Genomic DNA, 59,845 nt, shown 5'->3' with positions numbered 1-59,845 from the left:
TTATCTTCTTCCATTTCCTGGATTTTAGGGATGTATTTTGATGGTATTTTTATATATTTTGAATCTTTATTTATAAAACCTTTTTTAAAGGCATAACTATCAAAACCTGTTTCTCATTTAAATTGAGATTGATTATCCTTAGATGTTCGAGCTTCATTTTTTACTTGTATTGGAATTGCTGGTTCTTCGTCACTTGAGTAATCTAGGATGTGTTCTTCATTTTCTATATTTTCAGAATTTACTAATTCTTCTTCTATTTGAAATCTTTGTTCCTTAACATTATTTTCTTGAGCCATTTTTAATTGTTTAAAAAGCATTGTAACTTCTTCTAATTTTTCTTCACTATTCATAATTTTAGTGGTGGTTTTACTTTTAAATCTGTTATGTTTATTATATTTTGAAATTTTTCTTCTTTGGGATTTTCTTTTTTCTTATTTCTCTGAAATTTTATGGATACTAATATTTCTTCAAGCATGTCTACTATAGAATTTAATTGTGAGTTAAAGGTATGATAAAGATGTGGTGAATCATTTCCATGGTAACATTTTTTAGAAATTCCGTGTGAGAAATAAGTTTTTTCAAGTTTTTGAAGTCCTTCAATAAAACTTATAGTAAAATAAAGATTTTGAGAAAAATCATTTTGTATTGATTTTAAGAATTCAGTGTCATTACAGTTAACATTAGTTAAAATCATTAATTTTTGATCTATTAATTTTGATAACTTAATTATTTCTTCTCTTAAATCTTCTAATTTACTTTTTTCCATTAGGTAACACTTTTCTTTGTGAAGAGTTACGATTTTAAACGAAAAGTGTGGCTTTAGAATGTGTAGTATGAATTTTGACACGTAAACACATCTATAAATTTAGATCTGTACCCTAAAACTTCCTTTCCATCAATTGTCACTGACAATTTTGCAGACAGATTAATAAATTTATTTTTATCGTGGCAGATTCATAAGTTTATTAAGAAAATAGTGTTTTATAATAATTTATTGTGTCTTGGACTTATTACATTGGATCAATATATTTGTTTCACCTGATTGTGTGCTTGTAAATATAATAATGGAATTGGATACTGTATGCTACATTTAGATAGATTTTTGCTTCTAATGAGATGAACTTATTATTAAAAAGTTATATAATTTATTTCATCTATTTTTTTATTATAAAGTTTCAGTAATAGTAATTTATTTATATAATTATTAATATATAAAAAAGGGAAAAATAATAATTTACAAGAGGTGTAAATATAATTTAATCTCACTTTAAAATTTGTAATTTCAAATCATTTATTTATAATTAAACATATTTTTGCTCTTAATAACATATTTTTTTGCAAATTCTTTTAAAATGTGTATGAATATTATTGAATTGGTAAAAGCTGTGATATGAGAAATTCAAGAAAACGGTCTTTATTAATGTATATTTTATATTTTTTTATATCACCACAAATAAATAATTTTTAGAATTATTTTTATTTTTTTAATATGATTAAATTATACAGTTAGTCCCTATATTTTTGGTGAAATTGCAAATTAGTCCTTACACTTTAAAAGTTTATAATTGGGTCCTTAAAGATAATTAAAATTTGTAATTTAGTCCCCGCCGTTCAAAAAGTGTTTGATTTAACAGAATATTCTCAGAATATTTTCTATTTTGAACATGTGACCTGCACATGTTTGCAATAGGGACCAATTTGTAACTTTAGTGAAAATATGGGGACCAACCGTGTAATTTAACCATTTGAAAATGACCAAAAACTCCCTAAACTATCTGAATCCACCCTATACCCCCCCCCAGCTTTCTCATTCTCACTTTCTCACTTTTCAAAATGGCACCCCAACCCCAACACTCTCTCACCTCGACTCACCATCGTCGTGCCTCTCGCCTCCGTCACCACGCCAAATTCACTAATAAATTGAGTTGCTATTTTTGTGTTGATTTGTTGCTATTTTTTTCTTAGACATTAAATTGTTTGCTTTGAGCATGCTTGGGATTGGAATTGTTCTCTTTTATTTATCGTCAGTGTTCAGTATTGGGATTAGAAGAGAAGAAAAAGTTATCGGATGAGAGAGGCGAGATGGAGAAAGGAGGCGAAACCCGATTTGTGAGCACAAATACAATGAATTCGGCGTAGCAACAGTGAACCGAGGCGAGAGATAGAGAGCGATGGGGTTCGGATGTCGTTTTAGAAAGTGAGAAAGCGAGAGTGAGAGAGTTGGGGAGGGACGGGGTAGTTTTAGATAGCCTAGGGAATTTTTTGTCACTTCAAATGATTAAATTATACAGTTGGTCACCATACTTTTACTAAAGTTGCAAATTGGTCTCTGTTGTCAAACATGTGCAGGTCAAATGTTCAAAATAGAAAATATTCTGAGAATATTCTGTTAAATCAAACACTTTTTGAACGGTGGGACTAAATTGCAAATTTTAATTCTCTTTAGAGACCCAATTATAAACTTTTAAAGTGTAGAGACTAATTTACAATTTCACTAAAAATCTAGAGACCAACTGTGTAATTTAACCTTTTAATATTATTCTATTTCAAACACCAATTATTTGGAACATGGTTCGATTGATCATAATAAAAAGTAAAGGAAAGCCAATAAAATTGGTGTTCAACAACATATGAATAATTTTATGATTTTAGAGATGTGATTGTTATTTTATTTTTTTTCGAAAAAAAAATAAGAAAAAATGGATTAATATTGATTCGATCTTATCCAATTTATCGTTATGGTTAAATTTATAAATTGTGCTAGATAAATTAAAATACTTAGCCAAGTTAATTAGTTTTCTTACTCTTATATATTTATGTGACAAAGACTGATAATTTTATTATTGTGCGTCTATTTCAAAATTTAGTATCAAAATATCACTTTTTTTAATTAATTATTGAGATGTCATTTCCTATATTATGATAATTAATTATAACTCAAAAAAAATAATAAATCTGTTGTCATCTTAATAAAAAAGTAATATTTAAATAATTAATTTAAAAAATAATATTTTAATAATATTTTTTTAAAAAATAGTACATTATTAGTAAAAAAGCTACAAAAGCCGAAAAAGGTGAATTAGAATTGATGATGATTTTCTTTTGGACAATGATAATAAATTAATTTATATTTCACAAATATTATTTTTTTTAAATATGATAAATTAATTTTATATTTAGGGTTAAGTAAGATTTTGGTTCTTAATGTAGAGGTCAAAAATTTATTTTGTCCTCAACTTTTTTTCGCTATAAAATGGTCCCAAAATTTGTTTTAAAATCGTCATTTGGACAAAAATACCCTCCACTTCTTCTCCAAAATCACTAAGAAACAAAAGTAGAAGAACAGCAGAAACAGAAAAAATAAAACAACAACAACCAGACGAAGAAGAAGAAGAACAACAATGGATCATGTATACAGTTAACCATTAACAGAAATTCAATAACTTAAACTAATTCTATCAAACATAAGCTAATTCAACAACAACAACTATAATTCAATAGCAACTTTAAGCAATTCAATAACCTAAGCTAATTCTATTATACCCACCTAAAATCAACTAACAGAAAATCAAAATCCAGCTAAACTAATCCAGAATCAAATCAAGGAACTAACACTAATCAAAAACAGAAATTTAAAGCAAAATGGTAACTTGGATTATGAAAATAGAAAATAGAAAAGAGGGGACAGGGGAGGCAATGGTGGAGTGTCGGCGGTTTGGGCATGACGGGAAGGGACTGGAGGGAGGGAAACGGGCAGTGGTGGCTTTGGTTCCTTCTGCGACAGGGATTGAGGGAGGCAAGGGCGAGATGGCACGTAGGGACAGTAGGGAAGAATGGCTCCACGTTGCTGCGCGGTGGTGAAGCATGGGAGGATCGCCGGCGGTGAGCTCTGGTTCGAGGAGATCCGAGACAGGAAAAGAGAGAAGGAGGGGAGAGGGTCGCGGTTGCTTTGGGGTAAGCGCGAAGGAGAGAGGAGCAGCGGTGACAGCGGCAAAGATCAACGGTGGTGGCCCTTTCCCTTCCCCTTACCTTCTCCACCTTTTCTTCCCCCTCTTCTAAACCAACTCCACCCGCGCGCACGATTTCCTTCGCCCTTTCCTTATTCAACGTTTTGTGTTTTTTTTTTTTAATTAGGAGTATTTCGGAATAAAAATTAAAAATTTGGTAAAAATAACGATTTTAAAACAAACTAAAATCTTTGGGATTATTTTGTAACGAAAAAAAGATCGAAGATGAAATAAATTTTCGTCCTCTACGTTAGAGACAAAAATCATACTTTAACTCTTATATTTATTATTTTTTATAAGCCCACAACTACATGAAGCAACATACCGACCCAATGCAGTAAGCCCAACACATAATAAATTATTATAAAATACTATCATACTTATTTTTTAATGGAGCTATTAATTTACCTGTAAAAAATGAAAGTACTTATGAATTATACGTGTCTACATCAATTCTGAAATTTCAGAATTGTTCAGCCGTCCTAAAAATATGACACGAATATTTTATAGGTGTAGAAATTTTTTTATTTGAAAAGCATAGCATTCACCTAAAATGAAATGTGAAATGATAGAATGTCATTTGTATATTTCATATTTCATATTAGTATGTTCCGATAGTGAATGAGGTTTTTTTTTAACGGTTGATATTTCTGTAGCGTTTTTATATATTTAGGGGGGCATTTTTGTGGTTAACAAAAGTGAGGGTCATTTTTGTCAACGTCTTAATAATTTGTAAGCAAAATTGATAATTTACTCTTTCATGACTTTACAAATCGCTTAATTTTGTAAGAGTAATGCTATTTGACTAATAAAATTTAATATTTTTTTCATCAAAATTAAATTTTAAATTGTGAGTTTTAAATAATAAATTTTAATAATACAAAAATAAAATATTGATCTAAAGTGTTAGTAAATATTGACAAAAATAATATGTAGAATAAAATTTTATTTTCTTATATTATAATCATTTGCATATTTAATCGAAAATATTTGTACTGATGAAAAAACTTGCATGCATTTATATTTCATGCTACCTATTGATGAGTATTGAACCAGGAGAGATTGGTATTTATGAGAAATTGGAAAACAGCAGGGGTGATGATGAGTGGATGGAGAGAACAATTTGATTCTAAAGTTTGAATTGGCCCATCAGCTAGCACCTAGGATCTCCAGCGTAGAAGCAGCATGCTCTTTAAGGAATTTGTGACGAAAAGCACTTCACAACTGAATCAACAAATTTCAGGAATAAATGTAAGTCTTTGCTCAAATTTAATCACGACTCACAGCTTTTGTCTTTGTACCAAGCAACACATAATTTTCATTACTGTTGCTTGTTGACGTTGACAAGAGAATGGCAGCTATCTCTTCTCATTCCGTTACTAGTTTCTAAATCAAGTACGTTGTTCTTGGAACCTTGTTTTAAATAGCTATCTCTTCTCATTCCGTTACTAGTTTCTAAATCAAGTACGTTGTTCTTGGAACCTTGTTTTAAATATACAAGATCATCAACTACAAATGTGGCTGTTATCCCTTTAATGAATGTGGTAAAGGCAATGTTTAATATTGTTGCTGGTGTAGTGGTGTGCGCCTAGTATAGCTTCTGTACCAATTAAGTGTCTTGCTAACGATGAAAAATAACTTACTCGCTTTTGTAAAAGAGAGTTTCCGAAAAAAAAAAAAACAAGGTGACATATATAGTATGAAAAAAAATGCAATATACGAAGGCTTCGTTTTCTCCCTTTTCTTTTATTTGTGTTGGCTATGGCTGGAGACTCCCATTGAGTAAAGAAATGATGAGAAACAGTACTCGGGAAGTTAAAGAATAATATAATTGCAAAAGGTATGAGGACTCAGGAGGGGCAAAAGGGTCTGCCCAAACGAGCCTTATGACTAGGGATGGTGAAGTGTCTGATCCGTCCTTGCTGCTCCCTGAGATAGCCTTGGCAGAGGAAGGCTTTGGAGAAGGTGTCCTCGACCTTCCTGTCAACGTCGTGGACAAAGACGTCGGTCTCGCCCTGCTCCTTGTTCCTGGCAATCAAGCCAGCCGTGTAGATGGCGCTCATCCTGCCAGGCGCCCCTTCGAAGTAGCCCGTGGGTGCATCCACCATGATCACATCCCACTCAATGTCGTAAACCTCGCTCGGAAAGCCTTTGTGTGCCAGCTGGCACTTGGAGAACCTGGGGTCGCTCACCTTCTTGCACTCATCCTCCTCCATTCCAATCTTGATGAGATCGTCCGCCTGGTGGACCTTGGTGTCATAGGCCACGTGGTACGACTCCAAGCCGGGAATCCTCTGCTGGACTTGGTCGATCCAGGCCTTGTCCTCCTCCAGGAACACGGTGCGCCCGCCGTAGTTGAGGGACGTCCACATGAGGCTGTCGTGACCCAGGCCGAACACGAGGAAGTTGCAGGGTGATTTCTTCTGCAGGACTCTGGCTGACACTGAGATCTCCTGGAGGGTCTGCTGAGGGGTGATATTCGTCGTCGCGTAGTGGATCACGGCATTCGCCAGAGATGGAGGAGCTTTGCTGCATGTCGGAGTCAATGGCGCCACTGACGGGCACGCCACTACTGTTGCGCTCTCTGCTTCTCTGCCTTGCGCTTCTTCTGTAGCAGAGCTAGCTCTTCTTGTGTTTGACTTTGATGAATTGAAGGAGGATATGGTTGACCGGAATATCAACACGAAGAGGACCAAAAATCCAAGGCACAGAAGTGATACCTTCAAAGTGCCTGTGAATTGCGTTTTGGATCTCATGCTTCAATTTATGGATACAACTATAACTTAACGAGCCAACGTGTCCGGCGGCGGCCCGGCGGGGGTTGGGTTTACGATGGCCAGAGCAGGAACGTCTTTTAAGTTAAGGGTTGGTAGATGTCAGTTTAATTTAAAGATGGAATTCGGGCATTTGTATGCAGATTAACACGCGTTGGAACTCTGAATTTGCTTCAGAGTAAAGGGCAGCAAAGGTGGTGACAAAGAGACCGGAGGGTGGAAAATGATATTTATACTATGAGAAATACTACAGAATTAGTAGAATTAATTGATTTTAGACAATAATAATAATATTTAAAGAGCAATGTTAGGACCAGCAATTTTTGTGATTGTTAGCCATCAACTAGCCATCAATGATGATTTGATGGTGTGAGATTTGTGTGAGATTTCATCCAATGGCTCACCTTCCTCTGCTGGTTACATGCTGGTCAAAATTCAACAAAACTGCTCTCCTAAACTTTTTCATATTTAAAAATATAGAAGAAATATATATTATTAATTTGTTAAATTAAAAAATATTAGATTAATAGTTAAAATTATTTGATAAAACTTAATAATTTTCGATTGTAAGATTAAAAAAAAAACATTTCACCAAAATTAGTACAAATATTATTATTGTTTGGATAAAAAAATTATATAGTAGGATAATGCACCAGATTTATAGTCAATTAGTCATGATGACTCATATGTATTACCTACCGTGTCTTTTACTAAAGAGATCAATTATCATTAGGTGGAGGGAGCCACACCTACCGTTTGTTGTGCTGGTGTTGGTGCTAATTGAATAATATTAACTAATGGAATCTTAAGGGATTTTTTTGTTTGCCAAGTTAATATTAGTTATAATTATTATTAGGTGGAAACTCACCTGCAGTCGACTGCAGGTGAAGTTGCTTTTGGATCGTTGACACGTGTTACTGTATGGTTTAAAAAAAATTAATTTATTTTATACAAATGGTTTATTTAAAAAAACCAGTTTAAATAAATCAAATAACTACTTTTAAAATAATTTAAATTCTTTCTGCATATTATTCCTAAATTCCTAACAGATGAATTTAATATGTTTTTTTTCTTCATTCATATTGACCAATTTTTCTTTAAATTTATCTGAAACTTTTTTTTATTTAATTTTTGTCAAATATATGTATACAAATTGTTTGAAAAAGTAAAATTTAGTATTCTAAAAAAGAAACAAAATTCACGGTTTTTTTTATAGGAATGGCATAAATGATATCATTTGTCCTTTTTTTGTGTCTCCGTTTCTATTTTCTTGATGAGTTTTGTTTTGTTTCCCATAACTTACATTTTCAGATGCTTTTAAATTAAGTTGTAAACAGATTTTAAATTAAGCTGTAAAAATATGTTTAATTGCAAATTTATCGTTAAATTAAATTTTATGGTAATCAATCAATTAACTTTTATTTTACTAATAAACTATTTTCATGCAAATTATTGTTACTTTTTCAATATTATTCTATAAATAAATTATTTTTTTAAGATAATAAGACTATAATTTACTTGTCTAGAAATTATGATTTCACTGTCATGCAGGTTTTTGTGTTTTTACTTATCAACTAGAATTTATTTTTTAATGAAATTAGAATTTATTTTCAATAAAACAAAAGTATCTAATCAAAATAATTAATTTGGTCTCCTTAAATAATTGAACATAATATTATTAATTTTGTCTACAACAAAAATTTTTAATAAATCTTTTCAAAATAAAATTGATTCAAAAATAGAGAAAAAAAAGAACAACTAATGAAAATATTTATTTTGATATTGCCATCAAGAATAGGATAGCCATAAAAAAAATTCAACCAAATAAAAAGGACCTAACTCATACAATTAAACTACCATCGTATCATCACAATAAACTATAACATCACCAACTAAAGAAACATATAACAAATATGAAAGAGATCATGCCAAAATTTCAACAATGCTCATGCTATCAACTAGTCTACGTTATACCATAATTACATTTTTGTCTTCCATCACATGAAATTGCCATGAATTATCTTGGCATTTATGATCCTGAACATCAAAATGGTGTAATGACATAAATATGTACGTATTTATTAAATAATTTTCATCATTCACAAAGAAATGAATAAAAACATAAATTAAGAAATACATTTGAAATAATAAATTTGATTAAGAAATATAAATAAAAGGAACATACCTAATTGAAAGTTTCATATTAGTTCTGAAAAAGGGATTGAAAGAGAACGAATTTTACGTGCGAAACGAAGAAGAAGGGAATAAAAGTAACTGCTTGGTCCAATTCAAACCAGTTTTTTTAAATAAACCATTTATATAAAATAAACCGATTTTTTTTAAACCATATAGTAACACGTGTCAGCCATTCAGAAACAACTTCACCTGCAGTCGACTGCAGGTGAGTTTCTGCCTTATTATTATTATATAAAAGAAGATAGAAGCTCAGGTACAGTCAACTTCACGTGAAGTTGATAAGTGAGAGTTGTTAGATGATTTGACTGATTTGACTAAATTTTCATCTAACGATTCTCAACTATCAACTTCACGTAAAGTCGACTGCACCTGAGTTTTCACCGTAAAACAAACGGGCCAGATAAAATGACAGAGATGGTTGAGATCTTGAGAAACATGATCACATTCATATCCTTATTTCAATCATACATGACAGTTAAAAAAGGTTAAACAAATTTGTTCCCATGATGATTTGACGAAAAAAAAAAAGAACCAAAAAAAAAAAGAAAAAAACAGCTACTAACGTGCATTATGTGCTCCTAAAATATTGGCTATAGTTGGTAGAACAGCAGAGAGGTTGAATAATTGACATTTATAAACCACTTTCCCTTTTTATACATACCATAATATTATATAAAATGAAACAAGAATGAAAATGACACCGTGGAGGTTTGGACATTTAATTTTATTCAAAAAAAATATTTATATGAATAAAAAAATTAACTATCATATATTTATATATAAATATATATATTTTAATTTATTTTTAACGTGTATTTTATATTTTAATGTAATTGATTTAGGATACACCTAATATAATTAGTAGTAATTATTTTCATTTTCATTCCTTTTTCCTTTCCCAATGCTAAAAGAAGGCTTTAAATGAAAGAAATTATTAAGGAGAATGCTCCTATAAAGACGTGTAAAACGTCTTTTTATAAAGACATTTATCTATGTATTATTATTATTTGATGTATTAATAAATCGATTATTTTTTAATTTCTTAATAAACTAGAATAAAATCAATTTTTTTTATAACAATTACAATAAACCCAATTGTTATCCGATCCATTCGAACCGACCAATTTATATAATCCACTAGATTATGATTTTTTTTATTTTTATTTTTTAAACAAAAATCAGGGATATATTTGTTTTTTTATAAAAAAATTTAAACATGATTCGATTTAGATTGTGTAAATCGATCGGATCAAATCGGATCTAATAATTATAGTGCGGACAATTAAGTTTATTATTGTTGCTATCATAAACTAATTTTGTTCGGGTTTATTAAAAAATAAATTCTTAATCAGTCTAATAAAAATGTCCAATAATATCATCATACATATAAACATCTTAAATAAAAGACATTTTTAGTGTCTCTATGGAAGTGCTCTCCAATTATTAATTCTCTTATATTAGAAGAGTGAGAAGATCAAATAGGGCTATTTTTCATGAATGGTGAAGATTAAAACAAAAGGCATATGACATTTTGATACTAACCAATAGGGTAGCACAAATCCGAAATCAAACCTATTATGTTCAACTAACTCTAAAAATGACCAGGATACATCCTCTACTCCTTAATGGAAAAAGCTACTCCATATCACTTTTTATTCTAAATAAAATCAAGACTCAAGAGATTCAGTCGACTTATCCATTTTGTACACATATTTACTTAATTAGTCCTATTCTACTTTATACAATCCTCTCTAGCCTATACCCTGGACCTCTGTACAGGCTTGTTGGTGAATAGTGATTCCAATCCAAAGCACGAAAATTCTTCGGCTACAGAGAGTGGAAATCATACAATAGCTGTGGAATAGGTTTCAAACAAATAAGATAGGATCATCTTATAGTCCCCAGATTGAAATCCAGTATTGTGATCAATCATGTAAGGAACCTGTAAAAGACAATTTTCATATTTGAGTAGAGAGAAATTAAAAATCTTTGCAATCTTCCTTCTTACCATTTTGTGTTCTGATGTCAATATTTTTTTTTTTCATTATTGGACATAACCACCTACTTGCTTAAGGTTGTCCACTGTAAAACTTCAATTTCCAATTTTGAACAAACAACCAACGAATCTGGAAGCATACAGATCTCATTTCAGTTAAACTCGTAAGCAATTTTGTTGATCTAAATCTGACCTCTTTAGATCCGGAAGCATCCAAAAGTAACTTAATCCGGCGAGATCCTTCTCCAACATTTTGTAGAGTGTAAGGAAGTTCCAATTCACACAATGCCTCACGAACAATTCGTGCATACTGTAGGGTGCAATTTTACATCTGTTTAGTTTGTGAGAAGAAAAAAAAGAATAAAAAATAATAACAGGCCATAACTTCAACACAATATGTGGATGTGTTCTGTCCATTATAGTTGAATTTAAACAAAGGAAACTACGGTCAAACAACACTAGCTCTCTTTCCATACCAGTCTAGACCAAGTGGAAACTAAAAAGCAAGTTTGAGTGTCTGCATTTGCATTTCCTCCACAAACTAGAGATAGAAAATTATTATCTTACTGGATTATTTTCGTATGAGAAGAGCTCCAACTTCCCTGGAGGAATGTCAAGCCTGGAACGTTCCCAAAGGGTCATTCCCCTACCTGCTCGAAGTATTGTTGGCATCCATCCAGTAAAAATAGTGCTGCACAAGAGTAACTTAGTGTTTATTCGGTGCCGTTAAATTGATAATTTTTTTTTCCAATGAAAAAATATATATATTTTTTAATTTTTTAATGTGTGGTAAATTTTTAGTAGTAAAAGTAAAAATAAAAATACTAAAAAAATAAAAAATATTTTTTTAAGAAGTTAATAAATAAACAAAAAATACTTTTATATTGTTATATAAATAAAAAAATCTTTTTATATGAACATAAAATTACTCTTACTTTTCTATAAGATTTTTTTAAAAAAATTAACTCGAAAAAAATATTTTCTTAGAAATTAATCCAAACAACCCCTATAAATAGAAAAAATAAAAAGCCAACTTTAATTTTATCCTCGTCAAAACCATGGAGCAACCATTGGTACAATTAGTCTCGTAAATGTTGGCATCTCTTAAACTCTTTGTATTAAGACTTACAATCATTACACGGTTACTTTGTGATTTGCCCAAGATGGGAAGACACTGTTATGTACGAGTTAAACCTCAAAGTATTCCTGAGCTGGGAAAACACTGCTCAGGGACTACCTTAACTCGTTCATGTACATATTAAATTAAGATATTCTAGTCTACTGTAAATCGATAACTACGACGGTTTGAAATTGATAGATCTAATTAATGACACCCAAAACAATTCTTGTATCAGATACCTCTCCAGTAAACCCAATGATGGACTTCTACCTTCTCCATATCGCTCAAACAAGTATTTCACGATATCACCTACAACAAGACACGAAGAATTAAATAAAAGGGAAGAAGCCATGCAGAATCAGGTCGAGCTAAAGGCTACGTTGCATACTTGCATTTAGTAACCTAGCAAATCTATTAACACAAATCTGTATACAACACTCAATGGATTGAATTAGTAAATATGATTTACTAATACAACTAAGAAAAAAAAGTGAAACTTCATGCAAGAAATCTGGAGATGAAAAATAAGTTGTTAACATGGTCTCCTCAAACCAGTTAAAGGCACCGCAAATGTTGGTGATTTATGACACTGCGGCTATACAAGATAAGCAGCAACTACTTGGAGAAAGAAGAGAGATAGAGCTTCCTCACGTACCACTTTCATACATAGAAACACCACAATTTTGATCAATGAGGAAAGGAAACCTACAAAAGATTTATAAAAAGAAATCAAAATGAACATCTGGAACAAGTTTTTTCTTTTTCTTTTTTAAAAAGGGAAAAAGAAAAAAGAAAGGGCATATGCTTAAAAAATAATAGACATATGGTACTCTGAAAGTTGCTTTTAGATTATCGATATTCAGCTATACTGCAATAAAATCATCAACCAATAAGAAATGATATGACACGGGGAATCACATACTGCTCTTTGCCACCAGTTCTTCTTACCACCTCTCTGTGTCTTACAGAACCCTTAGGACAAGGATAAACCTATTTGAATTGATATCACCAAAAGGGTTAATATTAGCCGAACTGATTGATAAAAGTGAACTTTAATCAATTTCGTCATGTCACAACTCTCGAGTCTCAACTAAAAATATTTTAATTCATTGACAGTAATTAAGTTCTCATACAAAAAGGAAGTATCAAATCGTTCTGTTTTGCTCTAATCAGTTACTCTGTTTGACAAAAAAAAAAAATAAAATAAAATCAATAATCAAATAAATGAGTGCCGGTCATGTTTATATTCATGCAATTCCTCGTTCAGGTTAATGAAAACAAAGTCAAGAGTTTGTTTTCATATTTCAATGTTTTCTAATTCTAGGATTTTGTGTTTTCACCGATTTTGCTTTTTCTTCATAAACTAATGAAAACGAATACACAAGGCCGGTTAATAAACAGGATCGTAACTGGTAAGTGTATGTGACTATGTGCATAGAAAAAAAAGAAAGGAAGTTGTATGTGACCATATGATGTATCTGAAGCTAACCTCCACAGAAAGATCTAGTTCAGTCAAGGCCTCCCGTACCCTTCTACAAAAGGGGCATGCCTCTGTTGACAAACAATGTTTCAGCTTTCAAGATATAATATTGGACAAGTACAAACTTTAATGATAAATTCACAACAATCACGAGGGTTTGGATGAGAACTGGTACAGTAAATATTAACATTGAGTGAGAGTGTGAGACCAAGAGCGGGGCTTAACAATAATATAATGTTCTCAAAAGAAATAAATCAATATCTTGTAGAACGTTGTGCAGTATAAGTAAATGAAATTATTAGCAATAGCATGTGAGGATTGCTGGAAAACATGTAGCTAAAGTGGAAGAAGCATACCAAATTCAAAAAGCTGCAGATTAACAGGAAGATTTGAGGTGACGGGAGTGTTGAGTGAAGTGTGACGTTTGGATTTTGTTCCCCATGGAAATCTTGAGAGGGTAGCCAAGGAAGATGTTGCCACCTGCCATTCGACATATGAATTAAATTTTGGACGTGAAAATGAAATAGGGAGGAAGAAGTGGGATTGTTGACCTCGAAAGTGAAATTGCGTTGTTTAGAAGGATCTCCTCCCTGCGAATGTGTAAGAGACAGCAACAACATTACAACATGTCATTGAAGGAACAAAGCATAAGGATAAGGGTATTATCAGGGTGAGTGGAGTGAAGTTACAGAGAAAAGCTTGAGCAGAGGACATAGAAAAGCGAGAAAGCTTGTGTTTGTGGGGGGAGACGGCTCCGTTCCCGAGTTCGATTTAGCTGCAACTCTGAATCTCTGGGAAGGGGAGGGAACTTGGAGAGGTTTGAAGTCTGAGGAGAAGAGAATTGGAGTTGCTAAGCCAATGCAATTGGGAGAAGATGAAGAACGGGGAAGAAAGTTGTAAGGGGAGCACCACAACGACATGTTTTGGCCACACCCTTACCTATCTGTGAATCTGTGTTGTCGTCTCGTGTGCACTTGATGGATCAAGTTCTCATTCTTATTTCAATTATTATCCAGTTGGTTTGGAATTGAGTTATCCCTAGGGGTGTCAACATCCACACTATTCACAATCCGACTATTCGGTGGGTACGGGTGTCAACCCGATTCGCAACAGAGAAAATAAGGTGCGAATAGGATTCTCGTACAGGGTGGATAGGATAGAATTACTAATTCGCACTCTATATATTTATATGTTGTATGGTGGAAATTCAGGTGAAGTCGATTTCACGTGAAGTTGATACGTGAGAGCCGTTGGATAAAAATTTAGTCAAATCAGTAAAATCATCTAACGGCTCTTAAGTATCAACTTCACATTAAGTCGACTTCACCTGAGTTTTCACCATGTTGTATACTTATATAAAAATATGTTTCAAGTAGTTGTTAAATTAAAGATTTTTTACTAAATACAAAAGATTTTTAACCATTAAAAAAATATTATTATTTGATAATTTAATATTTTTTTTACAAAAAAGTCAATTTTATTTTAAATTATCAGCAAGTTATATAATAATGTTGCATCTCTTTTATAATTTGTGGGTAGGATTAAATACTCATAAGTTAATAACAGATAGGATTAAAGTTGAGATATTCTCAACTCGCAGATAAAATATAATTAAATTTATATAAAAATTTTAATTCGCAGATAAAATTAGAATTAACTCCAAACCCTACCTTACCTTACTTATTACCATTCTTAGTTATCTCTTTTAAACACTTATGTTGACATAACTAGATAAGCATTGAAAACATTTGAATTTATAAGCCCCTTGCCCCCGGTGACTATATTTTCCTAAAAATGTTGGCCACATTATGAGGAACGCCAATGGGTAAGGTTATGTGATATGCCAGTTACGTCCAAGTGCTACAAATCAACAAACTGTAATTATAATTAAAAACAGTAATGATAGGAATACAAGATATTTAATATTTATAATTATATATATATAATATTATTCCGGTCTGGAGTTGGATTCTGAGGTATAGGTCGGTGACAGTTAGAATAGCACTGTTTTTTTCTTATGTGCTGCATCTTGAACTTCTTTCTCATCCGAGTAATGTGAAAAATCTGCAAAAGAATTTCGATACTTAAGTCAGTTTGTGATAAAAAAAAATAATAGCAATGGACTTTGAGCTCTGTTTTGTGCGTGATCGTCATCTATCTTAGGTCACTCGCAACATCTTATTTGTGAATGGCCAATTGGTTGATGATGAGCCTGAGGGGGAGGTCCAAGATGAGACTACAGATGCAGTTGATAAATGAATTTCGACTTTAGTTTGTATTTTGTCTGGATTTGATGATTAGACTTTTGTTCTGTTTATCTGAACTCCTTTTGTAAAAAATGACTATGACCTTATATGTCATTGCATCGTGTTTTGTTGCTATTTTAGTTGCATTTCTACTGTATGGTAGATAGAATATTTGTTTAGATAAAATGTATAAATTGATAAACTGAATAATGCTTGGTAGATTTGAAGTGGTCGGCCTCGTTAAAACCTCTCCGAGTAAAACCTTTTTTTTGAAAAAACTTTGGTGGTAGGAAAAAGAGTACCTCCCGACCTTAAAAATGCATACAAATGTTTAAGTGTGGTACAGGTAGGGGTAGCAAACAGACCTAAACCCGCCGGCTCGACCCGCGTAACCCGCCAAAAAGGCAGGTCGGGCTGAAAAATTGGGACCGCCAAATAGCAAAAGCCCGCCTAACCCGCACCGCTTAAACTGTGGGTTTTGGCAAGGCGGGTCGGGTTTTCCCGCTAGGCTTAATGTTTTTTTTTTTTGCAATGGGGTAATTTTGCAATTTTTTTGCCAAAACTCAACTTCCCCCAACCCGACTTACAAGAGAATGAAGATGAAAATTGAATATTTTGGATTATGTTTATTTTGCTTTGTTGACAATATTTATAATTATATTTTGGATTATGTTTATTTTACTTTGGAGATAATATTTATAATTATATTTTGGATGAAAACTTTGTGTATAATTATGTTTATTAGATATTTATAAATACATAGACTTTAATATTTGTGAATATAAAAATTATAATTTTTTTATGATTTTAGAAATTATAAATTTATTAAAATGATTGTAAAATTATATATATTATTTAATTATTAATAGTAAAAAAAAAAGAGATTTGACGGGTTTAGCCCGACAGTCCGCAGTTAGGCGGGGTGGGGGTGGGATTTTAGAACTGCCTCACTAAGTGGGGCGGGGCGGGCTTCCCCGCTTGCCACCCTTAAGTACAAGCGTAATGACGAAATATTCCATGTACTTGGTAAGTCTAACCCTTATAGAGTTTGTAGGGAGTACGCTCCTCGACCATGAACCTGTGAAATTCAGAAAGGACATTCCCAATTTGTAGCGAGCTTGCCTTGTCCTGGGGGTTTTCGGAAGTCTTCAAGTCGTCTGAGGACGAGGTCTCCTTGGTGTAGTGGCTGTAGTTTGACCTTTTTGTTGTACTTGCGCTGAACCATGAGCTGCATCACTTCTTGCCGTATCCTTGCATCTTATCGTACTTCTTCTATTGTATCCACCTCGGCTTTCCTCATTTGGTCATTCGCCTCTCTGTCAAAATGATTGGTTCTGATTGATCCTTGGGCTATTTCTACTAGGATCATGGCATCGGATCCAAACACCAATTTGAAAGGCGTTTTCTTAGTCGAGCTTTGTGGGGATGGTGTTCTATCCCCAAAGTATCTCTGATATTAACTCGGCCCACTATCCTTTGGCTAGAGTTAACTTTTTCCTTAATGCCTGCAAAATGGTCTTATAAGTTGCCTCGGCAAGCCCGTTAGTCTGTGGGTGCTCGACCGATGAAAAATGATGATTTATGTTCAAGGTTTGTAAAAAAGATGCTATTTTCTTATCAGTAAACTGCCTACCGTTGTCAGTAACAATGTCCATAGGTAATCCATATCGGCATATAATAAATTTCCAAATGAAATTTTGTACCTTGTTCGATGTTATTTTGATGAGTGGTTGAGCCTGTATCCACTTTGTAAAATAGTCAATTGCTACAAGTAGGAATTTTACCCGGCCTTGTGATACCGAAAAAGGATCGAGGATGTCCAGCCTCCATTTGTGGAATGGCCATCCGATCTCCGATGTGTGCAAGGTCTCGGCTGGGTTGTGAATTATTGGTGCACACTTTTAGCAGTTATTACATCATTGAACTTTGTTCATGCAATCTTTCTTTAGTGAAGGCCAATAATATCCCGCTCTTAGTAACTTTGCTACAAGGCTTCGGCCACCTATGTGTGTTCCACAAATGCTTTCGTGTGCTTCTGACATTGCAGTGTCTTCGTCCCCCAAGCATTTAAGCAGAGGCCAGGAAAACCCCCGTTTATAGAGGTCGTTTCCAATGATGGTGAAGTAGCTTACTTTTTTCTTGAAGACCTTTGGATTATTCTCCGTTGTTGGTATCGTTCCATTTTTTAGAAAATTAACATATTAAGCTCTCTAGTCTTCTACCTGTGATAAACTTAGAACAAGGTTGTTGCCTATACTAGGTCGTTCTAGGGTTATTTGTAACAATTTCGATGATGTATTTATTTTTCTTGAAGCAGCTAACTTGAATAATATATCAGTCCTATTGTTTTCATTTCTATGAACATGTGTGATTTGAAAATTTTGAAATCCCTGGACTAAATGTTGCACTTGTGTTAAATATTGTTCTAATAAAGGCTCACGTACCTCGAAAATGCCATTTACCTGTTGAACGACGTGGAGGGAGTCACAATAGACTTTAATGTGTTGAATTCCACTCTCTTTGGCTAATCATAGGCCGGCCAGAAGTACTTCATACTCGGATTGGTTATTGCTTACTGGGAACATGAACTTTATTGATTGCTTGGCAGAGACTCCCTCTTTGTCTTTGAGAACAATTCCTGCTCCCCCACCGTCTTTGTTAGAAGCACCATCCACATATAGCTCCCATTATGGATAAACTTCCCATGTTGAGGTGAATTCTGCAATGAAATCGGCTAGTACCTGGGATTTTAGTGATCCCCGAGCTTGGTAGTTGATATCGTGTTCGGATAACTCGATGGACTGTTTTGTTAATCTTCCTGGAAGATCAGGTCGTGTTAACACTTGCCGCAGTGGTTGATTGGTTCGTACTATGACCTTGTAGCTTTGAAAGTAGTGCCATAGGCGTCGTGTTGTAACTACCAGAGCATAGGCAAGTTTTTCAATGGTTTGGCATCGAGTTTCTACGTTCTGTAAAATTTTACTGATAAAGTAGACTGGGTGCTGCTCCCGACTTGCTTCTGTTACAAGAACAGATGAAATTGAGTTAGCAGAAATTGAAAGGTATACATATAGTGGGTTACCATGTGTTGGTTTTCTCAATATCGGAGGTGATGATATGATTTTCCTGAACTTGGTGAAGGCTACCTCGCACTTATCCGACCATTCAAATTTGTTTGACTTCCGTAATGTGTTGAAGAAATGGGTTGATCTTGCTGCCATCGTTGGTAGGAATCTTGACAAGCCCACCAGTCTTCCTGTCAATTGTTGTACCTCTTTGATCATTGTTGGCGACTTCATCTATATGACCGCATTGCACTTGTCAGGGTTTGCTTCAATTCCTTTGTAGGTTAACATGAATCCTAAGAACTTCCCCCTTGTACCCCAAAAGCACATTTTTCAGGATTTAGGCGCATGTTGTACTTTCTTAGTTGATCGAATACCTCCTTGAGATCGGACAGGTGACTTTTTTCGGTCTCAGATTTGACGACCATATCGTCTATGTACACTTCTATATTATTTCCGATCTGGTTCTAAAAAACCTTGTCTATCAAATGTTGGTAGGTAGCGTATGTGTTTTTGAGGCCAAAAGGCATGACTTTGTAACGGAAATTCCCATGCTCGGTTATAATGGCCGTTTTGTCGACATTTGAAGGGTGCATGAGTATCTGGTTATAGCCCAAATATGCATTCATAAAGCTAAATATTTTGTAACCAGAAATATTTTCGACAAGCTTGTCAATGCACGACGATGGATAAGAGTCTTTTGGGAAGGCCTTGTTTAGGTCGGTGAAGTCCACACACATTCGCCATTTTCCCGAATTCTTTTTTACCATCACCACATTTGCTAACTAGGATGTGAAGCAGATTTCCTGAATGAAACCCGCACTTAATAGCTTTTGTGTTTCTTTGACGGCTACATCTATTTGTTCCTTTCCTAAATGTCTCTTCTTCTGCTTTACTGGACGAGCTTTAGGGTCCAAAGCGAGTTTGTGGCATATGACTTTTGGGTCTATCCCCGACATGTCAGTAGGGGTTCAAGCGAACAGGTCGGCATTTGCCTGGAGTAAGTTGGTGATTTGTTTCACGTACCCTGCAGATAAAGCAAAACCAATGTTAGTGTCCTGATTTTTGCTGTTAGAAATGCTCACCTCACTCAGGTCATCTATTGGAACAGGTCGTTGCTCGTGATTGAGCTGAGGATCTAGTTCGGCTAGATCTGGTATATCGTTGGTATTGTAGACCGAATTTATCCTTGGTATCGGCATTTGTTACATTTTAAGGCCTGCATTGTAACATTGTCTTGCTTCCTTTTTATGTGAATATATTGTTGCTATGGTTCTGTCTTGCAAGAAAAACTTGACGCACAAATGAATTGTGGAGATTATAGCTCTGAAAGCATTTAGAGATGGTCTACCTAGGATAATATTATAAGGACTAAAGCAATCGACAATTAAATACCAGATATCTAAAGTTTTTGAGTGAGGATACTCCCCTAAGGTCGTCCTCACCTAAACATAACCTGTTACGGGGAATCTTTCCCCAGAAAACCCGACCAATTCGCCGGAGGATGGTTGCAGCGCCTTGTCGTTTAGTTGCATCTTTTTTAATGTGGATAAGAACATGACATTGGCATTGAGATTATTACAGGGTCATCGAGGTTAGGGGTTTCGCATTAAAAATCTTTATTTGCAAATGTGATCTACAAAACGGGGAAAGTAGATGTTTTTGACAGTGTGTCGTCTTGTAATGTAAACATGGTCCGGTAGCTTCTTTTCCTAGCCGATCTTGTGTTTCCACCACATGCAAATCCTCCTGATATGTAATTGATAATCAATTAAGTGGGTGGGATTGATTATGCTGCCATTGGTCCTTTTTGGTGTTTGTTGTCTAATGTTCTGTCGTTGCCGAGATTGATGAATCTCGTTGCATCCTACTGCTGATGTATTTATCCAATAGTTCTTGTCGTGTAAGTCTCTCTAGCAAATCTTTGGCCACCACGCATTCATCAGTGGTATGACCGAACTTCTGGTGGAACGTGCAGTGCTTGATTTTGTCCACATACTTTTGGTCTTGATAGGTACCTGCTTTGCTCGGTGGCTTTATGAGTTTGTTATAAAGGATTTCCTTGATTATATCCTCCCTTTTTGTATTGAATTTGGTGTAGAAGTCAAACTTTGGGGTTAGCTTGAAAGGCTTTTTAAGCTCCTTGCTGGTCTATGACCTTGGTTATCTTTCTTCATCTCGGCAAGGTTGTTGCTTCTCTATCTGCCGTGCTTCACGGAATTTCTCGATCTCCATTTGACCCGCAACTTTCTCTCTGAATTATGCTAATATTTTCGGCTTGGTGACAGCAATGGTCTCTTGGATCTTATCGGGGCGGAGGCCGCTCTTTAGTGCGTGCAGGTGCACCTCAAGACTGAGGTCAGATATCTCCATTGTTGCTTTGGCAAACCTCATCATATAGTCTTTTAGGCTTTCATGTGGACCTTGCTTGATAGTGCTAAGGTAGTCAGACCCATGATGTATATTCTTGAAGCCGTGAAGTATTCGATAAAAGACCCTGCCAGTTCTTCGAAACAAGAGATTGAACCTGCAGGTATCTTAGAAAACCAGATTAAAGCAGTACTGTCTAAAAAAGTTGGAAAAGATCAACAAAATATAGGATCAGAGGCACCATTAAAGAACATCATGGATTGAATTTTCTTAATATGGATACGGGGATCTCCGAGTCCTTCATACGACTTGAGTGTGGTAGGCAACACAAAGTTCTTCGACATCTGAAATTTGACAATATTTTTCGAAAAAATTGTCTATAGTGAGTTTTTCTTTTGACGGGGTGATCTCCTAAAAACTTAATTCCTGAGATTGTGTGACATTTGAAGTCGTGTTCTTAGGGTCCTTGGCGTTGGACTTTCCATTGTGGGTTGACTCTAGGAGCTCGGACATCCTTTTAACCTCAGCGAGGAGGGTAGCATTTATGGCTACCAATTTATCATGAGTGGGAGGAAGAGTCCGAGGTACGGCGTCATCGGCAATGGTCCTGCAAAAAATATTAAGATGAAGAGCAGGTGGGGCGTCATCAGCAATGGTCCTACCAATTTATCCTTCTCCTATGTGCTACACCTCAAGTTCCTTTCTCGTCCGAACAATGTGGAGAACCCGCAAAAAGGACTCCAATACTTAAGACAGTTCGTGATAAAAAAAAATAACAATAATAATAGCTTTTTTAGTTCTGTTTTGTGTGTGTTCGTTATCTATCTTATGTCACTTGCAGCATCTTATTTATGATTGAACGAGTGTGTTTGTTGAGATCTTGAGATTTCCTAGAATATGAGTTGAGGTATAGCGCGAATATTTCTTATTTGGTGCAACTGACTTTGGCTTAGCTGATTTAAGGTATAACGTTGGTTCGAGTTATTAGACACGGATCAAATATAATATTATTTAATTACATTTCAACAATAATTAAAAATATAAAATAAAATAATTTTAAATTATTTTAGATCAATTTTGTATTGTCTCTTACACATTATTACTTTAAAAGATAGTAAACTCCTTAACATGAATTGGAACAGCTAAATATTATTACTATCGGGACAACATTCATAGTTAACATATATAGAATATTTAAATAATAATTTACAAATTGACCATGAATCCGTAGGTACAAAAAATTCTACGAATTCATTAACAAAGAAAAATCATCGCACCTACCTAATATGTTTACGAAACATTCTAGCTAGGAAAAAAATTAAAAGATATCTATTTTTTTTTTGGTGACTTAAGATATCTATTTTTTGATAATATCATATAGATATCCATCAAAATAATTAATATTCTAAAAAAGAAATATTGTATAGCATAAAAAAAAGAAATAAAGAATAAAATTAGCTAAGATTACGGATCCTTGGTTTAGGAGAAAAATTTATACGTCTTTATGGAAAGAATGATTGTTCGCACTCCTCCGATGGGTGCAGTAATTGCTATGAAAAGACCAATAGTAATGCAAACCTGTGACAAGAAGAAATGGTAAGATTGGAATATACGGTATAAATTATTTCCATGAAGAATGAGCATTGAATGAATTGAGTGTGAAAAGTAGTACCACTGATACATAAGAATGGACCTTGCTATAGTGCTTTGGTTTTGGGGCAGCAAGCCACAATACACCCGGAATCTGTATGGATCCAATATTTTTGGGTTAGGATATAGTGATAAGAGAAATTTAGTTTGATAGTTATACATTATTAAGTTAAAGCTCACAATATATGATGTTGATGTAAATGCGAGTCCTCCAAAGAAGCCTAACAATCCTCCAAAAAATGGAACACATAAGGCAATAAACCCCACAAGAGCTGCAAAGATAACAAAAGGGAGGTTAATATTTAAATATAATGCAATAAAAAGAGTTGATGAAAGTAGTGGGTTGTTACCGACGAAAAGGCTTCGAGAAACGAGGCGAAGAGTCCTGGAGGGAGCGAAGTTGTACTTTCGTACGAGGAGCGACTCAATGGTATCAAAAACGGGCATAGCAAAAACCTTGATAATGAATTAGCTGCTAAGTAGGTAGGTAGAGGGGTATATATATGGGAATTGAAGGAAGGAAGGAAGTTGAAGGTGTATGTACCTGGAAGCTGCCTATGACATGAACGAAGACCATTAAATTAGCAACGGCAATGACCCAGGCGGGGTGCTCAAGTGAGATGAGGACATCGTCTTCAACGGCACTTCCGAAGGCCCAATACCCAGACACTGCTACTGCCATATAGCACAAAATAACTATCAAGTATGCAGACACCACGCCTCGCCACATTGGTTTCTTCGACGGTACTTCCTCCGTTGACGGCAGCGTCGCCTGGATCTCTAACACCACGCTGTGCCCCGCAAACGCAAATGCTATGGTCCCAAGCGCTGTGAACACATCAAATGTCATTCCCGCAACGGTGTCAGATCGAACTCCATAATGACTAGGATGATGACGCACCCCTATTACTATTGACGTCACCACTGCTACCGTCGAGTAACTGCATGCACGCACGCAACGTCGGTATAATCGAGACCTACTGAACCAATACATATATATAATATATATTTATTATGCCCATTACCTACCAGACAGACATGAGGGCAGCGAGCATGGAAACTAGTTTAAGCTTATTGAAGTTAGGAGTCTGTGAGAGCAGAAACTGGAGGAGGATAAAGAAGAGGATGTAGAATGTCTGACGGACGCCACTCCAGCCGGGAACCAAGAGATCGAAAAACTTCTTCAGTGACTTGCCGCCGGTCACGCAATACACGATGGTGGACGCAATCTGTACGGTCAGCTGTTGCACCATCACCAACCAGAATCCCAGCTTAGGCCCAAGCATGTGCTCTCCCAATTCATAGTATCGATCAAATCTCCTCCCCGCAACCATTTCATGCATCTCCACCAGTTGCCACAGTGTATAGAATGTCACAAGCCATGACAACATGATTGCTGTTACACCTGGAATCCTATAATAACAAGAGAAAAATATATATATATATATATATATATATATAGAGAAAAAAATCACACACACACATACATATCCCTAGCTAATATTAATTACCATCCAAGCTGGGATATAGCAAATGGCAAGCCAAGGACTCCAGCGCCAACCATGGCAGTCACATTGTGGAAAGTCGAACACCACCATTTTGCGTCCCTAGAACCCCTTTCATCATTATTAGCATTAGCATTGTTTCCTTCGTTCTCACCCGCATTCTCCTGAACCGTTTGTTCCATGGGTATATACGTTGAGAATTAGTATAATATAATTAATAATGAATCTTAAGAGCGAAGAATTACTACAATAATTGGATGAGAATAGTATACCATTAGTAAAGCTGCCTCCAAGTGATATCTCCTTCGATATTCTCCGGGTTTGTCCAAGAATGGTAAAGGAAATGGAATTAAATATTCCTGGATGGTAGTCAACATTCAGCCCATTTAAATAATGGTGCATCAGTTCGTTGCTGAATTAGTCATGGTTCCGAGGGTGTGGGAGAGAATAATGTTTAGGTAAGAAATTATGACGATAATGTAAACGTGTAATGCCAGATGGCCACAATTCAAGTGTATATAGTATACTAGTAGTGCTGTACTTCAGTGAATTGAGCTAGGAACTCACTAATTGTTTCAGCGACAAAATGGGAGCAACTTCAGAAGATCGGATCTAGAAGATCCGACAATAATGCGGTTCCTTATGTGTCACTTAGCTTGCAAAACGTATGGACTGCCTATCACTTTTCTTTCTTTAATTTAATACTCTTCTCCATCATATCATATTCTTACGGTAAATAAGCCTTCGCTTGTTGAATTGTTCAAACATTTTACTCCCCGGATCCCTCTACTACAACTAGTACCTACATTAGTTATTCTTTCAAACACAGTATAGTATTAGAGTAACTTGAAACACATTGGCATAAGCAGTAGTGATCTTGATGCCATGCATTGGAGATTGTATACTCCTGCTTTAGCATTTTGCTCTTTAATTAAACGCTATATAAGCTACCAGGCACAGGACAGGAAACTTGGAAATGAAACCCAACATTTTATTTTCTTCTACAATTCCATTAAGAAAACAATAAAAATATAAAAGAATGATCATGGTCCATTTATATATACTTTAAATAAAAACGGCATGTACCATATAATAAGACAAGTGTGACATTATATTATAAAAAATATATAGTGAATCCCGATTTCCTACTCTTTCAAAAATAATGAGATAAATGAGTTCATGTGTGCACAAGGACGAAATTAGATTGAATTTTAAGAAAAAGACCGACACTTAATTTTGTAATGAAAATCGTTGATCAATGAATTATTGTAAATACAAAATTTAAACGACAAATAAATTGACCAGTTGATCAACTAAAATGATGTTAAACTAAAATTTTATATAATTAAAAATTAAAGTTTGGACTTGGGCCATTGTCCCTTCCGATCAACAAGGCTCCACCCCTGGCCGTTGACTTGAGGATTGATTATATATGTTCGTCCTTTCTATTTTTGCACCATTTTAGCAATGTATTTGGGTAAGATGCGACATATGAGACAGAGGCCAACATAAACAACAACGAAACATATCATAATGACAGTCATGTACAAAAACAAAGAGTCCACAATGGCTAAAAAAAAAGCCCATATTTTTTTTGTTTTGCACCATATCCTCCAACCTGATAGGTTAAGGACTAATCCGTCGCGGTATTCTATTTAAGGGTTTGTCGCTGCCCGATGAATTGCTGCATGCACAAGGCGGGATTCGAACTCCCGACACTTACTTAAGCGGACTAATGAGCTAACCACTAGACCAACCCAACTTGGTTAATATGGGCTTATTACTATTAGTTAGTTAGTAGATTACAATTTAGAAAATCCTAAGATGAGCATACTTTGAAGGGAAAAAAAAAATCCGTAGTGTTCACAAGGAAGGATGGGAGGAAAATGAGCTAAGCCTAATGGCCAACAGGCCAAGTATAAAAGAAAGAAATATTATAAAGAAAACTGTTAGAAAGGATCGGAATTAGGTGAAAGGGGAGAGGCGGTTGAAGTTGTAGCGTAGGAAAAGAAAGGGAAGGCGAAGAGAAGAGAGAATGGAGGGTCCTGGTCCTCCTGCGAACGATATGTGCTCGGTGTGCCATGGGAACTTCAACACTCCGTGTCAATCCAACTGCTGTCACTGGTTCTGCGCCAACTGCATCATGCTCGTCTGGCACCACGGATCCGCCGTGCAGCCCTGCAAGTGCCCCCTCTGCCGCCGTCCTATCACTCTCCTCGTCCCCACCGACGACTCCCTCAGCCACCGCCATGACCCCGAGGTTGCTAACGCTCTTGACAAGATCCAGAGATACAATCGCTTGTTCGGTGAGCGTGAGGGCGGGCTTCTTCAGCGATTGCAAGATCTTCCATTCCTACTGCGTCGGCTTCTCCGGGACTTCTCCGATCCTCGCAGATCCCTTCCACTTGTCATTCGAGCTCGCGTCTACATTGCTGTTAAGTATCATATCGTATCTTCTTTACCAAATTCGATGCGATTTTCTGGTCTTGATCTCAAGCCAAGTCTTGTTTGTTTATGCAGATGATACTAAGTGTTGTGTACATCATCAGCCCTATAGACATCATTCCAGAAGGTATTAAAAGAAATTATTTCTTTCTGTTTTGTAGATAGTAACTGTCATTTATATTATGTCACATTTCTGGCAGGGATATTAGGAATAGTTGGACTCTTGGATGATCTGCTCATTGTGCTCATCTGTTTCCTGCACGTCGCTGCCCTTTATAGATCAGTACTCTATCTCCGCCACGGTGGTTCCTGATCGCTGCCTGCCTCCATCATCTTTTTGTACATATTTCAAATAGTGATACTGCAAGCTTATTTCGTGTACCAAAACAAAACAAACACATATTTCAGTCATTGTTGCGTTTGTTAAACCGTCATCTTCCTTTACACTTATTTTCTCTTGGAAATGCATTTCTCCTAGTGTAGAATATAGAGCCTCCGTACCCTGTTGGGAGTATCGTTTCATTCGAACCCACACAACATTTAGAAGTTGTGAGGCGATCCACCCAAATTCTCCCTTCATTCCATCTGACCAAATATGTTCCCTTACAATTTCACGACCCGCTAAAGCTGAACTGCAAATTACTTTCAGGTTACAACCTATTATGTCGTTGATCCACGATACTTGATAGAAGTAAGTTACTGATCGGGATTTGGGAATAATCTAAAAATTTGAGTATATTAATGAGACACATTCAGCAAAGCCAATCGATTTTTGTACATTACACGGTGTGTGATGGGATATTATATTTACATTTTACATTCTAAGAAAGTTCCTTACTTCAAACAAAGGAATCCTTGGTCAATCCTTATATATATCAACAAAATTCAATGGTAAACGTTGGCTGCATAACAAAACCGAAAGTATTTATCCAACATTAGGATTGGCTGCTCGAAGAATGACCACAAAGCAGGATATCAGAATCGTTCGTGGCTGGCTGGCTGGCTGGCTGCAATGACACGAAAGTAATACACAAGAACACATCCAATTCAATTGTTCTCAAAATGTCTTTTACATTCGAAAGTACTTTACAAGAAACATGATTCAGAATCACCAGACCAAGGAAATCTTTGGGACGAGCTCCCTGAATACTATAGTTACATATTCACAAGAGCACAATATTAAAGAGGATATCGCAGAGAACAACAATCCATATGGTTGCCTAGCATCTTTCAAAAATCTTGTACAGTTTCTCCAATGAAGCTACCTGCATAAAGTTTAAAGACACAAAATATCAATAAACGAAATAGATAATGGCAGTAGTGAAATTCCTTTTCTAAGATTGAATTGTACGTTTCTTCACATCACAAAGATCATCTATCAATAATTAGTTCTTGGCTCATTCAACCAATAGGAAAATTAGGCCACACAACAACAATTATGACGTTATATTTTCAATTCTAAAACATGAATTTATCATTAAAAATACAAAATAAAATTATTAACACTAAACAAATCTGTTGTTCAGTTAATAAAAAGTATCATTGTGTGGCTCTTTAAAATGAAAAAAAAAAAGGAAATACTTCTTGCGGTAGTGACCTATGGAGGATGAAATTTGCATGGCGTAAATGCTAACGATGATCAATAGATATCATTTATTGAATTATTAAATAAAAAAAAGTATGTATATTACCCGAACAAAGGTTCCATCTGTAGCCATAGAGACAGGTGGTTTTAGAAAGAGTCTCATGGAAGGAAAAAGTACATGTTGTATTGACCATTCACGCTGTGTCCATGCAGTCTCAGCTTCAGAAAGCAGTTCTTGCTCAACTTTATCATTGATCACGTCACTCCCTGACCACAACGTAGATTGGAGCTTAAAAAAAAATAAGCAGAAACTTGCACAAATAATGGAAGAATAAAATTCATAGCCATGTCAACATCACAATTCACAAGACACCTCCCTAAGAAGATTATTTTGTAATGATAGCTTTCATTTTTTCTTCCCAAATCCCAATTAGGAACCAGCAATTTTAAACCAGATTGAATTTGAAAGAAAATTTGAACTAGGCTGAATTTTAAATGGGGTGAAGGCCGGTGTAATCAAATTTTCAATTTGAACAGAGGGTGACAAATATCAAACTCTAAGATCATTTGGACATAAATCTCTAATAACATTTATCAAAACAATATTTCACTCCTCGCTGTTTTGTTTGTTCACCTATGACCCAGATATAGGAGGCCGGTAAGGAAGTTGGGTTATTTGAAAGTAAACAAACTAGACATTGCTCTTATACTGACTGTCAAGTGTTGTGTCATCTACCAACTAGCACTAACTGATAAGCAGGGAAGCTCATCATAACCACCAACTAAAGAAGCCTCCTAAAACAGTAGTATGGTATAAGACTCGCAATATAGACTGATCAAGGTATTTATTAATGGTCAGCATCTCCTATAGACCTAAACTCTACAAGGAGGATATTGGGTCTTCGTTAGAGGAGACCTTGTTCTATGATAATGCATGAGACATGGAAGAAAATGCAAGGTATAAAATGCGGGATAGTATTGTCATGTGGCACATATTTGCATGCTGATATGATTTAACAACTGCTATGTGAAACCACTTAAACCTCAAACACTTCCAAAAGGAATCAGTTGTCCAAAAGACACTGTTCAGCAGATTTTATTTTTCTTTACATTACAAAGCATCAGTGGACGTGGGTCATCCAGAAAGAACAAGTGTGAAGTCATACCAACATCACAGGTATTCCCCTCCGCACAACTATCGAGCATTTTCCTCTTCTTATAAAAAAGCAAACCCTTGCCAGATGGATTGGGTAACATTGGTGGATGCATTGCATAGAAATTTCCCAGAGCAGCCGCAACTGCCTGAATGCAATTCCTTTCATCTTCCCAATTAACCTATTGCGAAAACATATATGACAATGTTTCAGCATGCTCTGGTGAGGAAAAAAAATAGATATGATCGACAAACACTATCGACTACATTCAACTGGCAATGAATTCAATGGAATAACAAAAGGATGAAGAGGAATGCACTTTATTACAAAGAATGTTATCAAAATAAACAACAAATTCATAGATGCTACAATCTTTTGATTGTATAAACTGAAGTAACAGCTGATAATAATATTGATGGTTCAGAAAATACTGAGAAAAGGAAATAAGATAATTTTCCATAAACAGGTGAAAATAGAGGAGATACTTGGAGGAAGGGGGAAGGGCTATAACCTACATCATTGCCTAAGCAAAGAGCAAACTCAGGGATGTGATCCATGTCAGGTGTATACTGGTCAAGTATCACAGGAAGTCTAGAAATGTTTCCATGTTTGTCAATATGAATTCCAAAATACTCGTCCAGCATTTCAGCCTTTTGTTTCAGCAGTTCTGTGTTCATCTGAAGCAAAGGGAAAGAAATACCCATATTTATATCAACAACAAGGATTCAATAGGGAACTATGATAGGCAAATATGGTTGCACAATATATTGTAGCATTCATAAAACTGGCACAGATCTAAAACCAACACTCTTTCAAGGGGGCTGGATCACTTAGTTGTATAGCATTGAATTGGCCAAAACGGCTAAGAACTTGCTGATACATAAGCTCTTTGCTGCAAATAATTAAACAGAGCATCAAATACCACTCCCTTTGACCCTTTGAGCTTAAAGTATTAGGTAAAGGCCCATAAACAATTTTATATATCTGACTTAATTGATCATAAACTAGTAAATCTCTAGTAGCATGGTCAAAAACTATGTATCACAATCTGGAAACATATCAAATCATACTTTATAAGGGTTTCACAAGAAAACCTTAAATCAAATTTGTTTCAACATTCATATGCTATAAAAGTTACTTAACATATACTTTAAAAAAACACATGCCTACCTCAAGTTTACGACATTAGCAAGATAAAGATGAGTATTATGCTGCAGCAAAGCGAAAACATCATCTGCCATTCCAACATATGTACAGTGCCTTACAATGTCCATCATGCCTATAAAGTTGATACCCAGTGAAACATTTTTTACATCAACATACATCACAAAATGGAGTCATTATTATGAGTAAGGTAGATACAAACTTGGGTGACAGTTGCTATTGATATCATCAAGAAGCTGTTGGACGCTAGTTAGATCTGTAGAATCTTTTGGGTTCCTTCTTTGTCGAATTGAGTTCCTAAGAAGGGACAACACAACTTCTTTGTCACATAGAAGGATTGGGACCTAATTCAAACTAAAAAGCTTTATATATGAGACAGAAAGAGAAGGGGGAAATTCGAGAGCCCATAGCTTATATATTCCTCTCAATTCAATTATCTAAGGAGGTTTTGATTATTCTTGCAAGTCCAAGCATTCGATAGAACTTAGAAGAATGTTAAGAAAAAGAGAAGAAAACATATTCAACAATTATATAGAAACTCAACTACAAGTCGTTAATATGAAAATAAGCCTAAATCAAATAACAAACTTTAAACACAAATACGCGGAAGCAGGGAAGGAATTAAGTTTGACAATTTAACTATTATTATTTATAGAACCCCCCACCCACACTTTCCATCCTTGTCTAAATGGTTGTATCAAGTTTATAAGGTTTATACTTTAGATACTTTGAGATTCTACACTTGGGTAGCAAATAGGCCCTGCTCAAATAAAATGATGAAATGCTGCAAAGCCTAAAAGAATGTAATAAAATTTACCAAAAACAAATGCAGATTAAGGGGTTCAAAGAAAGTTAAACATCAAGAAAGGACTATGAAATCACTGCATCTAGAAATCAATTTAAAGGCAAAGTATTAGCTTGAAGCTTGCTACATATTGGAAAAGGTACAAGAAGAAAATGCGGATCACCTTACTGCATTCAAAGTAGCTCTCTTTTCAAGATGTCCATCAAGCTTGGTTTGGATGTAGGCATGTAATCTTCCTGCAGGATCTAATGAATCTGTTCTAACCAACTTATGCACTGGAACCTTCTGTGATCTTGAACCTACCATGAATAACAATAATAATAATAATAATAATAATAATAATAATAGTGATGATGATAATCAATCAATTATAAAAAAAGTGACAGTTGCAGAGGATAACCTAAAAAGAAAGAAGAAGAATTTCTTATACCCATTGGCAAAGGGATGAGCTTAGCCTCCTTGCTAGTAATATGAGACAGAGAACATTGATCAGCTGTCTACATAGACATGAGGCAAAATATGCAAAGAAAATGAAGGTTTTGAGTGATTGTAATTTATAAAACATAAATAAAAGACAGACTCTGCATACATGACATATCATAATTCTTCATCTAAAGAATGACTTCAATTTTTTTAAAGGGGGGATTAAAATCCAAATTGACAAGTTGCAAATGCATAAACCAAGCAATCTGTAGGCATAATATAACTACAAATCATAGTGCTTGAGGATTAAACAGAAGACTTTCACCTGCTTTCACTAATTTCAGTTGAAAGAATGAAATTCAATATGCTAAAAAATACCTGTTCTTGGTATGTCCTTGTCTCATTGGAACTCCTCAATCTTGATTCAATCACTGACTGTATCTTCTCAATGATAACTTCCTGGTTTAAAAGGCTCACCTATCCAGAAATATGATTAAGAAAATGATGAAGTTTCATTTGCATGTTTTCAGTAGGTCTACAGTATAACCGTTTACCGGAAATACACTAAAGTAAAAGATTATCAAAAATTGAAACCAAGAGAGGAAAACAAAGGATGGGTGTGGAGAAACATGTGCAGTTCAGAAGGCTTATATTATCATCATCAAAAGTTAATTAAATGGAACACTTTAATTAATTAGGACAAACAAAGTATTAATGATAGTTTTACCTCTCTCTTTGTCGGATGCACATTGACATCAACATTTTCAGGTGGTAAAACAATTGAAATATATATAAAAGGTTTAGATGCTTTTGGCAATGTTGCTGCATAAACAATTTCAATAGCTCTCTTCAATGCTGAGCATTCAACCAATCTATCTGAAAACATGAATACGAACAATTTCATGAGAATCTACAAACAAGTAGCTCATGGAAGATACAAATACATTTTCCAAAGAAGAAATTTAAATGCACAGCAATAAAACTTAGTAATATATAACATAAAATTAACTCCCTGATTCAATTTTGATATTCTCCAGAATAGTGCAAGTTTCTAGAACACACTGAGATGAGAGGACAAGTGAGATATAGCAAAAGAGAAAAGACAGAGCAACCAGTTATATTTTACTCATATTAAATTGAATATAAGATTATGTTATTAGCAAATATAAACTTCATAAATATTAAAGAAAATACTATTAACGGCCCAAATATCCCACAGACTGTAGCTACTTTCGTAAATACCTCTGTCAGTTATGCATACTTGCATTTTTTCAGATATTCAAAGTAGACCAGTTAACCTAACAATTAACTTTACCATTTAATAGTTTCCCTTCATCTAGTATACTAATCCAGTCTAGGGTTGAAAACATGAGCTGGTAAAGGACACTTTATTTTTCCCTTTCATTTTGACCCAAAAGAAAAGGGTATTTTCATTAGGGAAAAAAAACATGAGACTCAAATGAATCATGTCATGATAACTAATGAAACAAATTCTCTGGCACCATATACTGCTAATGACAAGAGGGTTTATTGAAAACAATAAACACCTCAAAATTTTGAAAATCGCCAGTTAATGTTGTATGGATAACATATACCATTGATAAAAAGCACCATAGTGATTTTCTTGGAAGCATAATTTGCATTGGACATGTAACCCTGCATTTCAAAAATTGAAGTAGCTGGATTGTTGTCTGAAGCTTCAATTTTCATCAGATTGCGTGCAACAGAGATGCCATAAACGGATCTGATGGCATCAAGTCTAGAAGATGTGGCAACTGTGTGGACATCTGCTCTAGTAGCTCCATGCTGATTGCAAAAGAATTACATACATTGACAAACAGTATATGGAACTTACAATGTGGCTTAGATGATTGCAGTATATAAGTTCTAGTTCTAGGGCGGTAAAGACCAACCTTTCTGCAAGAAAAACTGACATTAATGTGCTGAATAGCAAACCGACTTATTAAGTCGACAATCTTAGAATAATCATCAGAAGCGTTTTGTAATGTCTTCCTCCTTGCAGCCATGTTGTAGAAAAGATTCTCCACCTAATAACACAAGCGCAAACATCAATTAAAATTACAAATAGTTTAGTGAAATCTGCACGTTGACTGTTACATTGAGGAATGAACTATTAATATCAAATATTGTAGAAAATACCGTGTTTACATGCAACAACATTCAAAAGTTGAAGGAAAACTGATATAAAAGGCTCAGTGAAGTTGAGGGGGAAAAGAAAGAAGGATGGGAATTGGGAGTACCATAATCTGTGTTCCTTTAACGGCGGCACAAGGCCTGGGTTCATTCTCCATGAGACCATCTCTATAGGAGACCCTGTAACCATGCAGCTGGCCTTTGGTGATGGTGGTGACGGTGACATGGGCGACGTAGGTCATGCTAGCGAGGGCCTCTCCGCGGAAGCCCATGGACTTTATGGACTGCAAGTCCTCGAACGCAGATAACTTGGAGGTCGTGTGCCTCTCGCACAATATTGGCAGGTCCTCCAACTAACAAGTTAAGCAATTCATTTTTGTTGTGACTGATACATTAGTTAGTAAATTGGATTAGAGAGAGGGAAGGAGATACTCTGATTCCGTGGCCGTCGTCGGAGACTTGGATGAGCTTGAGGCCGCCGTCCTTCACGAGGAGGTTGATGGAGGTGGAGTGGGCGTCGAGGCTGTTCTCGACCAGCTCCTTCACTGCAGAAACAGGACGCTGGATAACCTCCCCCGCCGCTATTCGGTTCACCACTGACTCGCTCAGCCGCTGGATTCTCGGTGGCTCCTTCGCTTCTTCTTCTTCTGGTAGTGGTACCGGTGATTCTTCGTGTTCAATCTCCATGTCTATCGACACTCGCAACTGACGTGACAAGGGTTACTGGTTGTTCCTCAATACTAGCGCCCTCGCTGCTTTTATTTTGGAGGGAATAATTGTACTGTTCTTGTATATATATAGTTCTTGGCTTCAGAAGTTGTAACTTAGGTTAGGGCCTGGCCCGGCCCGTTAGTTGTAAACCCATATGGCTCTGTAAGACAATATATTTAACTTAATTAGTACAAATATAATTTTTGTGTGCAGTGCGCCGCCGGAGGACACATAACAGATTAACAGCAGCATTATTCAATTCAAATATTATATTAGTCAAGTTCCTTACTGGAAATAAAGGAGCCCTAAGCTAAGATTCATGTTGAAGAATTTGATATTAATATCAAGATAGTTTGGGATCGATATCGATATTGATGCAGAGTAGCACGTGGAGGGTGAGGTCGTGTATCCGCTGCGAATTGGTCTCACTGCTCACGCGACCGCGCTTTCGCCATCGTCATCACACTCCTCCCATGGACACCAACGCTTCTGCTGCTGGGGAACAACGCATCACTCGTGTTCTCTTTTGCGGACCCCATTTCCCTGCTTCCCATGAATATACGACACAATATTTGCAGAGCCATTCATTTATCAAGGTCGCTCCTACGATACCTTCCTTTATTCATCTCATATACTACTACTACTGTATATCTTAATAGTAATATCTATGTAGGTTGATGTTCTCCCTCTCGAACATGTGCCCCAAGCAATTCCCAACTATCACGTCTGCATAGTTAAAAGCATGAAGCTTGATTCACATATTATTTCTCGTGCAGCTCGGATGCAGCTTATAATGCAGTATGGTGTTGGTATCGAAGGTACTACTTTCTCTACTTCCCCAATTTACTCTCTCCGTGCTTCAACCCCCTTTACTCACCTATTTCAACAAGCTAGGCGTTGATGTTGAAGCTGCCACCAAGCACGGAATCAAAGTTGCTAGGATCCAAAGTCATGCTACAGGAAATTCTGCTTCATGCGCAGAAATGGCCATATATTTAATGTTGGGTCTCCTCCGAAAGCAAGTATGCCACCTTCCATTTTGAAAACTAAAAGTTCCCTCCTGTTTTGATCAAAAGGCTGTTAAATCTTTTGGAGCCAAAAAATATTCTTCTTGCAGAATGAACTGCAAATTTCCATACAACAGAGGAAGCTTGGAGAGCCAATTACTGAAACCTTACTTGGGAAAACAGTTAGTATATTGATTCTTCTCTTTAAGACAAATAAATCTTTGTATGCCTTGGACTTGCTATCTTCTTTTCTCGTTACCTGCATTATATGGAATATTGTTTTTCTTTCTGGTGACATCATTAGTGCATATTGTTAAAATTAAGTGTCTACTGTCTACTGTTTCTCTCTAAATAAATTATATAATTTGATAGGTTGCTTGGGAAAATATATAATTGATACTATTGTCATATTGTCAAATGACAGAAGTGTGTATCATGTGTAGATAAATCATGAAGATAATATATTTTCACTTTCCATATCTGTATATCTTGCTTGGTGTGACTGTAGTTTTAGCAATCATCGAATATACTGTTTGTGGAAATCTAAACTTCATGATAATGTAGATATTCATTTTGGGATTTGGAAACATTGGAATGGATTTGGCACATCGATTGCGACCATTTGGTGTAAAAGTAATTGCCACAAAGCGGAGTTGGACTTCATGCACCCAGCACCCTAGCAAATTAATCAGAAGTACGATTGCTGTGGATTATTACTAGTACATAATAAACAATCCTAGTTTGTTCTTCTATTTCATGATGTGTTCCATATTATTTTGTTGAAGGTAATGTGGATGATCTTGTTGATGAGAGGGTTAATCATGAAGATATGTACGAGTTTGTGAGGAAAGCTGACATCATCGTTTGCTGCTTACATTTAAACAGCGAAACGGTTTGTGGCTTTATCCAGTCCTTCATTGTTCATTATTTCTGTTACTTTTTGCTTGTTTTCTTCCACTTTTTATTTCACTATAGGTATAAGAAGTCTGTGAAAATGTTTTTAGAACATTAGATGGTTGGTTCAAATGTCTGAAAGTTTTTCTTGGTGGTACATGATATTTTAAGTTGGTAAACAGGCACTCTTATTCGTGTTCTGTCCTATCTTCCTTGATCCTTGGTTATTTTAACAGAGATTGTTATTATACCTTTCTTTAGTAGTAAATATACCGTCTTGGACCCTGGATTCAGTTAATAAATGTTTAGATACTTATTGACATGGATGTGATTTTGTTTTACAGGCTGGTATTATAAACAATGATTTCATATCTTCCATGAAAAAGGTTTGTCACCATTGGAGATGAACTTGTGTAGTTTGTTTACTTCTCTTCATATGCTAGATCAGCTCATTATGCACTTAAGTAGAAAGAATAGTTTGTCTGTAATTGATTGTTAATTCTTGTTGACGATCTTATTCTTGAAAGAGAGATGGGAGACAAATACTAACTTGAGAGATTAGAGGATGTACTATGGGAAGATATGGTTGCAGAATTGGATATTTATTTCATATAGGTTAGATAATATATTATATGTACTGCTGAACTTGCTCAGCTAGAAGAGTCCTAACATCTGAAACAAGAGCTTTTGCTTCTTGTTTCATTGTGAATCCATTATTGCGTTCACCTGCTGTAGCATCATCAATTTGTACCATAAATGAGAAAAGGCAAGAAAAATAGCATCTGATTTAAGTATATCTAGCATTTGATGCATTAATGTCTGGCTATTATGATACAATTTAATAATTGTAGGGTGCCCTTTTGGTGAATATTGCTAGAGGCGGTCTTATGGACTATGAGGCTGTGATCAAACATCTTGAATCAGGCCATTTGGGAGGGCTAGGAACTGATGTTGCCTGGAATGAGCCATTCAACCCTGATGATCAGATATTGAAATTTAAGAATGTTATCATGACTCCTCATGTTGCTGGCGTTACTGAACATTCTTATAGAACCATGGCTAAGGTACGTCTCCACAATTATCTGGACTTGGATCAGTAACAAGTCATTTTAGCTGCGTTGTGAATTGTTTTGTGTTTTACATTACTGTTCTAGATCACACTAACCATTACATTCCATTATAATTTATTATCATTAGAGGAAGAAAGAGAGAGTAAGCAGGAAAACTTGTACTGTGAAAATCATAACTTTTCATGCCAATTGATCTGGCGCAGGCTGTCGGTGACGTCGTTCTTCAACTTCATGCTGGGCAGCCTCTGACAGGGATAGAGATAGTCAACTGAATTACGGCAAACTGGTCTTCAATTTACTTATTTCACAAATAGGTTAATTTGAGGTGTCGAGGCACTTTCAAAATTGTATTGTATAATGAAATAAGAAAACTGAGACTAGTTAGTGATTTGGTGTTGGACATTAGTTGATCTTTTATTGTTATAGCGAACCAACCGTTCTTCAACATTTGGTTGTGGGGAAATACATTGTCAAAGTATTTTTTCAAATTTTACTCGTTAATTAAATTGATTCTTCAAATTTTCATTCAATCAAATTATCAATCATATTCTTCCTTAATTTTCTGTCTAAACTTTGTTTTTCTGTGGGGAGGGTTTTATTTGACAATTATATTATATATACACTAAAAATTAGTTACTATATCAATCACTTGTATAAAATATGTATTGAAATATAAAATACATATTAAAAATAAATTAAATAATTCATGTATGTATGTGTGTACGCGTGTTTAGTGATTTTTTTTTTGTGTGCACATATTATTTTTATTAAAAATATTATTTGTATATTAAAAGTAACCACTAAAATTAGTCACTATGTATTTATATATAAATACATGAGTTGTTTAATTCATTTCAATGTGTATTTTGTATTCTAATATATATTTTATACTTAGTGGTTAATTTTATTATTTTAGTATATACCTAACATAGTTAATTTTTATTTATCTAAATTCTAAACTTGTTTGGGGCGGGGAGTTGGAACTCTCACAAAGTTATGGCTATATTTTAAACCTAATGTAGAATTTTAAATCCTACAAATTTTGATATACAATTTTAGAATATATTAAAAACTCACACAAATAAGTTTAGTTTCTAAAAATTATAGCTTTTTTTAAAATCCCTACACTTGAATGAAACAGAAATTTAAAGGAAAGACGAAAAATACAAAAACCAATTCAATGTAAGAAGAGGAGAAACAGGTGGTTTAATTAAATGAAAATTTAGAAAATCAACTATCGGATAAAATTTAAAGAATTTGAATCCTTTAAAATGAAAATTAGCAGAGTGATAAAGTGAAAAAGTAATCACTGTTATTTTTATAATTTCCATAAAATATGTATATCATTATCTTAATTTAAGAGTGATTAATTTTTCATTTTATTACTTTACCATCTTCACTTTAGAGAATCTTGATCCAAATTTAAAATACTGTTTTGACCATTTATACTTTGCCTGGATATATAATAAGTGCCATTTAAGATTTGTTTTGACTTTTGATTATATTCTACATTATATCTTAAGTGGCCTTTGGTCTCCCCGAACATTAGCAAGTAGTAAGGTTTTGGTCCATCTATTTTATGGTGTATGCTGTCTGAAGATGCTTTCTGGATCTCTGCCAATTGCCATATATGTGTCCCATAAGGACCTAATTGATGTGATTTACAAATGTATTCGCCTGTGGAATAGTAACGAAGGGAATCAATTAACTATATGTACTCTCTATTACCCGAATTGGGGTAGTGAGAGCGCGTAATGTGACACAAGTTCTAATAGCCTATATCACTATTCACTGTACATCAAAACTAGAATAAACAAATTTATCTTAACTTGTACTCCAAAAAAGAGTTTCCTCTCCAACAATTATCCTCTTTTGATGGATTTAATTTGGTTAAGACTTATTTATTCTACAAGACTTCATTTTATTGTTCTTAATCTTGGAGGAATGCAAGTATAGGCCCTAGCATATCAATGAAACACTGACGGCTTTAAACTCATTCGCCTTTGTCTTGCTCAATCTCCTGTATATATTAATATAGAGGAACCATTAGATTAAAACCTTCCATAAGATGTCATGTTGAGAACAACACAGATAATAGAGAACATTGTCACTCTGAGAAGTGAGAACACTGCCATGGACGATTTTGATCGTAGCGAAAGCGAATACATCTGCTTCTATACTTCTAATTATTAAAAGGAACTAACTGTTTTGCATTAAAAAAAATATTCAAGTTTCCAATAACATACAAGATATTTAATATCTTTTTAAAAAGAAAGTAAAAATAATTAGAGAATATTTTAAGATACAACAACAACAACAACAACAACAAAGCCTTGTCCCACTAAGTGGAGAGAATATTTTAAGATGATATGGAGAAATCCAAGTAAGAATACTGAATCTTACCCTAAGAAAGGGTAAAAGGACAATCTTCCTGCTTTTATGGTTGGTATTTTATGGGCACTAATAATGCTATCCACAACCTACAAAACCCTTCTACCTGAAGAATTTGAAAGCCCTGTTACTTTCGACCTATAAATTTTTCTCTCTCTACCAACCTTTCCCATATTTTTCTCCAGTGCAAGTGCAAGTTAACCACATGCTTTAAAATAGCATCAACCTTAGCATTATAATATAAACAGTTCTAATTATTTGTGCATTATTATGTACAATTCAATTCATCAAGAAAGAACATATGAATGGCTTATAACTGTAATTGAGTGGAAAAAGTTACTATGACCTTGTTACTATTTTGTCAGACATCCCTTACCTTCAGCCTAACTTCTGAGTGTGGACGGAGGAGCGGCTTCTTTGGACTTGAAGGAACAGATGAGAACTTCTGGACCAGAACTTTGAAGCATGGTACAAGTGCTATGTATAGGGCTCCCAAAATAACAGGTGATGCAGCTAACCACCCTAATAGCTGGGAAAGGTTTTCGACAAACAAATAACTATTAATATGTCATCAATATTTTAATTTTGAAAATGAAATGAAGGTTGGATCACGCAGAAATCATAGTGCAACTCAAGCAGAGAGGAATTCATTGTGAATAGAAAAACATGAATTCATTTGACAAGCTAGTAAAACAGAATATCGTACTATATCATAAGTGATTATGATAACATTAGCAATGATTGTTTTAATATTTCAACGGAGACAATACAAGCAGCCCAACTCTCCGCATGATTAATAATTATAATATGAATTTCAAGCATCCATCCCACTATTAGCTCCATTCATTTTCGTAATATAGCTCAGTTCAACTAATTTAAAATGGATATCACAATCATATTCTGAAAAACAGGACCGAAATTGATATATTAAGCAAATAAACCACTATTAGTCTTCTTGAGACAGATACCAAAGAAGAAGGATATGGTGGTACCTACCGCATGAGCAATACTTAATAGGACTTCATGTGAAGCTCTGCCAGTAAGAACTTTCTTCAAAGCATCAGATGTTAAAGTGAAATGAGGTCCACCACAGATGAATTCACCAAAGCGTAAAAATGGTACAATGAGACTGAAATGCCAAATGAATATCCATAATTCTCACTATAATAGAATCAAGATAAAACTGCATGTATAAGAAACTACAAAAATAAACATCCATCACATGACATAATGGGGGAAGGCATACAAGCAACATTAGAAGTATCCCAGCCATTTTTCATTGGTTTTAAGGCTAACAACATATATGTTTCTTATAATATAAAACTAATCCAAAATAGATAGGGAGTGTAAACTTGAATTTCTCACTAGTAACCACTAATCACTCCTAAAGCACTGGGTTCCCAGTTGGTAGAGTCAACCACATAAATCAATCAAAACTATTGGGTTCTACTAACAACCACATGAACAACAAAATACAAATACAATGGTTCACCATGGCACTGGAATGCGGATGCAAATAGATATTAGAATTGAATGCAGCATACCTCAGCTCTACTGGAGTTGCAATGAAGTTTGCAAGCATGACAGTTGGGGCATGGCAATTTGAGCCAAGCAATGCAATAACGATCCCACAGAGGAATACAGTGACACCTATTAGAAAAAAGATTAGCATGTCTAACAAAATGTAGGCAACAATTTAATTAAGAGAAATGCTTGAGGGTCATCACTCATCAGATTTATTATTTTTGGCCATCACTTTTAGCAATCAATCCAATTCCTTTTAGTCTAGTAATCCAACAACATACTTTAGCTCACACTTTTAAATATTAATGGCTAAATGAGGGCCAAAAACAATAAATTCTGATGGCCCTGGCATTCCTCTTTAATTAAATCAGCTTATTCTAAGAATTGAATTGCAGGTAGGTTAATTAGAAATACCACATATAGGAAATACTCCCAATGTAATTCCAAGAGCAGCAGAGAAAGCCAGCTGACTGGGCTCAGCACCTCTGTAAACAAACAGCCCCGAGAAGAAATTCAGACACTATGAACCGATAAAGATTTCCATTTCAGAAACGTCTTAGCATAACCAATATTCAACACAGATTATTCTGTGATTGGAGTGAAGAATAGTCATCAACACTGAAGGATCTCTCTCTTAAATTCAGAAGCAGATCTCATCTAGTGATTACATATGCACAAAAAATAAATAGCAGATCAGAGCCGAGAAAGGGAGATAAGTTTGAAACAGAACCTTCGGAGAATCGAGATAAGAGGATCGGTGATCTTCTTCTGGAACCAACTGGTTATTCCCGTCTTCCCAGTCGCCATATTCGCCCAAAGATTTCAACTTTGAGGTTTGAAGTTTGATGAGCCACGGGATTGGAAACCCCAGCTCCAATACACACCAAAATGTTAGAGAGAGGAATAAGACAATTTTTTCTTTTTCTTTTTGGGGAAGGAAAGAACTTTGAACTTAGCATATATATTTTTTTATTAAATTTTATTAAATATTTTCTATTTTATTATAAATTTAATTTTAATACACTATAAATATAAAAAATTTTAGACACTAACTACATTCGTTTTCTTCTTTCTTACGTTATTATTCACGTGATTAATGTAAAATAATATTACTTTTATTAACATAATATTATATTATTAAATATATATTTAAAATTTTAGTATATTAAATTATTTTATTATTATAGAAAATAGTGAGGATGGATAAGAATCAATTATTTTGTTGGATTAATGATCGACTTATGAGTGTTCACAAATCACATACAGACCTCTAAGTGCACCATATTTGTAGTCAGATTAGAGTGGAATAGCTCGATTAGTTAGCTGATAGTTTTGCAGCAATGTAGCATGTATAGCAAGCTGTCCTATTTAGTAAATTAACGAACTAGTTAGTTTGAGTTGTGTTAGAAATTTGTTAGGCTGTTGCTAATGGAGGAGTGCTACACATACAAGTCATTTGGTTTATAAGTCATATAAATTGGGAGAAACTTAACAAAAAGCACGTTGACCCATATACGATTTTCATGGCGTGCTTCGCATTCCTCCTTCTCCTCCTCCTCTTCCTTCTTCTTCTCTTTCTTCTTCTCCTACTCTTCTTCTTCTTCTTCCTCCATGAAAACGAGCTTCTTGCCAAATTTTTTCGATCTCCTTCGTACGTTTGATCTCTCTTTGCTTTTTCATTCGTTGTTTAATCTGCGTTTATCACTAGTATTCTTGCTTCGTTTTTTTCGATTTTTATGGTTTTTGAAATCAAGCTTTGAAATCGTTTTGAAGATAATGAAACTTCAGAAATACACCCAACCGATTACAGAAATACACCCAAACGGTTACAGAAATATATCCAAACGGTTACAGGAATTCACTCAAACGATTACAGAAATACACTCAAAGGATTACAAAAATACACCTAAAGGATTTAAAAAATACACCCAAAATTCGTTGAAGTACACCTTATGTATAATTCAGAACTCTTTCTCTTTCTCTTCCTCATCTTCTGCTGCTTTTTCTTCTTCATTTTCCTATTTCATATTCTCATAATTCTTTTTTGGAGAAAAAAATCAAACAAAGAAAAAAATACATAATGTTGCAAAATCAAAAAAAGAACGAAGAAAAACACGACGATGAAGATGAAACACTTCAAAGAAGAAGAAGAAGAAGAAGAAGAATGAGAAGGAAAATAGGAGGCATGGAAAAAGAAAAAGAAAAAGAAATAAATGACTTGTATGACTTGTATGAAAAAACGCTTATATGTAGAGAATTCCTCATATGGTTCAGATTAGCTGTATATATACTAGCTCATGATAATGAAGTCATGTCTTTTGTTATTCTCTAATATCTCACACTTTGAGTCACTCTTTTGCATGAAGCAATTTCATTTTCTTACCGAAACACTTCGCAGCTAAACAGACTTTTATCATAATACAGTGAGCATGGAGTTGTAAAAAAGTGTAACCACTCTGTGCAAGATCACATTTTTAAAATGATTCGTGTAAAGCAACGTTTGCACGATTTGTTCATCAATGGAAGCGAACATGCATAAAAGAGTGCCAAATCAAGAGAACCAAATGTTCTCAGCAAGCAATATGCAAAATTTCGCTGATGGTTCAGTTCAACACGTTTCAAGCCCAAGCAACAAGATCCAACACGAATTTGCTGCAAGATTCATTCAGCCATTTCTATTTGCACTCTAGCGAAACTCCTGGAATCTCTCTCACGAATGCTCTACTAACTACTTTGAACTACCACCCGTGGCCAAGGTCAGCGTTGATTTCCCTCAAATCAAAGAACAAGCTCAAGTTCATTGATGGAACTTTACTCAAATCAAAGAAAGAAGATCCTTCATTTGAGGCTTGGGACCACTGCAACACGTTCGTCTTGTCCTGGCTGCATGGATCTCTAAGTCCAAAAATATTCCAGAGCGTTTTGTGGTGCGATAACGCCTAGGAATTATGGATGTATCTAAAACACATATTCTACCAAGGTGATCTGTTTAGAATTGCATAGCTTGAAAAAGAATTATTCTCAATGAGACAAGGTGAGCTCAATATTACTTCCTATTACACAAAACTGAAGAGTATTTGGGAGGAATAGATGAATTTAGACCTATCTTGTATGTTCTTGTCTGCATAGTTGAAAGTGTGGAAAGAGTCTTGAAATGATTTGAGAGTATAGAAAGCAGTCTCATGTAATTAGGTTCTTTTGAGGATTGAACGATCAATATGTAAATGTGCGCTCCCAACTCATGCTTGTCAACCCCTTACTAAATGTGGCAACAGCTTTTTCTTCGCTTTTACAACAAGAAAGACAAATGTTACACTCTATTGACCCTGAATCTGGATTGATGGTGAATGCTATTGAGGTCAATGCATTCAGGACTTACCAAAGCAGTGGAAATAACTTGATTAGAGGAAGAGGACGGGTTCATAGGGGAAAAGGTAGAGGAAATGGTCGAGGGATGCCTAAATTATGCTTTTATTGCGGAAAGAATGGACATTTGGTGGAAACATACTATCACAAACATGAATTTCCACCACACATGCAAAGAAATCAATTTAAAGGAAACAACACTATATGTCAAGTCAAGTGAGCTTAATAAATTCTATTACTACTGCGAATAATGAAGAAAAGAGCACTGAACCTTTGAGCCAAAGGGATGTAAAGGTCAAGCTAGATGGCTTGTTTTCGAATAAGCAAAAGGAAGCACTCATTGTCTTGTTCCAACAACAATGCAGTGACTTTCCAAATAATGAAAATTTGGCTGTGACTTTCCAAATAATGGAAATTTGGCTTCTGTACATGCACCATCTGCAGGTACCTTCTATCTTCTCTCAATTTCTAACCATATATTAAACTGTCATAACTGGATTTTGGATATAGAAACTAGTGTTCATATGTCATTCTCACTCGATTTCTTTCAATTTGTTAAAACAATTCAGTCACTTCAAGTAATTTTGCCAAATGGATCTAAAATTGTCACAACTGTTTCTAGAACAATTTTCTTTTCAGCAAATTTTTACTTGACTGATATGTTATATGTTCCAACTTTTAAATATAATCTGATTTCAATTTCTAAAGCAACTGATACACTTTTTTGTTTTTTTTGTTTTTGTTCAATACACATAATTGTGAGAATTAGGTGCAACTTATCTTTAAAATGATTGGAGCTGCCGATCAAAAAAAAAAAGGAGATTGTAAATAAATAAACATCAAACCAATGTTAACAATATCAAGTCTCACAACTATAACTATAGTCGAGGGTGATCATGCTAAATTTGTAAATTCTACACATACACACAGGGACGGACATAAGGGGAGTGAGTGGAGGCCTCGGCTCCAACTTTTTTTAAAAAGAAAATAATAGTAATAAATTATTAAGTATGATTTAATTTTTTAAGAAATTTATTTAATATTTAGTTTATTATAAATAAAAGTTTAGTCTAACCTAAATATTAATGATTTCTAATATCTAAAAAGTAAGTAATAATGTTAAAAAAATTTAAAAAAGATATTATTACTAAGGATCCCGCTAGGGAGACAATGAACTATTTGTACAATGTGATTAAACTGATTTTGGGTTCACCAAGGATCGAACTCTTGACCTCTCGGATTTAGAGCTCTAATAATACCATGCCATGATATCACTCATCCCAAAAGTTTCAGCTGATGGGAAAAGGTAACACTAATGGATATATCTCTAATACTCCTTAAACCTCTATTGTATCCATTGTACAAATATTCCATTGGCTCCTATACTTTTCCTATTACTAATATTTTTTAATTAAAAAAATTTTTCAAAATTCATAAAGTAAATTCTTTTTCTTTTTGTAATGGTCTTTCTTAATTCATTTGGTATTAATTCTTTTTGTTTTAACTACTACAACTGAAAGATCTTTTCAGCTAGGAATATTGTGAAGGATGACTAAGAAACAAAATAAAAGATAAATTTCTTACTAATTGCCTTTTAATTATATTAAAAAGAAAATTGCTGAAAAATTTGACACAAATTCTATTATCGATAAATTTTATGATACGAAGAATCGACCACTTCGTTAGTAAAAATTACACACATATTTTTTATACTTTAAAATATATTCTTTATCAGTATATTTTTGTAATACATCTTACATTATATAATTTTTTACATAATTTTTAAATATTATATATGTTATTGCCCATAATAATATTTGTGCATCCGTCCTTCATATTGCATACACACACAAGATCATTCATGCATCTGATGCAACAATGTAGCATCATCAATTAGGACACATTTCATGTAATAAAATACAACAAATAAAAAATGCTTTTCCATTCACTTCATCTCATAACAGAGATACCATGTTCTTCATGTCATTATGCAAAGCAAAAATGCTTGCTTTTGATAAAAATCACACAAAATCTGAAAATATATTTGACTTGGTGCACACAGACATACATATAGGAATTCATAGCCACACCATCTATCTCAGGTCACAAATATTTTTTTCATAATAGTAGAAGTCAAAAGATGGTGAGTGAGAGGCGGATGAGTGAGAGAAGTGAGAGGGGTAGAGTGGAAAGTCACGTGTTTTTTTAGCACAAATTTAACTTTTTGAAATTTAAAAATTAAATTATTTCAAAAGTTGATTTCACTTGACCGCATATGTATACTTGAATGGAAAATCTTAGCTTCATATATATGTGCCAATCGGGCATCATAACGGACACGGAGTAAAGAATATGCAATCTTCTGAATCATAATGTTGTTTTCATTTTTTCCTTTGGACAAGGCATAATAATAATGTCGTATATTACTCGTAAAATCAACGTGGATATCATTGGATCCCTGGATCAGACTCTAAACGCAACATGGTTGCAGCAAATTAAAGAATTAGCCTCATGTTACCCACACATTGCAGAACATGCATACTCTAATGTCCACACGTGTATTTTGATTTTTGTCTAAGGAGAGAGAATAATCGGGCGATCTGATTTAAATTTAGGTACGAAAATCTAAAGTGTGCATGCCCTATGTGTCGCGCGTGAGGGCTCTCTCTCACAAGTCTCATTCCATGCGAGCTCTCTCTCTCTCTCAATTTCCTTTCTCAGAAATCCGCCGAATCCCATTCTCTTCTCCTTTCTTTTTCAATCTTCTTCCACTTATTTAAAGTTCCAAAAAAACTTCAATTTCAGCAACACAATATCAAAGAAACTGAAAATTAAAATATTGATCATTCTAAATTTCACATTAGTAATTATCTCAATCATTTTAATTATATAAATTATTATTTAAAATTTTTTTATCCAACAAAAATATTAATAATAATATTAAAGATTAATATTATTTATATTGATTAAATGCTAGTTAATATTAGGGGTGTTCAAATCCAAACCAATTCAAATTAAACCGTTCATCCAATTCAATTCAAATCGAAAACCAATTAAAACTGCACTAATTCGGATTTGATTGGATTCTATTTTTTTGCAAACCGCTAGACTGAATCGGATTTCGGATCTACTTTTTATAACCGATCCAATCCAAACCGCACAATGTGCTATAATATTATTATTTTATTATTATATTTACAATTATACTTATAACATGTTTAATTTGTTATACATTTTTCTATTATTCATGTATTATTATTATTATTTAATAAATATTTTATGTTCAAAATGTTATTTATTTATTTATTTTAACTAACCTATAATTTTATTTCTATTGTTATGTTATCATTGACTTTTTAAGATATTGTTAAAACTTGTTATGTCATTGTTGATTATTTAAAATTTGATGTTGAGACTTGTTATATGCATTTTTTTTAAATCGCAAATCCAAACCGCTTGTAATCGGATCGGATTTTAAAAAAAAATCATCCAATTCAAACTGTACCGCACATAAATTAAACGTTCGGATCGGATAATTTTTTTTCCTTAAAATCGAACCAAACCGCACTGTGAACACCCTTAGTTAATATACGGTAGTTAGAAATGTGTTATTATATTCAGTTAGTAAATATTGTTAACATAGGTTTATATATTAGAAAATATATTTTTAGTTTGTTAGAATTATATTTTATATATAATTTATTAGAAAATAAATTAGAATCAATATTAGATCGATTAGTATCATTTATATTTATATAACATATATGTATATTAATATATTAATTATTAATATAAAATTTTTGTAAAATAGATTTAACATATTTTTAAAAATTAGATATTTTAAAATTTTAATAATTAATTAATTAATTATTAGATATTTATTAATATATTTATTGTAGTTAAATTTTTAATGAGTTTTTTTTTTGTGACTTAAGTTTTTAATTAGTTAAGTAATTTACATGTTATACGTACGTAATGCAATAATACAATAATTAAATTTAGGGGTTAAGTACGATTTTGATCCTTAATGTAGAGGTCGAAAATTTATTTCGTTTTCAATCTTTTTTTCACTGTAAAATGGTCCCAAAGGTTTACCTTAATTCTAAAATGAGTTAAGTACTTTTTCGTCCTTAACGTCTTGGGTGAAAATCAAAATTGTCCCCAACTTTTTTTTGTTATTAAAATCATCCTCAACGTTACAAAATGTTATAAAATTATTCTTTTATTCATAATAATTTTTTAAATGACATAAAACTCCTTTCCTATTATCACTACCTAGTTCCCACAGTACCCCACCTATTACCCCATCCTCCCTTATCCCACCCCTTTCCACCTAAAACAGAAAAACGAAAATGAAACCAAAATAAAGAAAAAGAACAAAAGAGGGAGAAGAAAGAAAAGGAAATGAACAAGAGGGAGATGAGGGCAGGAAAGATGGTTATGATGCCAATCGTGATAGTTATGGTGATGGTTATGATAGATGCCAATGGAGATGGTTATGGTGGCAGTGGTGGTGGCCATAAGAAAAGAGAGAAAGAGATGCGTAGCAATGGTGATGATGATGCAGGGGTTAGTGGTGAGGGTAGGGAGAGTTTTTCAATTTTAGTGTAAGGACAAAATTGTTTAAAAAATATTGTTTAAGGACAAAAGGAAAATTTTATAACGTTTTGTAATGTTGAGAATGATTTTAATAACAAAAAAAATCGGAGACGATTTTGATTTTCACCTAAGACGTTAAGGATAAAAAAAGTACTTAACCCTTCTAAAATCGTCTTTCGAACGACAATACCCCTCTTTCTTTCCCAAAATCAACGAGAAGCAGAAGCAGACCCATAAACTCAAAAAATCACCATCTGCATCTGCATCACCCCCAGAACTCAAAAAATCATCATCTGCATCTACATCACCCCTCAAAACTCAAAAAACCACCACCTCCCACCCACTACCACTCCATCATTATCTGCATCACCCTACCCAAAACTCATAAAATCATCGTCATCATCAAAAATCAGAAAGGAAAATTCAGAACTCAGAAAAACAAGAAAATCATTTTCATCATCATTGAAACTCATAAACATTAACAAAACTCAGAACTAAAATTCTTCCCCTTTCATTAACAAAATTCAGATGCAATTACAATAATAAAAAATTCCCAAATTCATCTTCAATTACAAGAACCAAAAATCCATAAATATAATTACCAAAATTCTCTCTAGAGAACGCGAGGAACACGAGGGCAACCACCACCTCTTCGATGATGAGGAGGAACACGAGGGTGTGGGCCAGATGCGTCGCAACGAGGCGAGGCTAGGGCTCAAGTCACAGCACTGCAAGGTCGAGGTGCAACGAGATGAGGGCAACGGCGAGGCGAAGACCGAACGACAAAAAACAAGAGCAACAATGACGAGGAGCAGCAGCGGTGGCCCTTCCCCTTCCCCTTCCCCTTCCCCTTCCTGAACCCAAACCCAACCCCCTTCCCCCACAAAGCGTGATACCCTTTCCCATTAACCCGTTTTTCTTTTCTTTTCTTTTTTATTTTTTATTAAGAATAATTTAATAATAAAAATAAAAAAATTAGTAAAAATGACTATTTTAAAATAAACTGAAATTTTTGGAACTATTTTGTAGCGAAAAAAAAGGTCAGAGACAAAATAAATTTTTGACCTCTATATTAGGACCAAAATCATACTTAACTTTTAAATTTAGTGTAAATCAGTTAGTTAATTAATTTATTAATACTAAATATAGTATTAATTTAATAAATTTAGATACTATTTAAAATTTTTGGATATATTATTTAATCAATTTTTATTATTATATAAAAATTATTTAATAATGGTTTACTATTTTAGAGGTCGGCCGTCGTGTTTTATATAGTCCACCTTTTCCCTTGGTCGTGGGCTCGTGGCTGATATTTTTGATCAAAACTATTATGTCCCAAAATTGACACACACAAATGTGATAAAATGACGTCGACATACCATACTTATTCAATAGCAAACAGGTATGCGGTAGTTGAATAATTGATAATAATAATAATATATGTACCTAATAAAATGAATATTTAATAAATTTTATTATATTTATTTAAATTCAATTTAAATTAAGAAATATTATTTGTACATTAAAATCAGTTGTATTTGTGTATAAATATATATATGATTTAATTTATTTTCACAGTGTATTATATTTCAACATATATTTTATATTGATAGCTGACTTTTGTAACTGATTTTAATGTACACATAACATAACCCATTTAAATTAAATGAACATCTATTCTAAAATAAAAATAACCATTCACATTAACATTCGTATCCGAAAAAAGAAAAGAAGAAGAAAAGGGGGAGAGAAGAACCACAGCGACGGATGCAAGACGACGACGAGACAGTGCAAGACAGTCATAATGGTGCATGGAAAACCGCGCGCAATGGCATAATTCGTGTAGCAACAGCCGACAGCGACACCGCAACAATTCTACGAGAGAGTTGGCGCGACATTAGACCATCTCCAGTAGGAAACTCATCTCAGTTTCTGTTTATAGCCCACCTGTCATAAAAAGTAACTCCACATCAGCTTTTGCGTCATAAACAGTAAATAGGAACTCAAAGTATCTCTCTCTTCTCCATTAGGATGAACTGACTTTAGTCCTTGTTGTGGTCCCACTTAATTAATTAATTAAAATACTTTAAATTAATGTAATTAATTTTTTTCAATAATATTATTTAAATTTATAAATTTAAAAATAATTTACTATTAAAAGATATTAATATTAAATAAATTTATATATAACAATAATACACAATATATAATTCAAAATTACACTAATTTGTAAAATTTTTAATAAAAAATAAATAATTAATATAAATAATTAATTAAATAAAATTTTAATTATTTAATATTATTTAATTATTTAATATAATTAAATATAATTATTTAATTATTTCATATTTATATTTTTTTTAATAACTTGCCAAGTGGCAAGTTATTATTGGTTGATTGGAGTCCCTCTTTAGAGGGACTCCCTCACCTTGAAATATGTGCAGGAACTCAACTTTTCTTCTCTCCAACGGTGGTTCTCTGCTTTTGTCAGAAAATAAGGCCTCAACATTTGCCCATTGGAGTTGCTCTTATAGCAACGCTGTCAGAAAAGAGAGGGGCGAAGATAGTTAAGACAACAACTGCGACAGTAACGCTCTTATACACGTGGATGGGAGAGACAGAGGCAGGGAAGGTAGCGGAAACAGACGGATGTGACTGCGCTACCTCTGCACGGACTGCGGGGAGGGAAGGACAGCTGCTGGAGTTTAGGGTTTAGGGTTTAGAGATGGCCTTTTGGTCTGTGCCGCACAGCTGTGTTGCTTCCGCCATTGCCCAAATCACCTTTTGAATTATATATGGTTATCCCATAAATTAAGAACAAGCAATAATATAAATAAAAATAAATTTAAAATGATGATTTAGTTTAATTATTTTAAAATTATAATCTAAAATTTGATAATAATTAATTAATTAATTAAGGATCGAAATTTTAAAATTAATTTTAGTTTTATTTTTTATTTTATTATTTGCATTGTTTACTATATGCCTTGTTTATCTATACTTTCTTGTATTATATATTTTCGATAGTTAAATGTCTTATTTATAAGTACTTTTGTTATATTGTTATAGATATACACTATGGCTCTGTGGAACTTACCAAAAAACAGAGAGACAATGGCTTTGAAAGAATTAACTTGTCCCAGCTTTGAGCTATGTCTGATGTTGTTTTCTACGATTATTACTATTATTGTGTTTAAGCTAAGAACAAGTGTGAAAGTGGAAAGCAAAGGCATTGTAAATCTGCCTCCGTCACCAAGAAAGTTAGCGATAATTGGGAATCTTCATCAGATAGGCGCATTGCCATATCGGTCCTTCAAAGCCCTCTCAGAGAAGTATGGTGATGTCATGTTGTTACAGTTAGGCCACATTCCAACTGTGGTGGTTTCATCAGCACAAGTGGTGGACGAAATCATGAAAGCTCACGACTTAGCACTCTCGAACCGAGGCCAAAGCACAGCCACGAATATCTTGCTGTATGGATCCAATGATATTGGTTTTGGAAACTATGGAGAAAGGTGGAAGCAGAAAAGAAAAATATGCGTGCGTGAACTCTTGAGCCCTAAGATGGTGCAGTCAGAGTCGATTCGTTTGGTGAGAGAAGGGGCAGTTGCAGAATTGGTTGACAAGGTACGCGAAGCTGCAGCAGCATCATGCTCATCACTGAATTTGAGTGAGTTGCTCGTTGAAGCGGCAAACAACATCATTTGTAACTCTGCTCTTGGACAAAAGAACGATGCAAAAGGTGTTCGTTGCAGAGACAGCGTGAAGGTGTGGGCGAAGAAGGTGATGTTTCAGGTTGGAGTTGTCACCCTTGGGGATCACTTTCCTTGGTTGCGTTGGGTGGATGTTTTGACTGGCCAGGTTCGAGAATTCAAAGCCACTTTTGCAGCCTTGGATCCCTTGTTTGATAAGGTCATTGCTGAGCACAGGAGTTCCATGTTCAACAAAGAAGCAGCTGATGATGATCTCAGAGATTTTGTTGACATCCTCGTCCAACTTCAAGACCAACAGCAGGCTGCCAATAACGCCATCTCCAACAATGACATCAAATCAATTCTTCTGGTTTAGTTACCTTCTTCATTTCTTCTATTTTCTTTTCTTTTCCCTTAATGCATGCAAGAGTGGCTTCAATATATTAGAATATATTATGATCAATTAGCATTTATTAGATTTAATTTCACACCATTAAAAATATTAATAATAGCTACTTAATAACTCTAAATTACAAAATTTATTGGCCCTTAGTATTCCTCTATTTAGTATATTTGAAGTTTATTATAGAATATAATTTTTTTATTATATCGATTCTCTTCTCTTAGCATTTATAAATATCTTTTTATATTCAATAATGCTAGGAAACTAAGATGGTTTCAACAAAAAACCAGCCAAATGTTTCTGGGTAAATCTAAAACCTCTACGTGGATGGTGCTTAAGTTAGGCATTTGAATGTTTATTTTCTTTATAAATTGGATGGTTCTGAATCTGTTTTCTGATTTATCATGTTTTAGACATTTGGAGAAGAAAGGAAGGTGAAGAGACGGAAGCTAATTGAATCAGTTTCCGTGATTTACGTTGCAATAATACTAAACATATCTCTTCCTAAATTTAAATGTAGTGAAACATTTAATAACCAATATTTAAATCATAAATAAATAAAACTAATTACTATATTTATAATTAATTAAGTTATTCTATTCTTTGCTGATTTGGAGTTAGTTACATATACTTTTGCTTTTATAAATTGATTCTAGACTTCTAGTTTTTTTGTTCGTAATCCACAGGATTATGACCAAGCTAATTTAGTTTTTAAAAAAATTATAATTCTATATTTTTATAGGCAAAAATATTAGTATATTTCTAAAAACTTTTATAATTGAAGAAGAATAAGAATGAAGATATCAGATGGTGGTAATAATTGTCCTGTATAATTGATTTTAAAAAGTAATGATTTCAGGACATGTTTGCAGCGGGAAGTGAGACAACTTCAGTAACAGTAGAATGGGCAATGTCAGAACTAATGAAAAATCCAATGGAACTGAAGAAAGTCCAGGAAGAGGTGAGAAGGGTTGTGGGGCACAAATCAATTGTGGAAGAGAGCAACGTGAACCAAATGGAGTACCTAAAATGTGTGGTGAAAGAGACTCTAAGGTTGCATCCACCTGCACCGCTCTTGGTTCCGAGAGTGGCAACACGCCACGTGAAACTCTCTGGATATGACATCCCAGCAAAGACAAGATTGTACGTGAACGTCTGGGCTATCCAGAGGGATCCTCGAGTGTGGGACAGCCCGGAAGACTTCATTCCAGAGAGGCATCGCCATAGCCACACTCAAGACTTCAAGTTTATCCCATTTGGTTTCGGCAGAAGAGGATGCCCTGGAATGAATTTTGGCCTTGCTTCTGTTGAGTATATGCTCGCTAACCTTCTCTATTACTTCAATTGGGAATCTCCACAAGCCATAGATATGGCTGAGACATTTGGCCTCGTTGCCTCCAAAAGAATCCCACTTCATCTTAAGCCTATTCCATTCTCATTCGGATAACAACATAATCATTTACTTTCCAAGTGATGTTAGTGAGATGAGTGCTAATAAAGTCTTGGAGACTATATATTTACGTACTACTTTGGTATGTCTCATCAGTGGCAACTCTTATGTTTCTTCAGTACTATTTTCTGTACCATCATTTAGAACTCTAAGCAAGCTGATGTAGCTTCAAGTTTAATTTACTGAGATTTTTATGTGAATGAGCAACATATTCCCCCATTGAAGTAAATTAAACAAGTATATTTTCTTGCAAACATTAAATTCAATAATCCATAAGCTGGCCGATGCACAAGTCTCTGGTAGAATTAAAGCCGTGTATATAGCTAGAACATTTCTTGCTTCCACTTCATTCATTCAATCTGAATACGGAGACGGGTTCCATAATTTCCACAACATAATAGTAATAATCATATAAAGAAGCATATACAAAGATGATATGTAAAATCTTGATGCCACAAATATTTAAGGAGCCACTAAATATCATGAATGCAAAGGTATAAGCCCCAAATCAACCACGAGAATAATGGAGACTGCATACAACAATAAAGATTAGTGTATTGATTATCAAGATTTGAAACAAGGCAAATTTAATGTGAAAAAACGGTTATGTTCCTGAACAAATGTTACTGTGGTAATGAATAGCCCTCTTCAAGACATTGCGTTCTTGTATCTTGCATTAGGCGTTGAAGTAAAGTTGGATTGCCCGTAACAACAGCATCAACATGCTCAAACAGCATCCTCTGCATGGATTCCACATCATCAACAGTCCAGGCATACACCTTTTTCTTCCTTCTATTAACCATCACAACGCAAAAGATGGATCATCAATACAGCAGAAAACATCAATGCTACTGGATAAGTATATAGTAGGAGATGTATCAACAGAAAAGCAGACCTGTGCAGAACTCTCATAAGCTTTTCATCAATCAACGGGTGGTAGACACCAACAACCTCAGCACCTTTCATCCTCAACAAATTTGTTCTAGCCCCAGTAGAGGGTTCTTTCATAACGATGTAACCAACCTGCATCGGGGCCATTGAAGTGCAAAAAGATGACACTCGTAAAATGTGACTCCAGCTATAGCAGCTTTGTAACGATGTAAATAATTTTTTGTCACTATTAACAAAAGGCAAGTGAAGTAGTTACCGTAATTTCTGACGAAAGTTTGATTACATCCCTTACCAAATTGTCACTTTTACACCATACGAGACAGTTTTGACACACTGTGTTCTCCAGCTGAAACATAAATAAAACGCAACAAAGCAGTAAAGAATTGTGTGCGCGATGGAAAGGGCAGAAGAATTACACTTACAATAGAGAGAATGTCTCTGGCAAGACCTTTCTCATAAAACGGGGGTCCAACTTTGATGTCTAGAATTATCTGTCGTACTGAATTTGCAGTCAACTAAGAAATACATTGCAAAGCAGGGGTCAATGAATATGATCCGTAAACAGGAACAATAGCAGACGAATTAAAGGAATGATACCATGAGGGCATCTTGAATGGTAGGTATACTTTGATCTTTTAACTTGTCAGGAGAATGGAGAGAAGCACCAAGCTCTCTTATCTAAAAAATACGATCTTAGTTAGTTGAAGTGATTATTTCTGAGCCCTAAGGGAGAAGTGAGTAGTGAGCAAGACCTGGTTGGAGGTAAAGTGACCAACTTTAGAAGAAGCGTTGGGAGAGAAGCGGTGCAAATCCCTGCCTGTGCCACCACCATGGGACTCGTGAGAGCAAACGAATAATTAATGGAAGAGATATGAATGGAATGGAGTAAGAGTACCTGTCGTGAAGAGCAAAGAGGACGCCATCAGAGGAACGAGAGACGTCGATCTCAATGCAGTCCACTTTGGAATTAAGAGCAGACACATACGCTGCCATCTATCAATTCAATTGGGATGCACAAGAACTAAAGTAAGAAGATAATGATGAATATGAATGGATGAGGAATGAGGAAGCAAGAGGCATACGGTGTTGGAGGGGGCGACGGAAGAGTCGCCGCCGTGGGCGCAGACTAGAGGCGGTTGGTGAAGCCAGGCGCACTTGGCGAGGTGGATCCGGTGGAGACGCCTGACCCGGAGATGGAAGAGTATCGGAGGCAGAATGGCGAGAAGAGCAAGACACGCAATCAGAATCCGCAACTGTCTGCTGCTGCTTCTTCTTCCTGATCTCGCTGTTGATCTCGATCTTCCACCTATCAACGTTGACATTGTTTCCCCGCTCGCACTCACACTCACACGCCGCAGCTGCAGTTATCTCATCCTTACCTCCATCCACTTTCCTAGTTTCCTGTAAGGCCTCGCCTTCCTAAAACTAGAAGTCTCCCCTACATTTTAGCTTAAGCAATTCTTTTCTTTTTTTAATTTTTTTTCTTTTCTTTTCGTTGCTTTATATACATGGCAATATATATATATAAGAAAGGTTTACGCCACGTGAAAGTTTAAAGCCAGCACATTTGTTAAAATTTGGCCAACACTTTAATCAGCAAAATAAAAATGAATGATTTTTTATAATTAGATAAAATTTCACACCATTAAATACACTATTAATAATTAATTAATGGCTACAATTTATAAAATTTGCTGACCCCTAACACTCCTCTTAGGAGACCAATAACTTTATTAAATTCTGGTCATCATGTAACCAACAAAAAAAAGTGTGTAATCCCATGTTATTAAATAAAATCTCACATCATTAAAAACATCGTTAATAACTACTTGATAACTATAAATCATAAAAATTGTTGCCACCAGCACTCCTCATATATATATATATATATATATGGATTAAATCACTTCTTATTGATTGATTTTTGTTAATGCAAATAGTTACTACTATTCTATTCGTTATAAAAGAACAAATATACTTTATCCTACTTTAAAATTAAACTAATCTTCTCTTTACCCTTCTCTTATTAACCTTTATTATTTCCTTGAAAAATATTATATAAATCTATATTTATAGTTGATTTTTAGTGTATACACTTATAATTTTCTTTTTCTTTGACTTGCATCCACGTGTTTATATTAGCTAATTTTTTTCTAAAAAAAATAGGAAGATTGCGTGTAATTTGATGTGATGATTAGTTGGTATATTTTTCTTCTAATATAAATTTTAACATTTTTAAAAAATTTAATTAACAAATTGGTTTCTTATATTCGAGGGAGAATAAAGTAAATAGAAATTTAACTTTTACAGTACATAAATAAAAATGTTTAAATAACCTATTTAAAAAAGATTTAATATTAAAATAATAAATCAGAGAGTTAAATTTGTATATTTTAAAAAAATTAAAATAACAAATAACAAATAACAAATCTAAAGGATTAGATTTGTAACTTCCGCATAAGATTCAACGTTACTGAAAAATACTATTAGAAGGCCAACATCAAAACTAAAAAGGTGGTTCCCATCATATAATTATTGTTTCGATAAAATTATTATGTGTATATTAAAAATTATTATTAAATTACTTATTATATATTTATATATAAAGATATATTATTCAATATATATTTTATATTTTTATATATATTATGTATAAATGATTAATTTAAAGGTTAATTTTTGGGATATATTATTAACACGATAATATCCAGTATCATCAACACCTTATTGAAGGGATATATAGAGCAGCTTATGTGTAATTATTTCAATGATTATTGTTAGACATGGCGGCTTATTACATAGCACTTACAATATAGGACTTTCCCAGCATGAAAAAAAAAAATAGAGGAAAAAAGTAAAAAAAAGTATAAGTAAACAACAAGTTGAATAAATAGGGAGTTATTTTGATAAAAATGTTTAAAATAATTTTTTAAAGATATTTTTTAATAATTAAAATTTAATATATATAATTAATTAAATTATATTGTTTTTATTAAAATTAAATTAAATAAATTAATTTGACTAAAAATCAGTAAATTAAATTTTAAATCAATATAAATTAATATTTTTTTTATATGAAATGATTATAATAATTTTATTATAAAAAGGTAAATTCTGTAATAATACGGCAGTAGTGGCTAAAAATGCCTAAAATTTAACCAACCAATAATTTGAGGATAGGTGACAAGAGGAGTTCTATGAAAGTAGTGAATCAATGTTGTATTATGTAACTGGCTTTTAGATAAGTACTGTAACTCCAAAAAGTTTACTGCATGGCAATTATATAATTTTATAGGTCAAACATCATTTATGCAAGGTGGGCCTATAACTGTGTGGAAAAAAACCAATCAAATTAGAAGCATGTTTGGTCTCCAACAAAAAAAGAAATAAATGAATTTTGGATTTTAGACACAAACCATATAATAATTTGGAGAGACCAATGTGGATGAAAAAACAAAAATTAAAAAAAAAATAATTTAACATATTTTTTACACTTTGAAAATTAAAATTAATTATGGTTATGGAGGTTCTAAGTTAGTGCCATTTATTTTTATCATAATTTTATATTACTACAATACTGAAATGTCAAACATAAAATAATATATATGACGTATGAAATAATAAATTGTAAAATTCTATAATAATCAAGACTCTTATAATCTCCTCATATTCAATTAGAGGTCGCAAATTCAAATTTTTCTATCT

At 34.1% G+C, this 59,845-nt stretch overlaps 9 protein-coding genes across 11 annotated transcripts; 3 read left to right on the top strand and 6 right to left on the bottom strand.

The window, feature by feature from the left end:
• Nucleotides 1-5,512: 5,512 nt before the first annotated feature.
• LOC107491500 (glucuronoxylan 4-O-methyltransferase 3) lies at nucleotides 5,513-6,996 on the bottom strand. Its single transcript, XM_021143687.2, has one exon. It carries the CDS (start codon nucleotides 6,761-6,763, stop codon nucleotides 5,858-5,860), a length of 906 nt encoding a protein of 301 aa, XP_020999346.1. The 5' UTR covers nucleotides 6,764-6,996; the 3' UTR covers nucleotides 5,513-5,857.
• A 3,468-nt stretch (nucleotides 6,997-10,464) lies between these two features.
• On the bottom strand, nucleotides 10,465-14,614 carry LOC107491501 (uncharacterized). Of its 2 annotated transcripts, XM_016112342.3 has the most exons (10): nucleotides 14,263-14,593; nucleotides 14,125-14,163; nucleotides 13,930-14,053; nucleotides 13,583-13,644; nucleotides 13,016-13,083; nucleotides 12,749-12,798; nucleotides 12,333-12,402; nucleotides 11,541-11,664; nucleotides 11,167-11,283; nucleotides 10,465-10,919 (listed from the first exon to the last, which is right to left on the bottom strand). In XM_016112342.3, the coding sequence occupies exons 1-10, from the start codon at nucleotides 14,491-14,493 to the stop codon at nucleotides 10,821-10,823; spliced, it is 984 nt and encodes a 327-aa protein (XP_015967828.1). In that variant the 5' UTR covers nucleotides 14,494-14,593; the 3' UTR covers nucleotides 10,465-10,820. The 2 variants fall into 2 exon arrangements, with proteins under 2 accessions (XP_015967828.1, XP_015967827.1); XM_016112341.3 differs by lacking the exon at nucleotides 10,465-10,919 and having other exon boundaries at nucleotides 10,926-11,283; nucleotides 14,263-14,614.
• Nucleotides 14,615-22,733: 8,119 nt separating this feature from the next.
• LOC107491436 (lysine histidine transporter-like 5) lies at nucleotides 22,734-24,591 on the bottom strand. The gene is made up of 7 exons (XM_016112281.1): nucleotides 24,416-24,591; nucleotides 23,934-24,317; nucleotides 23,449-23,845; nucleotides 23,255-23,360; nucleotides 23,085-23,176; nucleotides 22,927-22,998; nucleotides 22,734-22,832 (listed from the first exon to the last, which is right to left on the bottom strand). Exons 1-7 carry the CDS (start codon nucleotides 24,589-24,591, stop codon nucleotides 22,734-22,736), a joined length of 1,326 nt encoding a protein of 441 aa, XP_015967767.1.
• Nucleotides 24,592-26,281: 1,690 nt separating this feature from the next.
• Nucleotides 26,282-27,282, top strand: LOC107491503 (uncharacterized). The gene is made up of 3 exons (XM_016112344.3): nucleotides 26,282-26,843; nucleotides 26,930-26,981; nucleotides 27,055-27,282. The coding sequence occupies exons 1-3, from the start codon at nucleotides 26,445-26,447 to the stop codon at nucleotides 27,165-27,167; spliced, it is 564 nt and encodes a 187-aa protein (XP_015967830.1). The 5' UTR covers nucleotides 26,282-26,444; the 3' UTR covers nucleotides 27,168-27,282.
• Nucleotides 27,283-27,881: 599 nt separating this feature from the next.
• On the bottom strand, nucleotides 27,882-34,962 carry LOC107491504 (DNA mismatch repair protein MLH1). Its single transcript, XM_052261366.1, is given in 15 exon segments — nucleotides 27,882-28,119; nucleotides 28,546-28,706; nucleotides 29,606-29,774; nucleotides 30,109-30,329; nucleotides 30,400-30,485; nucleotides 30,764-30,872; nucleotides 30,960-31,054; nucleotides 31,726-31,861; nucleotides 31,993-32,059; nucleotides 32,364-32,462; nucleotides 32,713-32,861; nucleotides 33,581-33,791; nucleotides 33,899-34,033; nucleotides 34,247-34,492; nucleotides 34,572-34,962. Coding segments are annotated over 15 exon segments (2,184 nt in total). The 5' UTR covers nucleotides 34,827-34,962; the 3' UTR covers nucleotides 27,882-28,074.
• Nucleotides 34,963-35,086: 124 nt separating this feature from the next.
• LOC107491502 (uncharacterized) lies at nucleotides 35,087-38,266 on the top strand. The gene is made up of 9 exons (XM_016112343.3): nucleotides 35,087-35,446; nucleotides 35,524-35,668; nucleotides 35,745-35,872; nucleotides 35,968-36,039; nucleotides 36,422-36,551; nucleotides 36,643-36,749; nucleotides 37,096-37,137; nucleotides 37,603-37,815; nucleotides 38,025-38,266. Exons 1-9 carry the CDS (start codon nucleotides 35,225-35,227, stop codon nucleotides 38,091-38,093), a joined length of 1,128 nt encoding a protein of 375 aa, XP_015967829.1. The 5' UTR covers nucleotides 35,087-35,224; the 3' UTR covers nucleotides 38,094-38,266.
• A 1,237-nt stretch (nucleotides 38,267-39,503) lies between these two features.
• LOC107491505 (uncharacterized) lies at nucleotides 39,504-42,661 on the bottom strand. The gene is made up of 6 exons (XM_016112346.3): nucleotides 42,467-42,661; nucleotides 42,151-42,221; nucleotides 41,757-41,862; nucleotides 41,209-41,341; nucleotides 40,589-40,741; nucleotides 39,504-39,841 (listed from the first exon to the last, which is right to left on the bottom strand). The coding sequence occupies exons 1-6, from the start codon at nucleotides 42,541-42,543 to the stop codon at nucleotides 39,815-39,817; spliced, it is 567 nt and encodes a 188-aa protein (XP_015967832.1). The 5' UTR covers nucleotides 42,544-42,661; the 3' UTR covers nucleotides 39,504-39,814.
• A 10,149-nt stretch (nucleotides 42,662-52,810) lies between these two features.
• LOC107491506 (phenylacetaldehyde oxime monooxygenase CYP71AN24) lies at nucleotides 52,811-55,578 on the top strand. The gene is made up of 2 exons (XM_016112347.3): nucleotides 52,811-53,766; nucleotides 54,659-55,578. The coding sequence occupies exons 1-2, from the start codon at nucleotides 52,819-52,821 to the stop codon at nucleotides 55,244-55,246; spliced, it is 1,536 nt and encodes a 511-aa protein (XP_015967833.2). The 5' UTR covers nucleotides 52,811-52,818; the 3' UTR covers nucleotides 55,247-55,578.
• A 55-nt stretch (nucleotides 55,579-55,633) lies between these two features.
• LOC107491507 (glycerophosphodiester phosphodiesterase GDPD4) lies at nucleotides 55,634-57,627 on the bottom strand. 2 transcript variants are annotated; one of them, XM_016112348.3, is made up of 8 exons: nucleotides 57,223-57,627; nucleotides 57,036-57,133; nucleotides 56,893-56,953; nucleotides 56,738-56,818; nucleotides 56,563-56,655; nucleotides 56,397-56,486; nucleotides 56,145-56,272; nucleotides 55,634-56,041 (listed from the first exon to the last, which is right to left on the bottom strand). In XM_016112348.3, exons 1-8 carry the CDS (start codon nucleotides 57,460-57,462, stop codon nucleotides 55,873-55,875), a joined length of 960 nt encoding a protein of 319 aa, XP_015967834.1. In that variant the 5' UTR covers nucleotides 57,463-57,627; the 3' UTR covers nucleotides 55,634-55,872. The 2 variants fall into 2 exon arrangements, with proteins under 2 accessions (XP_015967834.1, XP_015967835.1); XM_016112349.3 differs by having other exon boundaries at nucleotides 55,634-56,038; nucleotides 57,223-57,617.
• Nucleotides 57,628-59,845: the final 2,218 nt, after the last annotated feature.

This window comes from Arachis duranensis, chromosome 5, assembly GCF_000817695.3.
Source record: "Arachis duranensis cultivar V14167 chromosome 5, aradu.V14167.gnm2.J7QH, whole genome shotgun sequence".
Taxonomy (NCBI): domain Eukaryota; kingdom Viridiplantae; phylum Streptophyta; class Magnoliopsida; order Fabales; family Fabaceae; genus Arachis; species Arachis duranensis.
Note: the sequence above shows the minus strand (reverse complement) of the source record. Positions and strands in the feature narration are given on the sequence as shown.

Coding starts and splice junctions, on each gene's coding strand:
- LOC107491500 (XM_021143687.2), bottom strand. CDS start 6,763: ATGAGATCCAAAACGCAATTCACAGGCACTTTGAAGGTATCACTTCTG.
- LOC107491501 (XM_016112341.3), bottom strand. CDS start 14,493: ATGTCGTTGTGGTGCTCCCCTTACAACTTTCTTCCCCGTTCTTCATCT. Junction 13,645..13,929: donor TCTGCAGCTTTTTGAATTTG/GTATGCTTCTTC, acceptor GTTTGTCAACAG/AGGCATGCCCCTTTTGTAGA. Junction 12,403..12,748: donor TGTTTCTATGTATGAAAGTG/GTACGTGAGGAA, acceptor GTCTTGTTGTAG/GTGATATCGTGAAATACTTG.
- LOC107491436 (XM_016112281.1), bottom strand. CDS start 24,591: ATGGAACAAACGGTTCAGGAGAATGCGGGTGAGAACGAAGGAAACAAT. Junction 23,361..23,448: donor ATGTCATAGGCAGCTTCCAG/GTACATACACCT, acceptor TTCATTATCAAG/GTTTTTGCTATGCCCGTTTT. Junction 22,833..22,926: donor TCCATTCTTATGTATCAGTG/GTACTACTTTTC, acceptor TTCTTGTCACAG/GTTTGCATTACTATTGGTCT.
- LOC107491503 (XM_016112344.3), top strand. CDS start 26,445: ATGGAGGGTCCTGGTCCTCCTGCGAACGATATGTGCTCGGTGTGCCAT. Junction 26,844..26,929: donor GAGCTCGCGTCTACATTGCT/GTTAAGTATCAT, acceptor TTGTTTATGCAG/ATGATACTAAGTGTTGTGTA. Junction 26,982..27,054: donor TATAGACATCATTCCAGAAG/GTATTAAAAGAA, acceptor CATTTCTGGCAG/GGATATTAGGAATAGTTGGA.
- LOC107491502 (XM_016112343.3), top strand. CDS start 35,225: ATGCAGAGTAGCACGTGGAGGGTGAGGTCGTGTATCCGCTGCGAATTG. Junction 36,040..36,421: donor AAACCTTACTTGGGAAAACA/GTTAGTATATTG, acceptor ATGATAATGTAG/ATATTCATTTTGGGATTTGG. Junction 37,138..37,602: donor TCATATCTTCCATGAAAAAG/GTTTGTCACCAT, acceptor TAATAATTGTAG/GGTGCCCTTTTGGTGAATAT.
- LOC107491505 (XM_016112346.3), bottom strand. CDS start 42,543: ATGGCGACTGGGAAGACGGGAATAACCAGTTGGTTCCAGAAGAAGATC. Junction 41,863..42,150: donor GGGAGTATTTCCTATATGTG/GTATTTCTAATT, acceptor TTTTTCTAATAG/GTGTCACTGTATTCCTCTGT. Junction 40,742..41,208: donor TATTAAGTATTGCTCATGCG/GTAGGTACCACC, acceptor AACCTTTCCCAG/CTATTAGGGTGGTTAGCTGC.
- LOC107491506 (XM_016112347.3), top strand. CDS start 52,819: ATGGCTTTGAAAGAATTAACTTGTCCCAGCTTTGAGCTATGTCTGATG. Junction 53,767..54,658: donor ACATCAAATCAATTCTTCTG/GTTTAGTTACCT, acceptor TAATGATTTCAG/GACATGTTTGCAGCGGGAAG.
- LOC107491507 (XM_016112348.3), bottom strand. CDS start 57,462: ATGTCAACGTTGATAGGTGGAAGATCGAGATCAACAGCGAGATCAGGA. Junction 56,819..56,892: donor GTCACTTTACCTCCAACCAG/GTCTTGCTCACT, acceptor CGTATTTTTTAG/ATAAGAGAGCTTGGTGCTTC. Junction 56,656..56,737: donor CCATTCAAGATGCCCTCATG/GTATCATTCCTT, acceptor TGTATTTCTTAG/TTGACTGCAAATTCAGTACG.